This window comes from Protopterus annectens, chromosome 13.part0 (genome assembly GCF_019279795.1).
Source record: "Protopterus annectens isolate FY-2018-M chromosome 13.part0, PAN1.0, whole genome shotgun sequence".
Classification (NCBI taxonomy): domain Eukaryota; kingdom Metazoa; phylum Chordata; order Ceratodontiformes; family Protopteridae; genus Protopterus; species Protopterus annectens.
In genome coordinates this window covers 1,324,091,042-1,324,163,130 of record NC_056747.1, presented here as the reverse complement: position 1 = coordinate 1,324,163,130, position 72,089 = coordinate 1,324,091,042, and positions in this window count along the sequence as shown.

Sequence of the window (72,089 nt, the reverse complement as noted above, 5' to 3'; positions counted from 1 at the left end):
CCCCGGTTCACAGCCGCTCCTGTAGTGGCAGTACCAGCCCCAGCAATGCTGGGGCTGGCCTGTCCATTGAACGTCCCAGTAGATCACGTGCACATGGCTCTGGCCATTCCCAGCAGGGACATGGGTTCAGTCGTCCCACTTCTGCCTCTGAGGACAGTACCCAGTCAGGTTTGGTACCCGATACTGTCCGTAGCACCCCTGCCAGGCACAGGTACTGTGTCTGTGGCCGGAGACAGTGATCTGTACAGCCTAGCAGGTACAGTCTGTGGCTGTCCCACAAACTACTGTATATGGCAGCCACATGTTGGAGCTGTATGCATGCAGACACACACACATTAACCAAACAACTAGGGCTCACACATACACACACATTACATCAACATTGGCCCATGCTGTACTGTTGTCCCTCACACACACACACACACACACACACACACACACACACACACACACACACAGACATGTTGATTGGATGGGTCAATGTCAGGCTCTGACAAACAACAAAATACACTGTGCATATGATGATACCTGTGTCGCCTCCTGTCATCTGTAACATTGATGGAGGAACAGGCTAACATAGTGCTGATGCACAGGGTGACACTATAGCAGTGTAGCAATATTAGCAAGTTGTCAACAGGAAAGTGTAATGACATCCTTGTAGGTATATCTCAGCAGACATTATTCATCAAAGCTCTGATTGTCAATGTAGCATTGTTTACACCACTGTTAGGTCTGACTATGTATTGTCCACCCATGTGCCACTTGGCTGACGTGTAATGTGTTGCCAGCATGCGTTAGTGAGTGGACAGTATGTGTGTGATGTGTGCAGTACAGATTAGCAAGTGTACATCTGTGAACATGGTGGGTGCGCACTGTCTGTATGTACGTGCATAGTGGACACATGGGACATGTGGCATACCCTGTTGTACACATTGTTAACATGTCATAGTATCTTTCAATGGCCAGTATGCATTCTACTACAGTTATGTACTAACATGGGTAGACGTGTGTATGACATGGGTAGACACCATGCTGTGGGTGATACTGTTAGTATCTGTCAATGATTTGCGGTCTGGTAGTATACATAACCTCAACAGCATGACTATAAGCAATCATTGGATGATGTCCTGACAAATGACACACAGTCATAGGGAACCCAGTAACAGTTGTATCCTTCTGGTGCTACACTATAACACTAACCAGTGGTAATTACTGCCACCCATTCCTGTGCCCACACCTGTTTGGCATATAGCCCCCTTAGGTACATGCAAACACACTAGGGATGTGTCCATCCACATCTGGTAATGCATGCAGTGGCCTACAATCCATTTCCTGGATGGGACACATATCCTACACAAGGGTATCATACAGACAGATGCCTGTCATGTGATACATGCTGTATAGCAGTAAGCTGAATATGGCATAGTCATCCACATGTACTATACTTACTATCCCGTCAGTACCACATAGGTGGTAGCCCTCAACATGTATGTTGGGTACCAATGTGTACATACAGCCTCATGTTATGTCATGTGTCCTTTGGTATCCACATATCCATAGGTATTGTGGAGTCCCAAGGTGTGTTACATGAGACATTGGAGGCCTGGATGCATATCCACAAGGCGGTCGTACACCTATAAAGACTGTCCATTATTGGCAGTCGTTGTTGTGTATGAACATGCCTGACATATACCCCAGGCATATACCCTCACTCACACTACTGTAAAGTAACTGTCATGGGTGTGTGTGGCACAGATGACCTTGGCCACGGATCACGACAGTGGATGGGCCTGTCACATACATACATATGTGACCTATGATCTGAGAAGCTGCGGCACAACCTGTCAATGGCAACAAATGTATTTATGTAGTATGCAGGCATCACACCTATGTACTAATTAAGGGAACATGTACACATATATATTTGCAACGCATGTACCTGATGTGTGCAATGCACTTACTGTTGTAATCATAATATGCCATAACATAGTAAAAGCAAGACCCACACCACATTGACCAAGAGTGAGACACACACAGTCAGCACTTGTAGGATTCAAACCCTTACCTAACTAGGTTATGATACTAGCGAGAGACGCATTAGCACAGTGCACTATTTGCTTTACTGGGTGGCTCCCCTTCTCTGTCTGTATTTCTAGGGTGGTGACATCATCAGTCTTTCCAAAGAGGAATGTACATCTTTAGTGTGTTTTCCCAGTCTTCAAAAATGCCACTCCTTTCAAGGAGAATTGCACACACATACACACCCCCCACACACACAGACACAGTCAGCGTTTGCAGGATTCAAACCCCTACCTAACTAGGTTGTGTTACTAGAGAGAGACACATTAGCGCAGCACGCTATTTGCTTTAGTGGGTGGTTTCCCCTTCTCTGTCTGTATTTCTAGGGTGGTGACATCATCAGTCTTTCCAAAGAGGAATGTACATCTTTAGTGTGTTTTCCCAGTCTTCAAAAAGGCCACTCCTTTCAAGGAGAATTGCACACACATACACACAAACCCCACACACAGACACAGTCAGCATTTTCAGGATTCAAACCCCTACCTAACTATGTTATGATACTAGAGAGAGACACGCATTAGCGCAGCATGCTATTTGCTTTACTAGGTGGTTTCTCTTCTCTGTCTGTATTTTTAGGGTGGTGACATCATCAGTCTTTCCAAAGAGGAATGTACATCTTTAGTGTGTTTTCACAGTCTTCAAAAAGGCCACTCCTTTCAAGGAGAATTGTACACACATACACACACCCCCCCACACATAGACACAGTCAGTGTTTGCAGGATTCAAACCCCTACCTAACTAGGTTATGATACTAGAGAGAGACGCATTAGCGCAGCATGCTATTTGCTTTAGTGGGTGGTTTCCCTTCTCTGTATTTCTAGGGTGGCGACATCATCAGTCTTTCCAAAGAGGAATGTACATCTTTAGTGTGTTTTCCCAGTCTTCAAAAAGGCCACTCCTTTCAAGGAGAATTGCACACACATACACACAAACCCCACACACAGACACAGTCAGCATTTGCAGGATTCAAACCCCTACCTAACTAGGTTATGATACTAGAGAGAGACACGCATTAGCACAGCATGCTCTTTGCTTTATTGGGTGGTTTCCCTTCTCTATCTGTATTTCTAGGGTGGTGACATCATCAAACTGGACATGGTAATGTGTGTACACTTTGTTTTATTCCATTCCAGGAATGGTCCATGTTGGTCATCAGGTGTCAACAGCTGGAACAGGAACTCATAATCCTTACCTTGTGTGATTTATCTGTGGACACATCGACATTCCTTCCTATGTCAACACATATTTATGCACAGCTTGTTGGTTTTGTGGGTACTACATGTGTTTGGGATGTTGATAAAGGGCTATTCAAAGTGTATGTGAGACATGTGTAGCTGTGTTCAGTGATGTATGTCCTGTGTGGCTGCCTTGCAAACAGTCTAGCATGTTTGGGAACCATGATCCACACATCAACATACCACGGTTAGTAGGGTCGTGTGTATGTCAGCTTCCAATAGCTCGGTTTATGACTTCAACCATGATGGACTCCTTGGATTGCAGATCATACTTCACAGGCATACTGGACTGTACTTCCCATGGTGTGTTGTGCACCAACACTTGTGTGGAGTGCCATATGTTGCTGTAACACATTCAACGGTTCCACATCCTGTGTAGGGGGGGAGGTTCAGCTGACTGTTCAGGTGCAGGATCTGTTTGTTCTGTAGTTTATGCATGACACATATTGGGAATCAATGTTGTCCACTTGATGCCATGCTTTTAGCATTGGGGGTAGCTGTTCATCCATTCTACATGAGATATCTCCTGGTATGATGATATAGACTATTGTCGGTGGGAGGTGGGTATGTATATATGGGCCTGTCTGTCAGGATGTCGGCATTGTCAGTCAGGTACAGTTGGCCCTGACTCATGACATATATGTGTGTACATTGCTATATATGACATAGCTGTCGGAGGTGTCATGATTCAGTCTGGACTCCTTCTCAGCTACTCTTTACAGAACACCAACAAACCTGAGCACTAATCACTGTTATACTCCTTTACACACTTAACACCCTACTGATCCTTTGTCATCTGGCTACAGAGTATGTCATGATGATATCCCGGCATGTCCAGGGGTCGGCTTTGTGTGCACTCTCCAGTCCAGCTGGTGAATATTGTGATGTAGACACAATGTCACTTCTGCCTCGTACACAGACAACACTCTCCTCCTCACAACAAACCCAGGTATATGTGTGAGATGCACCTATAGAGACATACAGGGTGCTGAACTCTCTCGACCCATGACTGGCATAGTCTGTCAGGTGGTGAAGATAACCACACACACCACATATTAGTCTCACATATCCTCTGGCAACAGCACTCAAACCACATTATCACACATACACATACTCAGATGCTGTAAATGAACTCTGCCTAAGCAGCAGAGACCTCCACAGCAGGCACACACACAACTGCTACCCCACTACAATACCCACATCTCACATAGTTCACAATGTCAGTGTGTCACACAGTCACTTGCCTTCGGGCTATACAACACACATACTACACTTGTGATAGGCAACACATTGTCAGACACACCGACGTACCACTCACCAGCCCATACAAGGGAATAGTCCCTTTGTGCTATCTGTCGTGTGCCCGGATCTGCCACATAACACATGCAGTCACGTCACTACAAAGCAAGCACAGGACTGGCACCATCATTGTCCATGCTGGTGCGTAAAACCTCAGACGTTACTCCCTGGACTACATGACATGGTACATGGAGGAACAGTGTCATCATGTAGCCCAGGCCAGTATGACCCTGACCTTGCCTAGCATCTTACACCCACCAAGTATGATGTCACAGTATACAGACAAATATATCACGTTTAACACTTGGTTAACAGATTGGTGTCATTCATAGGGGATACAGTGTCTGTCAGCCTGTGGTGACATGCTCAACATGCCACGTAGCTTCACTATGAACAGCTTGCACCTGTCACCCTTGGACCTTTGAATGCTGGCTAAGGCTCTTGCTACTACCATAGTGCATTTGTTGAGCAGGGCTCAAAAGACAAACCCACCTACATAGACATTACAGGTTAAATAACACAAAGGGTAATGCTGCTCAACACCAGATGTGTTACCCTCATATTGCGGTCACTCAGGACTCCCCTCAGTATGGGGGATAGCAATATATGTGCACTAACAGATGCCTAGTTCAGGTTCACATATGCACACCAGCACTACCAGGTTATGTTTCATACCATGCTTTCTGACCACAGGACTTGGAACGGACAACACAACTAGGGGGTGTATCCATATACATCACAGATACACACACCTCCGGGTTAGTGGCACTGCACTAAGCATCACAGACCATACATATACAACTACCATTGTGCGAAACTGCCTTTCAGTTTGTTGCCTACTACAGACCACCCTCCCATACTCAGGAACCACACTCAGCTTTCCTGGGAACAGTGGAGGATATGATGGTCTCCACAAACACCATTATATTGGGTGACATCAGATACATGAATATTGACTGGGGATACTACTCAAGCCACAATAACCTCGCCCTACAGTTGCTACAATTTGTAAATTCATATGCTATGGCACAACCAGTCACCACAGCCACAAGAGGGAATACATATTGGACCTGATCATCACCAACATGGGGAGTCTATGTTCCACACCAGCAATATACCCCTCATTGGTAAGGTCGGAACATACATCTATCTCACTGCACATACATATACACTCCACACACCCATCCTGGGTAATCTTGGTGAACTTCTGATGAGCCAACGTCTCACTTCACCAAAGCAAGGTGGTATCCTTCAGAGACCCTGAGACAGTGTCAAATACAGCTCCGACTGCTGAATCCTTTATATACACATTCTATGGACTCCTAGTGGACTGCATGGATTGTGCTACCCCAAATAACAATAAGACTCACTCCTACAATGGCAGGGGACCTGTCTAGTAAACACCAGCCATTAATAAGCTGTACAATGTCAGGAGGAAGCTACTACATGATAGAGCACAATCCCAGATGGGGAAAGCATCTGTGATCTGTACTAGCAGACAGCTATGATCCCTCATGTACTTATCTAAGGTCTTCTTCTCACGGACAATTGCACCAGACACGTAGGACTATCACAAGGCCTTCTTCAGTTATGTCCGGAACCTGGGTGGACACTCACTGATATGCTGTGAGTTACTGCATACTGACTACACTTACCCTGAACCCACTGGCATAGCCAACATCCTGGCAAACAGGTTCAGTGCAGCTGTCTCCCCCCATCCCCCCTAGGGAGCAACTATCCATCCCAACAGATTGTAACCTCCCTGATACAATACAGCAACAGGTGAGTGCTGCCCTCCCCAAAGCATACATTACAGCATCAATGGGACCAGTTGGTGTCCTGGCCTGCATCTTACACGAGCTTCATGACAGACGTAAACCTCACATTACATCACTGTGCAATATCGGAGTTAATACAGGATATGTACCCACGGAATGGCGTACAGCGACAGTGATCCCACTCCACATAGCTGGTGCCAGAACGGACCACAGACAATATTGCCCTATAAGCCTGACTATCCTGTTATGCAAAGCTATGGAGCGTATTGTCATGGGACTCTTAAACATAGACATCAGGAACCTACAGACACTGTGTCCTACACATTTCAGCATTGTTGTGGGCAGATCTTGCCTCTTGAACATGTTTGTATTCTTTAGACGGTTAACAGGTCCATCGACATAGGGACAGTTGTACACACAGCGTACCTGAAGCTTGCTAAACCCTTCCACACAATAACCCACTGGGCCATTATGCATAGGCTAACCAGCATCGATATGGACACATATCTCACATGATGGATTGCTACCTGGATCGGGGATAGCACCCACATGGTCAGAATTGCAGGTGCCATGTCTGACTATACACCAGTTATATGTGGCATCCCACACGGCTCGGTCCTGGGACCTCTCTTGTTCAGTATATATTTGTCTGACGTACAGGTTACCACAGGGGGAATATGAACTCAAACCAAGTAAAACCAAAAGTCCACGTGAGGCTAATGACACACCAGCAAAGACCGCAAAGAACAGCAATAGCGTATACAGATTTATTATCCGCTTTCGTACCAAAATTACATCACACCTTAAAAGTGTTTGAGGAAATGTGTATTCAGGATGTAGATAGGTTGTTGAATGACTACCCCAGTACCCTGGGCAATATTTCAGATGTTGAAAGGCAAGCATTAAGTAATTTAACATCTATGACAAGGGAATTTCGCTTTATGAAAAGCGACAAGGGGAATAATATTGTCATCATGAAGAGGGAGTCTTATGTCAAGGGTATGTTAGACCTTTTGGCAAACAAAGATGAATATGAAATTGTCCCACTTTTCGAAATTAAGCGTTGTTTTCGTATGGTTCAAGCATATTTATATGACGCCCTTATGAATGGGGAAATGAGCTTTGAATTATACGAATTTTGTAGTACTGAACATCCTAGGATAGGGGTACTTTTTGGGATCCCTAAGACCCATAAGTCAACCGTAGACCCGCCATTTCGACCGATTGTTTCGGCTTCCCATTCAGTTACGGAAGGGGTTTCTTTGTTTTTAGATGCAATTTTAGGGCCCATTGTTTCCACACAACCTTCTTTTATTTGGGATTCCTGGCATTTTCTCAAAAAAATAAATAAGTTTGTCAATACTTGTGGTTTCAATTCTAGTACACAGATAATGTTTACTTTTGATGTTGTCTCCCTTTTTACTTGTATTCCCCACCAAGAGGGTGTTGAAGCCATCCGACAATTTTTAACCTTTAACTGTCTCAATTTTACTAATGACAAGGTGTCCTTTTTATGTAGATTATTAGAGGTGACTTTGGAAAATAATTTTTTTCTTTTTGAGAAAACTTACTATAGGCAAAAGAGGGGGGTTGCTATGGGTTCCTCAGCAGCCCCAGCATTTGCAAATTTGGTCATGGCCTGGTGGGAGAAACAATTTCTCCCCACCCTGGCCGATAAATACAAAATTCAGTTTTTTTGTCGATTTATGGATGATTTATTTTTTATAATTGATGGTGATATCAGTACTGTTAACGAGTTTTATACTGATATTAATTTACTTTCGGATTATTTAAAATTTACTAAGGGCACAATGGGGTTGAATGTTAATTTTTTGGACATCACACTTAAATGGGACTTTGAAGAAAGCAGACTTCATAGTTGCATTTATCGCAAAAGGACATTTAATAACGGTTATTTACATTACAAGAGCGGGCATCCTAAGTATATAACCAACAATATCCCCAGGGGGCAATTTATTCGGGCAAGCCGCATGACCTCTAAGGATGCGGACCTGCACCAGGAATTTTCCTTTATTTCCTCCTTGTTTATTAAGAGGGGATATGATCCATCTATTCTTGATGGTGCCAAGGCTGACATTTGGTCCAAAAGGGAGTCTAAATACTTTCCATTGTTAAATTTTCAAAATGATGAAGTGGAGCCCCCTTGCGGAAATGGTGTTGATAACAAAATGAATGTTAATTTAATTTGTTCACTTGAGATGAGCTCTGATTGTCAGGGCATTCAAAATATTATTAGGAAGAACTGGGGCATCATTAAGGGTAATAAGGATATTTTTCATGCTGTAGGAGAAAGGCCCATTTTTGTTCAAAAGAACGGTCTTAATATAAAACGGATTTTGGAAATTCACCAGAATAAAGCTTCTAGATTGGGGTTCAACAAAAGGGGCATGTACATTTGCAATCAATGCAATATTTGTCGTTTTATTTCTGTGGGTCCCTATATTTCAGTTAGTACATGTAGCAGGACTCTGGAGGTACCAGGTTACGTAAATTGTAACACTGGTGGAGTCATTTATATTGCTTTATGTTCAACTTGCACTGCATTTTATATAGGGATGACCACCAGGGAGCTTAAAATAAGAATTAGGGAACATTTATATGCCATCAAATCTAAAGATGAAAAGAATGCTTTATTTAAGCATTCATTAAATTGTTTATCCTTTAGCAAATTCCTTTTTTCTATACTTGAGGTAGGTCAGAAGGATATGAGAGATGGCGATTTTAAAAATTATCTTTTGCAAAGAGAAGCATATTGGCAAATAAAATTAAAATCTGATATAGCCCCCAGGTCTCAATGAGACCATTAATATCAAGTGTTTTTTAAAACAACGTAAATTAAATATTAATAAAGAAGGAAATTTAGTTTATTCTCATTTTTAGGTATCAACTGTAAAAGTTTTAGTTTAAATATGTTTTTTAAAAAAAATGTTATATATATTTGTGTGTGTATATATATATTTTTTATTAGGTCTTGACAGTTTGAATATTTAATTGATTATTTAATTGATTGATTAATCACATGGTTTCATTGTAGTATTTAAGTGTAAATTTTTAATATGTGTACTTATTCTGATGAAGTTTGAATGCAGCGGATAATAAATCTGTATACGCTATTGCTGTTCTTTGCGGTCTTTGCTGGTGTGTCATTAGCCTCACGTGGACTTTTGGTTTTACAGGGGGAATATGGCTGACCTTGTTCGCACTTGACTGCAAACTGGGTTCCATAATCACCTCTCCAGCTGCCACATGCATACTCCAACAGGGTCTCACAGAGATGGATGACTGGTGCCTGAGCCATGGCCTACAGCTAAATGCCATTAGTTGCATAGTCATCCCGTTTGGGAATAACAACATGCCCACACATTAACACATAGGTAGTACTCCATTACATACGGTAGGTGTTGTTAGGTGATTGGGGACATGACTTGTTTGTACTGTCACCTTTGACATTCTCGTTGCCACAGTGGTTGGACAGACCTTCTATATAAGCAACCTTATCCCATATGGTTTCACACCTAGATCGAGTGATGTCATTGTGCCCCTATACTAATAACAACCATGCTTGGTTACAATGCCACCTTTGGGGTGTACCTTACCCAACACCTGCAGAAACTGTACTGGCCACAGATACCCAAGCAACAGCCACCCCTCAACAATACCCATGAATCACATAACTCACAAAATCAGTGTGCCTCACAGTCACAGCCCTTAAGGCCAAACAACACACCAAATACACTTGTTATAGGGGACTCTATTGTCCAGCACACTGACGTCCCGCTCAGCTGACTGAAAAGGGGGAAGATCACTGTAAGCTGCCTGTCAGGTGCCAGGATCCACCACATAATGCAAGCACTCAGGTCACTCCAAAGCAAGTACAAGTAGGACTCCATCATTGTCCATGCAGGTGTGAATGACATGAGATGTACCTCCCTGGACTACAAGAAAAGGGACATAGAGGAGCTCTCTGATCATGTAGCCCAGGCTGGTATGACCCTGACCTTGAGTAGCATCTTGCCCTCACCAAGAATGATGCCAGAGTATAAAGACAAAATGATCAGTTTCAACAATTGTCTAAAGTATTGGTGTCATTCAATGGGGATCCAGTGTCTGTCAGCCTGGGATGACATGCCCGACAAGCCACGTTGCTTCGCTAGGGATGGCTTGCACCTGTCACCCTTAGGCTTTCGTATACTGGCCATGCCTCTTGCCACCCCCATAGTGCATTTTTTAGGCGAGGCTCAAAGGACAAACCCACCTCCATAGACAACCCATGGATATGAAATCTAAAGGTAATGCTACTCAATGCCAGAAGTCTAAACCTCAAGATGCAATTACTCGAGGCTCTCCTCAGTGTGGAGAATATCGATGTCTGTGCAGTAACAGAAACCTGGTTCAAGGCTCCTGAGAGCACCCCAGCACTACCAGGTTATAACTCATACCATGTGTTTCAGACACAAAACTCGGACCGAAGCACAAAAGGAGGGGTAGTATCTATATTCATCAATGATGCCTACACCTCCAGGTTAGTGGCACTGCACGAAGCATCAGAAACCATCCATGTGCAACTAACAGCAGGCCAAACTGCCTTTCAGTTTGTAGCCTGCTACAGAACACCCTCCCTATTACAGGAACCCCACTTGGCATTCCTGAGAACACTGGAGAATATCAAGGTCTCTCCTAAAACTATGTTACTGGGTGACTTCAACTACCCAAATATTGATTGCGACAATTACTCATGCCCAAACACACTCGCCCAACGGTTCCTTGATGTTATAAACTGTAATGCGATGGAACAACTGATCACCACTCCCACAAGAGGGAACAGCATATTGGACCTGGTCATCACCAACATGGGGACTCTATGTTCCACACCAGAAGTAAACCCCTCATTGGTAAGATCAGACCATTAACAAATTTCCATGGACATCCATATCCCGTCCCCACCCCCAGCCAAGGAAATCACTGTAAAGAATTTCTCAAAAGCCAACTTTGCACTTCTCAAGACTGAGGTGGAATCCTTCAAAGCCCACGGGCCAAAGGATAATACAGGCCAATCTGCAGAATCCTTTACAAATGCATTCTATGAGCACCTGAAAGGAATGCATGGATCGTGCTATCCCAAATAAAACGAAGACTCACTCCTCCAAAAACAGGGGACCTGTTTGGTGGACCCCGGCCATAAATAAGCTATACAACAGAAGGAGGAAGCTACTACATGACAGAGCAGAATCCCAAAAATGGAAGGCATCTCTGATCAGTATTAGCAAGAGACTTCGATACCTCATAAAATCATCAAAGGCCAGTTTCAAAAGGGAAATTGCCCTAGACACTAAAGATAATCACAAGCCCATCTTTAGTTATGTCCATAATATGGGTGGTAACTCCCAGATATGCTCTGAATTGTTGCATAATGGTACAAAATATACCAAACCTACAGACAAAGCCAACATCCTGGCAGACAGATTCAGCACAAACCTCTCCCCCCTTCACCCCCAAAGGAACAAAGGCATTCCCGACTGACTGTAACCTCCCTGACATTACAGATGCACAGGTGAAAGCTGCCCTCTCCAAAGCAAAAAACACAGCAGCTATGGGACCGGACGGTGTCCCAGGCTGTTTCTTACACAAGCTCCAAGAATAACTGAACCCTCAGATTAAGTCACTGTTCAAACTTAGCCTTACTACAGGATATGTACCCAAATAATGGCGTACAGCTACAGTGGTTCCACTCCACAAAGGTGGTGCCACAACGGACCCTGGGAACTATCACCCCATAAGCCTGACTAGTGTGGTCTGTACAGCTATGGAGCGTATTATCATGGAACTCATAAACAAAGACAGTGGGAGCCTCCAGACACTGGACCCTACCCAATTCGGCTTTGTTAAGGGCAGATCTTGCCTCTTAAACCTAGTTGATTTCTTTGAAACAGTTACCAAAGCTATAGATGAGAGCAAGGTAGTCCAAACAGCCTACCTGGACCTCGTAAAAGCCTTTGACACAATACCCCACTCGGGCATCATAAATAAGCTTACCAGCTTAAATATCAACCCCTATATCACATGATGGGTTGCAAACTGGCTCAGGGATAGAACCCAAATGGTCAGAATCGCAGGTGCAATGTCCAAATCCAAACCAGTTACAAGTGGCATCCCACAGGGCTCAGTTCTGGGACCTCTCTTGTTCGGTATATACTTCTCTGAGGTTCAGGCTAACGCAGGGGGATTATGGCTGACAAAGTTCACAGATGACTGCAAACTGGGGGCCATAATCAACTCTCCAGCTGACACAAGCATCCTCCAGAAGGGTCTCACAGAGATGGATGTTTGGTGCCAGAGCCACGGGCTCAAGCTATATGCTAAAGAGTGCATAGTCATCCCCTTTGGGAAAAACAAAGTACACACATATTACCACATAGGTGGTAATCCATTAAGTACAGAAGTAGTAATTTGAGATTTGGGGACCAATGTAGATAGTAATCTCTCCTTTGATAATCACATTGCCAAAGTGGTTACAAAGACCTTCTATATATGCCACCTTATCATGAAAGGGTTCGCATCTAGATCAAGTGAGGTCATTGTGCCCCTCTACTCATCACTCATCAGCCCCATACTTGAATACAATGGCCCTTTTGGGATGTACCTTACCCGACACCTGCAGCAACTGGAGAGACCCCAAAAGTACCTCACAAAGAGGATCATGGGCTACAAAAAGATGTCCTATGCAGCTCGACTAAAGAAACTCCAGCTCTACTCAGTTGCTTACCGCCTACTCAGAGGCGATCTATGCCTGACATACAAAGCCATGTCAAACCCAGAATTAATGGACATGCTCCACCTCAAAAATCCAAGTCCCTTACAGATACATGCTCCAGGGACTTAAACCTCAGCACAAGAATAGAAAGGACATGCTGGAGGGACAGATTAATTTCCCAGAGGCTCCCCTCACTCTGGAATGGAATCCCAATTCATATTAGACATAGCCCCTCGCTGACCCTCTTCAAGCCAAATCTGGACACGTGGATGGGGAATCGCAAATTCACCCCTGGGATCTCTTCTGTTTCCCTGCTAGACAGAGGCACAGCAAACTAATCTTAAAGGGTACCTTCTGTGACCTAATTTACAGAGGCACAGTAGACAAATCTAATAGGGAGACGTAAGCCAAATACACTCTGGATAGGCTTATAAATGCCCTAGGGCAGATAGCCTAGTACCTACCTATGGACCTATAAGTTCCGCACCAAGCAGATGTATGGACTCACACGGATGACCTTCACAGTTCAGATGCAGTAACTCCAGCTCTACTTGGTCGCTTACCACATACTCGGATATGATGTGTGCCTGTTGTTTGCAGTAATACCCAACCCAGAATTAATGGACCTGCTCCACCTCAGGATATCCAACTCCCTTGTAGCTACACACTCCAGGGACATATACCACAGCACAGATGTTAATAGGACATGCTGGAGGGACAGATTCTTATCCCAGGGCCTCCACTCACTCCAGATTGTGATCACAGTTTCACATAGGCAGAGCCACCCACTAACCACCTACAGGGGACATCTTGATGGCTGTATGGGTGATCGTATGTTTACCCATGGGATATCTTCTGTATCCCTGCTAGACAGAGGCACACTAGCCTAAACGTACATGGGCTATCTTGTGTGACCTACTATTCACTGGCACAGTGTAGTAATCTGACAGGGCTGCAAAAGCCAAACACACTCTGGCTAGGCTTGTACATACCCTAGGGCAGATAGCCTAGCATTGACCTCTGAACCTATGCTTCTGCTCGGGATGCACAATATTTATTGCTGATACTGTTTGCAGGTCTTTATCATCTTTGCTTTCCCAGTTTCTATGAACAACTTAGGTATCTGTGGAACATGTTTGATCATGACAGGGTTCCACTATATTATATAAGTGTCTGTTGTCTTGTAACTGTGTGCACAGGGCAGATTGCTGGATAGTGAGAGGTTCCTGGGTTAACACATGCAACTGCCAGATATGTGTGGCCCACTGCTGTAGTCAGACATGGCCTAAGTGTGTGAGCATGCCCAGTTCAGGCTTTCCATGTTTTGTTGCCTGACATATGTCTCATTTATTCAAGTGTGTGAGCATGCCCAGTGTGACCTTTCAGTATGTTGCGATCTGAAGTCCACTACATTTGTGGATGTGTGTGAACATGACCAATATTAACATTTACTGTGTGTGTTGGAAGTCAAGTTCTGTTCTTACTGAAGGACTCACCTTTGTGTCATAACTCAACCGGGATTATGCTGTGCCTGCAGGGTTTCCATGAGATAGTTTGCATAGACTTATCAACATTCCTTCATACTGGCTGAACAGTGCAATGCTGTCATGGTTTAGTGGTTCAGTACTTTAACTACAGTGCACAGTATCCTGGGTTCGAGGCCCATCACTGCTTTATATTTCCATACTGAGCAGACCAGACTGCTTAAGGGACAGTTAAGCAAATATAAGCATGTTGGCTTTTGTTCTGCTATGCCCTACTTAGACCAGGCTTGTCTGACATTGCTGTATATTCACCAACTTTGCTGGACATTGCCCAATATTACTAGACATTGACCACAGTTGTACTAGTTGGTGTGTGCGATTCTGTTTGCATATACTACATGGTGGTAAATGCTGTTTAGCACTACCTTAAATTGCTTGACACATGGCAATCATGCCTCAGGTGGTGCTGCAGGGCTGCCTATGTCGGATGCACATACTACACTCCCTGTACATGTTTGAAGCAGGTAGTGTCAACTTAGGCATCCCTTTTACTATATGTGCGAGTCAGAGAGAGGTATCATTTCCACGGTTCCTACTGAGCCAGTGTATGTGCTATGCTTTGCCTCTTTGCCAAGGCCAAAGCACACTGGGCATGCCTCCTTCTGCCTATTGGGGCAGGCTTAGGTTGTTCCTCCTCCGAGTCACGCTCTGCCTGTGATGACCTTGGCAATGGTGGGGGGCTGTTTGGGCCAGACCTATGCTGGTCCTGCTGCAGCTGTTTTCACAGGATCATATTATGTAGCATAGCACATACCATGACAATTTGGGTACATGTAGTTGTTGAGTACTGCAAGGCTCCACCAGATGTGTCCAGACACTGGAACCGTGACTTGAGCAGCCCAAACACATGCTCTATTACATTTTGTGTTTGTGCATGTGCCTCATTATGGCGTTCCTGTTCAGGTGTGTGTGCGTTTTTGATGGGTGTCATCAGCCACGGCTCCAGTGCATAGCCAGCATCCCCCACTAGGTGACCATGTGGGATGTCCCCATTGGCAAATGTCTGGTACAACTGCGTCAGATGCTAGATATGGGAATCATGGTAGCTTCCAGGGCAGCCAGCACACACATTCAGTATTATGCCCTGGGCATCACACACGACCTGGCAGTTGATGGAGGGAAAGCCCTTGCGGTTGTAGTAGACCCTACCTCGCTCACCAGCTGGTGCTTTGATGCGTATGTGCGTGCAGTCTATTGCACCCACTACCTCAGGGTATTCCGCTATTTGCTGGAAGAGACACATATTCCTGGCCAATACCTCACGGGAATTGGGGAAATATACATGATCACCGACATCTGCTGACATGGCATCCAGGAACTGGTGCAGTACCCTGGATGCTGATGCCTGTGATATCCCCATCATATCACCAGTTGGTCTCTGGAAGGTACCTATTGCTAGTATTCGTAGGCCAACACATACCTTGGTTTCCACTGGAATGGGTTCCCCTCTGTTGGTTCTGTGTGTGAGGCGTGGCCTGCACAGCTCAACAATTTGCTGCATGAGATCTCTGTCCACTCTATAGCACTCCACTATCTCCAGCTCATGTAGCCCCTGGTAGGTTACCCTGGGCCTGTACACTCTTCTCCGTCTCCTCACTGGGGGTTGGTTGGCAGCATTCCCATTGTCACCACCCTCAGCATGTTGCATATGTCGGTTTATGACAGCAATGGCAGCCCCTAACATTTCTTTGTCTAAGTTAAGCCTTTTCAGTATTCACTTCACTTAGCTTACTGCAGTGCTGCAGTGTCTCTGAGGAATACATGGTGAAAAGTTGTTTGCAAAGTTTTAAGTGCTGGGCTGGGCTGGTGTACTACCTGTGTAATTGCCTGATTCTGATTCTTTCCACCTGCTAGCTCTGCTGACTCTCCCTGGTTAACTTCCTACTGTTTGTTGTGCTTCCTTTTCCCTTTCCATTTCCTCAGGGGGGCAGCACCGACCAGACGCATGCACACTCGCTAACATGTGTGCACACAGGCTTAGATGGAATTACACTAGCTAATTCCTGCCTAAACATACTCACATGAGTGCAAAGGCACTTACAAGACTTTAAACTGCCCTACACATGCTTAAATGCGCGCACACAAGCACAAATTTGCTAACACAGATTTAGACAACATTACACATGCTAACTTCTGCTTACACACGCACACTGTCTTACTCGGGTTTATAGGCATGCACACTCACGCATACACGTTGCAAGCATTTTTACAAGAAACCTTGGTGATACCCACAGTGTGCACCTTCTATTTCTTGACTTTAGCTAGGATATCTACTGACACACCTCTTCCAGTGATGAGCAACTGACAGCTAACACATGCCACTCTGCTCCAATGAGATTAGCTACTGTCATACATACCCCCTCATGATGTCACCTATATCCTACTCTGTTACTCCCCTTATCCTAGTCTTGCACTCCACTGACTGTGCTCATTTGCTATGTAGACTTGGGATTCACCATCCTTACCCTCATTTGCATAGGATTGCCTACTAATGCTTGGTTACATCTCTTAGACTGGGTTCCCCCCTTAGCAACCCCTACTTGGTAGCCATGTTGTCTTCAGCATGCCATTGCCTTGCATTGTACATTACAAATACCCATAAAATCCACATTTGTGGGTTTTAATTTTTATTTTTCTGGTTTTTAGAGCGCAGCCCATTTGGGCAGTGCTGCACTACGCTTAAACATGGAAAATCAGACAAAAAAAATTAATTTTTTTTCATTTTGCATCAGGAAACATTGCCAATGGCTGTATATTTGGCCATTGGCATGCTTCCTCTACTGGGTGCAATCTTTATTTGGAGCTGTCACGGCTCTGTTTTGCTATTTGCAGAACGGTACTCAGTAGTCAACTGAGTACATTTCTGCAGATAACACTAGTCTTACTCGGACAGGTTCGGGTTTCCTGAATCGCAAATCTACCTCATTTGCATGCCTTTCGGCTGCAATTGAGGTAATTTGCATGTCCCGGCCCTGTCCATGTAAGAGCCGTTTTAGGAGCTCTCTTGCACGCCCCTACAGGCTGTTCCTGGATCACTCGTCGCACATGATGGCTGCATGGAGTCTTACTCTACTCTTAGACTCCGTGCAAGCCATCGTGAATCTGGCCCTAAGTCATAATGTTCATGCTTACATTTTGTTTTTAGTTACTTTAATTACTGAATATTAAAAACTCAGTGTTTTGAGATTCAATGTTATGAGAATTAGATGTTTTGAAGTAGAACCCTGTAATGCATCCCTAGTTTTTGATAAGTTTTTCTTATGCAATTTTGTATATGCAGGTCAAATTTAAGATTATCATTCACTATCATCCTTAATAATTTGACATGAAGAGTTGTTGTATTATCAAACAGAGGACTTAATTTTGTTTTTTCATGAGAGAGAGGGGTTTGGGGAAAAAAAAAGTAGAAGTTTACTTTTTAGGGTTGAGTATGAGTTGTGAGTTACAAAGCCATATTTCATCGGCTGTTAAAGCTTTCTGAGTAACCTTTTGAAGTGTGCTATGTTGTCAGATGTGCAAATATGTGTGGAGTCATCTGTGTACTGTATTAGGAAGGTCTGTTGTGTGGATATGTGGAGGGTTTTGGTAAGAATGTTAAAGAAGAGGGGACCAAGAACAGAGCCTTGTGATACACTCATGGTGACTAGGAGGTATGGAGAGAGGGTGGAGTGTCATTTTACTGACTGATACCTATTGGAAAAGTAGTTTTTGAACCATAGAAGGGTGAGCTGAGACAGAGTGAATGAGAGCATTTGAAGCAAATGTTTGCTGTGACAAACTGTGTCGAAGGCTTTAGACAAGTCTAGAAATAAGATAGTATCTATATAGGTTAGAAGTAGTTAGTACTATGGGAAGGATGGAAACCATGCTGTGTGGGGAATAGGAATTTTTCCATCAGAAAATAGTTCAGCAATAGTTTTTGAATACATTTCCAAGTATTTTGGACAGGGGGCTAAGACTGCTACTGGTCTAAAGTTAGTAATGCCTGCTGAATTCATTCTTTGTGCAGAGGAATACCATGTGACTTTTTCCAGAGATAAGGAAGGCGGGATTCCTGGACTGACCTATTTATAAGGATTGAGGCAGGACTGGCAATACTATAGGTTGCTATTTTAAGGTACTTGTTTGGACGGTCATTAGTTTGCTTAAGAGTACGTTTTTATAGGATGTGGGCAAGGGTTTGAAGGAAAAAGTTGATGTGATGATACATGGCTGTCAGACAGGATTAGATGTTAGGGAATTCTTGGTTAGAGATGCTATACTATCTATGAAATAAGAGCTGAACTGTATTGTGGTTTCAAATGGTGAGTGATTTGGAGAGAATTTAGGGTTGAATTTTTGTTTAGGATGTACAATTTCTTTCATAGCTGTCCAGAATTTTTACGGTTGTATTTATTACTATTCTGAAAGTTATCAGAGTATAGCTTATGTCTTCATTTATTTGCTTTTTAATATGATTGCAAAGCATTCTGAAGTTTTCAAGATAGTGCGGTGTTTCATATTTCTACCATTCTTTCCATGATTTCTCTCTATCTTCCATTAGCATTCTACTCTTTTTGAATAGCCAGATTGCATTGTTTTTAGCCTCTTTCATCCAAATGGAGCAAGGTTATTCAATATTCAGGAAAGTTGTATTGAATTCATTTACATCATCATCTAAAGGGAGGATTTTAACAACGTTCCAGTTAATAGATGATAGGGTAGTAATGAACATTTCTGGGTTAAACTTGGAAAGGTTGCATGTTGTTTTATAAACATGCTGCTTAAGTGGATATGTGAGATGTATAGTTGTATAGACTGGGAGATGATCACTGAGGGAGTTAAAAACCACTTTCTTGCACAGGCCAGGCATGTAATTGCCTAGATGAAGTTAATACACAGCAAGGTTCTTAATGTTAAATTTGCTTCCATTGTACAATGACAAAATTCTCAGTGAAAACTTTTGGAAGTTGGGCCCTGTGTCAGAGCTCCTGCAGTATCAGAGTCAGATGTAATGACCACAGGCTATTGTACAATGACAAAATTCACAGTCAAAATGCTTTGAGTTGGGCCTTGTAGCAGAGCTGCTGCAGTACCGGGGTTGGATGTAGTGACCACAGACTCTACAATGTGAAGGAAGATGGTGACTGAGTGGAAGAGGAGACAATAGTCAATAACAAAGTACTTACTTTGCTCATTCATCCTCACAAGCTGGTTTTATAAAAGGTAGGTCTAGTGTTTATCCTATTCACACCTTGCTGCTAGATTTTCAAGCTGTTAGGAGACATGCCCACCTAGCAGTCAACAGGTTGGTGGACTATGGTAAAGCTTTTATTTCCATCAAATGGGACTATCTACAAATGGCTCTGGAGCAATTTGGTCTCCTTAGGAGTTTTTGTCAGGCAAAATTTACTTATTAATTGTATTTACTTATGTATATTGGGAAAGTCCTTCTGGGAACTAAAATGCCCATTTTCAGTGGTGGCCCAGAAAAAAAAGCTCCAAAACAATAGAAATACATTTGGCAATTCAAAAGAAAAACAGTCAACAAACATTATTTACAAAGTATTTCAAAGTAAACAGTCAACATACATTACTTACAAAGCTTACCATATTAAGGAAATACATGTTTTCAAGAAATTGTGAGTAGAACCAAAAATACTATATTAATACATTTGTATAGTATCCATAGTGGACAGAGATAGGAGTGCATACTTCAGACTGTAGGTGTAGTACAGTTGCATAGTTTATTTGCCAGGTGATATTTTAGGGCAAATTTGAATTGTTGCAGATTATTTAAAAACTTATGTGGTTTGGAAGTTTGTTTCATACCTTGGAGATGGACACAGAGAATAGTGAGTCACCATAATAATTATGAGATTTATTAGCAAAGGTTAAAGTTCTGAGGATCTTAGGTTTCTATTAAGTACATGTCATTGGATGAGATTTGACAGTGAGCATGTTTTAAGTGGATGGCAAAATATTTTGTGTACTGCAAGTAGCTGGGAGATGTTAACATTTTGAAGAAATTCAAACCATTTGAGGATATTGTGCACCATGCATTGGTGGGAGTGGTTTGGGGGCAATTTATCATTAAGGTATATTGTTTAACTCTGGAGTGGTTTCTTTGGCTATCTTTGTATTTTGCTGAATCTGAGGAAATACAAAGCTAACTGATCAGAGGCCATGCATACCTTGTCAATAACCACCTTTACATTCTACTGCCCCTTTCAAGAAGGGCAAGGTCCACAAGTCTCAGAGTGAATTTTAGGGTACCCATCCAATTGTCTAAGTTAAGTTTGAAGATCAACAGGGAATCACACTACTTGCCATGCAAGGGGAACCTATACCAGAGCAAGGAGAGTCACTGGGTTATGAACTTATCCCTCCATTTAGAGTTATTCCCTGTTATAGATTGACAGCTCTTGCTCTAGTATTGGCTTCACTATTAGATCTTTTGAGAAAAGGTAGTTCACTGATAGTAGGATTCCCTGAGGGCATGGTAACCACAGCACAAGTCCCCCCTCATAACCCTATATAGCACATAATATAGTGATAGGGATTTCAGCATCTCCATCTCATGATCTCTAAGATTTCTGTGGTACTATACCCCCATGAGGGTGTTAACAGACTCCTCCATATTCTCTTCTTTCACACCAGGCAAAGGAACTAGACAGGGATCTCCATTCTCTCTGGCTATATTTTTACTAGCGGTAGAACCTCCTGGCTAGGGAGATCACAACCAATAAGAAATCGTAAAGCTGTGATCTCATGGTGGTGGAAATAGAACACTTATGCTTGTGGACAATAATATTTTCCTTAAAGAGCATCCTACAGTGGACATTCCATGATTTGTAGATATCATGAGGTTTTTTTTCATCCCATGTTATGCCTAAAAGTAAATATGTAAAAAAAACAGGGCTTTTTTTTTTTTTTTTTTTTGCAAAATCCAGCAGTTGAATATCTTAAAAAAGCAAATGATCCTCCCTCTAAAATGGTGTGGCACTCCCCATATTATCTGGGTCTAAGGTTAAGCACTGACTATTGGGAATTAATTGCTTCAAATCTATGACATCAGTGTGTGGGACTATGCTTGAAAACCCATACAAGGAGGTGTGGGAAAATATAATCAATAGAAATGTTATTTGGCCACAAATTTCTTTATTCCCTTTAATGTGCCCCAGTGCCCTGGAGTTCCCATTGGCTCGGGAAGATCAGTGCGTTGATATAACAACGTATTTGGTTGGAAAGCACAGAATGGTACTATTCTTTCTTTTATTTTACTGGTAAGGCAGGGGAGTGCAGACTTAACAAATGTGAAAATTATTGCAGGGGAGTACCTTCTGTGTGGAGTTCTGCATGTCCTCCCCGCGGTTGGGTGGGTGTTCGAAAGACATGCGTAAATGGGCGTGCCTTTGTTGAAGGTTGAACGTCGAGCTGGCACCTCGGCATTCATCAAAATCTACTGCCAATCATTAGCGGACCGGAGTTCCACTGTGGCGACCCCTAATTGGGAAAAAACGAAAGACAACAACATTGCAGATGGCATGTTCATAGTATAATATCCAAATGCTGTAGAAACATTGCCATCACTATGGTTGGCTTTAGAGGTGAAAATACTGCATAGCATCTCACATGTATAGCTTTAGGTTGGTATGATGCTACTCTCCAAAAATATTTCCAAAGTTGGCACACAGTTCATGTGGCCTTTGAAGCTTTTAGGTACCTGGGCATGATGAATTTCTTATCAGACTAGGGGGCAAGATATCCATGTGGGGAAACCAAGAACTAAAAGTGAGTGAACCTGTTTATGGTGAAATGATTGGATAGATAATGACGTGGCATGGCTATAGCAAGTGCTACAAAAAGTACAGGCTAATGTAATATTTGAATCTTTTTAAAATATTTCCAAAAGGAGTTTAGCATCCATGGGAAGGATAGATTAAAGTATTTTTAGCTGAGGCATGCCTTTTTTCCATTTAGGTCTCAAGGAGCAATCTGCAAGGGAAGACCTATGTATCCTGGTGGCATTTCAGCAACTACCAAGCTGCCCAGTGTCTAGTAAGAAAGCAACACATGTCTAGGTGTACCTGTTCCTTGAGCGCAGGCCTGTATTAGCATTTCAGGTTCTTCTTAGGAATCCTATTCAGCAGGTTGAGCTCAGACAACACAGAATATGTAGATATGGTTACATTTCAATGAGGCCTTCTCTAAAACTATTTGTTGACTTAAGTTTTTTGACACACCAGTTTTATCTCATGTACAAAGGCTACTGGACTCCATAAGTCCTGAAGGAAAAGGGCTACACAACAGAGGGCACTGCATAGCTTGTCATTCCCCCCTACAGATATTTACCACAAATTCTGGACATGCAGCAAGGTATATCTAATACAGTAGACAGCCAAGCACTGGCTGCTCAAGTGATTAGTGCTATAGTCCCATTAGACTCAGGGCTGTGAATTATTAGTAGTGATTATAAGTGAGTCCTGACCTGGTGCAATACTATAAATTTTGGCTTACCTAGCTGACAATAATAATGAACATGTACATAGCCTCAGAATGGAACTCCTTAACAGAGCTAGTCAAAACTAAATGGGTAGGTTTTCTTAAGAAATTATCTGCCAACGTTTGAAACCTGGAGAGAGGGGGGGGGGGTGATGTTGACATTAGCATAAGTAATAGAGCCACCCAAATCAACAGCCAGCTATGGGACAAGATACTGTGGTTGCTTCATAGCTTCCCATTTAGGAACATCATCTGCAAGTAACAGCTTGAACCATTAAATAGCTTCCCATTTAGGAACATCATCTGCAAGTAACAGCTGGAACCATTAAATAGCTTCCCATTTAGGAACATCATCTGCAAGTAACAGCTGGAACCATTAAATAGCTTCCCATTTAGGAACATCATCTGCAAGTAACAGCTGGAACCATTAAATAGCTTCCCATTTAGGAACATCATCTGCAAGTAACAGCTGGAACATTTTCTAGCTCTTTTTGATAATCAATCACTTTTAGACATGGTACTACAGTAGGCAATGTTACAAAGTGATAACTTTTTATAGTAACATAGTTTTATAGATTGTTCAATTTCTGAACATATGCTGTTATATCATTGTTTCTAACATTCTGTTCCATATGTTCCAGCGAGCACTCAGGTCACCCATTATCAGGACCAACTCATTTTGTTTCATTTTGTCAAGGAGGTCCTGCAACGGCCACCTGAATGGCATATTTTCTTGCCGTCACAGTCCTGCTGTGGGCCATAGGCTGAGATTATGAATACTGCTGTAGCTTTACACTTGAGTCTGATTGACACGAGGCTGTTACTTATTCTGATGGCATCCTCACTGTCTTTAGAGACTCCCTCTCACCATGATTCCCACACCATTTCTAGTCTGTTCTCCCGTCAGTAGCAGCTTCTGGATCCAAGGCCTAGAGGCTTTGCTTCACTCTCCTTCCACCTTTTTTCAAGGATACATGGAATTTTTAATTACCTCTACACCATCATGTTGTCCACTTCCAAGCTGCATCCTGCCAGTGAACCTATATGCAATGTAGTGATCCTTATATCATTTTGGCTGGTTGACTGGTTTTATGTCAGCTTTCACTCGACAAATATAACCCAACAAGACACCAACTGGCTAGAAGTGTATTGACCCAAGGCTGTTGGACTTTATAGCAAGCACATACCAAGAGTGGTGTGCAGACCCATCCTATCATTGGGATTGGTCCCTGATGTAGGCAGAATAGGCCAGGTCTTCAACCCACCTATTAGCAGCAAACATACCCCTTTTTGGTAACATTAGTAGTCATAACCAGTTCACCTAGACTCATTATTTTTACCACAGAGTAGCTAACCCTGAAATAACCCACAGGCTGCTTTCCACGTTCTCATATATAACGTATACTGTGCATCACAGTTGATGGCTACTGCAGCTGGTCCACATGATTCTGCACTGATAGGTACCACCTGAAGTCTGTCCGGGGGGCACTCTACTGACACCTCTCAAATTCTACAGTGGTTATGGGCAGCACTAGAATCCCTCTGTATTACATGGTTATGCCATGTCAAACGTTCAAGCTCCTATCAGATGTACACAGCAACTATTGTTCAAAACTAATACCTTAAGAGCCAAATGTTTCTAACAAAATGTAAATACAGGCAACATTACAAGTAGCAAAAAAGATATTTATACATGAGGGTACACACTCCTGCTTTCTTATGTTATTATTCTAACTCTAAGGTTGCTATACCTAACGGAAAGAGGGGTCACTGACTGGCAATGCAAAACCTATCTTGCTTAATCTCAAGAAGGCTGTGAGACTGCAACATGGAAAATTTACACTGCACATCAAGCAATAAATCATTACTCTTATGTAAAGCAAGACACAGCACATGGGCAACCCCACCCTGATTTATCGTGGCTGAGTAACTGTGAATCATGAAAATGTGATATGAGCAACTGACGTAAGCTGCACTAGCAGCATCATCCTCAGTATGGTCATTAATCATGTAGCATGCCACTTCATTCTCATGGAATCTTGCAAATTTATGACACTGCATGGCCATAGAGTATGATGGGCTGATATGGATAGCTGACATCCTCTCTACTTCCTTTGTGAAAAGACAAGCATTTCTGTGCATAACTATTCACAACTAGCACTAAAACTATTCATATGAGTTCATAAATGCTTAACTGAACTATTTAGGATTACCACACACTACTGATTATTCATTTTTTTTAGAATAAGAATTTTTGGTTGGCTATTTTTTTTTTTTTGTTTAATTCTGTCATTTTAGGAATTCAAAATGCATGCTATCCCTAAGTATGCACTCCCTGAAGTTTGACAGAGTTCTATTTGGAAGTCCTACATTCTGGAAAGTGGGCAGTTGCAAACTTCTGGCCAATACTCCTGCTTCTCAGTATAGCACTCATTATCTGCATTTAGTTTCTGTTTATTAATATATTTAACAATGTAGACATCCACAGCTTTGACAAGCTGTCTTAAAAGAAGGACAAGCAATACTAACCATTTGCACATACTTTAGTGAAGAACAACATATGAACATGCTTTGCTCATGTCTTTGAATATTACAGAAAACCACATCTAAAACATTTATACGATTCCAGAGCTTTGGTTTGAACCCACTGTAGGAAAAACAACAGAAACAGGCATTTAAACCTTCTCAAAATGAATATAAAAGTAATAACATGATTTAGCTCATATGTCTTGACAGTGAAACCTATCACCCATCTTATAATGTTAAACATTTCTTATTAGTATAAAATACTCTTTTGTAATACATGAAGCATGGAGGTTACACCCCAATATCAGGGAAAAGACAAACATCTCAACAACTTCCGTAGTATGAATTAAGCACCCCCAAGTGCCAATATGTTCAGGTCTCACTCTACTAACTAGTAGTGGGCAGTGCTGGTTGGCAAAGAACAGTGGCAGAAACTAAAGCAACTTTGTTTCTGCCTGCTGACTATGTGTCTTAACTGTCAAGGAGTTTGTCTCATGTTTTTGCTTTATTCCTTGTAAATTTGTAAATGTTTAGATTTTCTTATCAATCAAAAATGATTACAGTCAGTCAGTAATTTCAGATGTTAGAGTTACATAGTTCTTATTGTACAGGAATGTTATATTAATGCAAAACCTATTGCTCTATTAACTTTTTAAATAAATATGAGTTTTATTTAAAAAACTCTCCCTAATTTTGATCCTATGTCCCTCTATCATTTTTTGATTTTACAAGAATTCTTATGCAAAGAAGCTAAGAGGTATATGCTGCTGTCCGACAGCACTAAGCGCTTTACTGACTTTCAAAACCAGTAAAATATTTTGTGCTCCTATACTTTCTGTAACTCATAGTACATGGAGTAGATAAAGCTTCGTGCACTACAAAGAATTGTGATTTGATCACTGATCGTAACATTTATTACGTGTTCTCAGTGTGGATACCCAGCTTCACCTCTCCTGCTTTGCCCCAAGGGTGAATTTCTTGTTAGTCATGTCTCAAACATATAATACACTGGTTATAATCAAACCCTAATCATAATCCTCCATATTAAACCTGTTATGTGTTTATTTGTTCAGCACTTCCATTCCTTCGCTAGAGCAGACTTAGTTATGTAAGCCAACACACAAGTTTTACTAGACTCCAGTTATTCCATGCGTCATCACGACTATTATTTCCTAACTCACATGCTTCATAAATATTCGACTTCCTTCTCAAATATTAAAGTTAAACATGAGGCATAAAAGAATGTAGGACAGTATGGGAAAATGTCTTGTTTTATAAAAAAAAAAGATGAGCATTTATTTGTGATCAGAAGATGTGAGTTCTACACTTCTGGTATTCAATGCCAGATAGTTTGTTTAAAGAAGGGAAAATGAATAGCAATAAATCCTGAAGATGTGAGGAAGAAGGACCTACTCTAATTCATCTCCTCCTCACCTGTACCCCGATTGCTTCCCCTCCCCCTTGATGTAAGTCCTATAGTAAACTTTCTCTACTTTTCTTATAAATGATAAGAGACTAGATAACCCAGTGTCTGCACATTTTTCTTACACCACTCAGTTAGCTACTTGGATTTAAAAGCATGTATTTTAAAGAAAATCACAAATTACAATAGTGGTAGTAGGAGTTTAAAAGATTTATTGTTGTATAGTGGATCGGTTTGCATTTTAAAATATAATATACTGAGACCTTAAGGTCTAAACACATAGTGTAACTGCAGATGCTGTTTTGTGTGTTGTGATTGGTGTTTAACAACTGAGTGCCTTTATTTACATTGGACTTGACTGGTGTTGCAGTTTTCTACTCCTTCGAAAGCATTCCGAGGCACCAGAGTTTCTAATAAATGTTATTTGCTTTTATCCATAAGCAGTTTCTCATCATTTTTTATATTTATTTTTAACTGTCTTGTAATACACTAATCTGACACTTCACATCTTGTTAGTGATACAAGTGCAGACAGGTTATCAGGTTACATGATGGGTTCATTACCATAAATTGAATGAGGAGAACTATTGTGCCAATGAGACTAAATATTAAGGATTAATCCTCTGGCAAAAAGTCGAGCACGTGATGCATTTGCTACAATGAGATTTGAGCGTTTCTGCTCATAATAAACATATCTTGTCACTTACTTGCCACTATCACTCTGGAAACTTTTAATGTGTTAACTATATTAATTACAGTGCACTGCTGATATTTTTAAGAGGAAGCCCATAAAGCAGAGCTAAGGAGCTTATACTGCGCAGATACATCAAGACAAGACTCAATTAACAGTAAGAGAAACATGACACTTACCTGTAAACACAGTACCCAACATATTAACCATTTCACTGCCCCTTTAATGTAAAAGGTTTAAAGATAAAATTGCTTGTTTTCATAAAATTAGAAACCTCATAATACAGAAAGAACTTTAAACTAACATTAATTAGAGTTTTCTTACTGGAGTAACAATATTTAGATGGTTTAAAAGTAAGCAGATCATAATCACTATAACTAAAACTTGTGTTGTAATAAACAAAAATGTAAAATGCTGCTGATGGTTACAGTTTAAGGCCATCTGAGCAGTATATTTTCCCTTCTTATGACTTTTGGTTGACACCTGCTTCATTTCATATCGGAAAACTTTCTTTCCAAACGTTTTATTGCTTTCATGTACATTCCTTGTGGTTTCTGGCCTCTAGGACCTTTTTTTTTTCTAGGTCACCACATTCTAATCATTATTCTTAAACTAATAAAATGCTTCCTAACATTCTCTCTTAAAGAAAACCTTCAGAATTTTGCATGACACACATTCACCTCTGACCTGTATTAGCACCTGAACAGATGCATAGGAAAGTCTGAACCCATCTGCCCTAAATATAATGTTTTTTTTGTTTGTCTTTTCGGCTTTTCCCGGTTAGGGTCGCCACAGCTGAACAAGAGACCGTTAATGATTGGCAGTCGATTTTTATGGTGCCGAGTTGCCAGCCCGATGCCCAACCTTCAGCGAAGGCACGCCCATTCATGCATGTCTTTCGTAGGCCACTCGACCGCGGGGAGGACATGCAGACTCCACACAGAAGGCACTCCAGCCGAGAATCGAACAGGAGAACCTCTTGCTGTGAGGTAACAATGCTACTGCTGTACCACCGTGGATCCACCCTAAATATAATGGTAAATTTAGGAATAAGCTACTCTGGTAGAACTGTATTAATAAACTGTACAACAAAAGAAGGAAAGTAATGGAATGTGGGGAGAAACCCCCATCTGTCTACCTCAAGACTATACTGAAGCATGCCAAACACTATAAAATATGTAAAGCAAAGCATGAACTTAAGGTTGTTAGAGATTCCAAAGGAAACTATAAATCTTTATCAGTTATGTCAGAAAATTAAGGAATAACATCCAGCAATGCAATGAGTTCATCCATAATAATATTGCCAATTCTGACCCCAAGGATATAGTTACTATATAAGCAAACAGATTTACCCTACTACCCATATTATTGCCCCCACTGTTCCTGAAAATTTAGCTTCCCCTGAAATCAGTTTGGAATAACTCTTACAAATGCCATTCAAAGGTTAAAAATAATATTTCCATGTGATCTGACAATATGCCAGGCTGCATCCTCATCAGCGTCAAGTATGCAGTGTCTGAGCCTCTTCTGAAACTGTTCGACCTCAGACTACCTATATAGTTTGTCCCTGATGCCTGGTGAACAGCCATTGTGACTACCCTACACAAGGGCGGTCCTTGTACAGACCAGTGTAATTATAAACCCATTAGCCTCACTTACCTTATATGCAAAGCCTTGGAATATATTTATTTATTTTGTTTGTTAATCAGGATAGTCTGACTGGGCCATGTAAAACCCTTTTTTTGAGGCCCAAAGAGAAAAACTCCAAACATAATAGACAAATATTATAAATATATAATTATAGTAACAATAAGAATAACAAAACAGTATATATAAAAGAAGAATTGATAAAGGTATATCATAGCCAAACCCATTTCTAAGCTTCTTTGAAAAGGTTACAGTGGCTGTGGACAGTGGTCTTTCTGTGCACACTGCTTATCTTGACTTGCCCAAGGCTTTTGATACTATCCCCCACAGCACTGGTATTATTGAAAAAATAGACAAGCGTAATGTAAATCCCTATATTGTCTGCTGGATAACAAATTGGCTATCCAATACATCCCAAGTTGTGTAAGTTGCTGGCTCCCTTTCTGAATGCAATGGGGTGCCACAGAGATCAGTTTTAGGGCCCCTTCTGTTTTGCATTTATTTTGCAGATATACAAACCAATATCCCCAGAAGTGTGGTTGACCAAGTTTGCTGATGACTGCAAACTGACAGTTGTTATCCATACCCCCTGATACAAAGCAGCTCCAGCAAGGGCTGAAATATGCACGTACATGATGTATGATAAAGGGAGTCAAACGAACAAAAAAGTACAGTATAGCAGCATTTGGCAGAAAAGTTGCTCCCATTTCATACATTATAAATGGCACTCCTCTTCAGACAGATACTGTCATAAGAGAACTGGGTATTTATGTGGACAACTCTCACATTTGATCATGTTTCTACTGTAGTCAGGAAATCCTTCTGTCTGGCCTAGTTGATTTCCAAGGGAATATCTTCAAAATCCAAAGAAGTTTTCCTACTACTGTACTCATCCCTTATCAGACTCCTCACTGAATACATTGCCATCTTTGGTATGTATAAATCCAGCCAAATTACTAAACTGGAAAGGCCCCAAAGATTTCTAACCAAGAAAATTAAAGGTCTTAAATCCTTCAACTACCCCAACAGATTAGTATGACTCTCATTGTATTCACTAGCCTACAGGCTGCGACGAGGTGACCTGTGCCTTGCTTTTCGAGCCATGAAATATCCAGTCCTATTTCACCTATTTCCTTACAAAATTACTGTGGGTTTGGTGTATTTTTTGTCATTTTGGACTAATTCTGAGCATATCTGGGAATTCCCACCCAGGTTCCTAACATAACTAAAGAAAGCCTTGTGATTATCCTTAGTGTCCTGTGCAATTTTTCTCTCGAAGCTGGCCTTATACGATTTTATGAGTGCCTGTAGTTTTTTGCTAATACTGATCAGAGATGCCTTCCCTTTTTGGGATTTTGCTCTATCATGTAGTAGCTTCCTCCTTCTATTGTATAGTTTGTTTATGGCTGGGGTCCACCAGACAGGACGTCTGCCTTTGGAGGATTGGGTCTTGGTTTTATTTGGGATTGCATGATCCATGCATTCCTGAAGGTGTTCATAGAATGCGTTATAAAGGATTCTGTGGTCTGGGCCGTATTTTCCACAGGCCCGGGGGCTTTGAAGGATTCCACCTTGGTTTTGAGGAGTGTGAAATTTGCTTTAGAGAAGTTTTTCACTGTGGTTTTCTGGGCAGGAGGTGGGGATGTGAATATCCAGTGAGATTAGTTTATGGTCTGATCTTACCAGTGAGGGATACACTTCTGGTCTGGAGCACAGAGTCCCCATGTTGGTGATGATCAGGTCCAGTATGTTTTCCCCTCTTGTGGGAGTGGTAACAAGTTGTTCCATAGCATTTGAGTTTATAAATTATAGGAACCTTTGGGCTAGGGTGTTGGAGCTAGAGTAATGCTCCCAGTCTATGTTTGGGTAGTTGAAGTCGCCCAATATAATGGTGTTTGGGGAGACCTTCATATTTTCCAGTGTTCTCAGGAAGGCCGAGTGGGGTTCCTGGGTTTGGGAGGGTGGTCTGTAGCAGGCTATAAACTGGAAGGCAGTTTTACCCACTGTTAGTTGCACATGGATAGTCGCTGATGCTTTGTGCTGTGCCACCAACCTGGAGGTGTGGGTATCTTTGACGAATATTGATACTCCCCCTCCTTTTGTGGTTCGGTCCAAGTTTTGGGGCCGAAAAGCATGGTATGAGGTATAACCTGGTAGCGCTGGGGTGCTCTCAAGGAGCCTTCAACCAGGTTTCTGTTACTGCACAAATATCGATGTTCTCCATGCTAAGGAGAGTTTCAAGTGTGTGCATCTTGAGGTTTAGACTTCTGGCGTTGAGTAGCATTACTCTTAGTTTCTTATCCCTTGTGATACCTATGGAGGTGGGTTTGTCTTTTGAGCCTTGCCTAAAAAAGGCACTATGGGGGTAGCAAGAGCCTTTGCCAATATCCAAAAGCCCAGGGGTGACAGGTGCAAGCCGTCCCTAGTGAAGCATCGTGGCTTGTCGAGCATGTCATCCCAGGCTGACAGGCATTGGATCCCCTTTGAATGACACCAATACTTAAGCCAATTGTTGAAATTGATCATCTTGTCTTCATATTGTGGCATAATTCTTGGTGAGGATAAGATGCTACTCAAGGTCAGGGTCATACCGGCCTGGGCTACATGCTCAGGGAGCTCCTCTATGTCTCTTTTCATGTAGTCCAGGGAGGTACGTCTCAGGTCATTCACACCAGCATGGACAATGACTGAGTCATATTTGTACTTGCCTTGGAGTGACCTGAGTGCTTGTGTTATGTGGCGGATCCTAGCGGTCGACAGGCAGCTCATTGTGACCTTCTCCTTGTTCAGCCTGGTAAGCGGGATGTCAGTGTGCCTGACGATAGAGTCACCTATTACAAGTGTATCAGGTCTGTTGTTTAGCCTTAAGGCTGTGACTGTTCGGCACACTGGCTTTGTGAGCTATGTGTTGCACGTGTTTTGTTTTGGGGTAGCGGTTGCTTGGGTGTCTGCTTTGGAGGTCTCTGCTGCTTAGGCAGATTTTTATTTAGAGCCTCCGAGTATGTTTTTGTGTGTGTATGTGTTTGGTTTGCTGTCGTGGTAGGTCTATGTGAGACTGGAATTGTAGTGAGTGTGGTTTCCTTCTCCTCCTGACTGGTTACGCCAGTACTGAGTTGAGAGAACTTGGCCTCCAGTTTGGCTATATGGTTGCATCTCTCACATGTGTTGGAATTTGTTGGGAGGAGGAGAGGGTTGTCTGTGTACATGAGGCAGTTGTAACATTGCCTCAAGATTCCCAGATTCACCAGCTGGACCGGAGAGGAGATTGACAACTGACCTTTGGACATGCTAGAATAGTATTGGGAATTCCTTTATAATTGAAAAAAAGGGCCAGTGGGGAACAAGGTACTCAAGGGGAGTTTGTGAGGGTGTAGTGCTTTTAATTTTTTAGTGCTGACTTAGTGAGCAAGTGCCAGGTAACTTAAATGGGTAACTTAAATGAAAAAATGACAAACAGTAAAGTAGTATGTAGTATGCTTTATGTCAGAAACACATATAGCATCATAATTCCCTGGATGTTCTCAATCTATAACATCTGACAAATACTTGATTGCTTTAACTACAGTGAAAACTCTGCTCTGTTTTTGTGAACTTCCTCCTTTCTCCAGTGCTGTGCAACTGTGGTGATAGATAGATAGATAGATAGATAGATAGATAGATAGATAGATAGATAGATAGATAGATAGATAGATAGATAGACAGACAGACAAACAGATAGATAGAGCTAGAGATATAAGTTCAGAAGAAAGCACCAAGTAGTGGTCTGCAAGGAAGATCTAATAAATAGCTTTCAAGTTTGCTGGAGTGAGGATGTGTGCTGTGACTGTGAGTGATCAGTACTTGAAATTTTATAACAGAAGCAGCTGAATGTGTTCTATTACCTTTACCATGCAAATTGCCACAACTGCAGTATCACTTACTCGGCTTCTACAGTCAAATTATTCTTACCCAGGTGACCAATGCCAGTCACTGAACTAAATAATAAACCAGTATATATATATTTTTTATTTATATTATTTTACATTTGTTTACTGGGAAAGTCCAATTGGGCAGGCTGCCCATTTTCAGAGGAGGCCAGAGGAGAAAAGCTCCAATATGATCAATCTAGTGTATAAAAATAGCAAGAATACATTACAGTAAATGTAAATAAGAAAAGCTCCACTTAATATAATATAAAATCATTGTCATTCACAAATAACAGGTGTTATGTTTAGAGGTAGTAAGGCAGTACACTTAATACAGTAACACATTATTGCACACAAGTGACAGTGATTGCATTTTGAGGTGCTAAAACCTGAGTAAGATCTATACACGTTAAACTTGAATAGCAGAATTTCGGTTTATGGTTGTTGAAACAGGGTTTAGGTACCAAGGTTGAGAAGAAATATGTATATACAGATACAGAAAACTATGTGGGCAACAGCAGGCAACAGAAACAGTAAAAATCACCCTGTGTATGCCTTTATATTTAGGAATCCTGTGTTGACAATGCTCACTATAAATTGTGTTAGCAATTTAACCTGAGTCAGAACAGGTGCATATCCATGAGCTAGTAAATTGGATTTGGGAAGGTTTTTGAAGTTAACCTTACTGGCTGTGGATCTTATGTTTAGAGGCATGGCATTCCAGGTTTTTGCAATGTAGCTAGAGTACAGGGAGTCACCTAAACTATTCTTACTTCTGGTTATGTTAGTTAATGATTTGTTACTGGATCCTAGAAAGTATTTGTTTGAACAGTGATTTAATAGGCCTTGTAGAGCTGTTTTTTTAGGTTGGTAAAATATTTGTTGGACCATTGTAAGTTGGTTAAGGGTGAGCAGGTTGGGTAATTCTAGTCGAGATAGTTGTTTAAAGGGCCTGGCAGTGATGAGATCTATAAGCTGAATCAGGTGCAAACTTTGCTATTCTGTTGCAACAGTTGTTTAGTTTGGTTAATAATGATTTGTTAAGGTTAATGAATATGGGGGGGGGGGTGCATAGAGAAGTGTGGAGACTAGGTGAGTTCTTGCAATAATGGTATTATTATTATTTGAAAGATATTTTTTGCACATGTATAGGGTTCCAAGATTTTGTGAACTTTCTTAATTGTTTGGGCAATGTGTAAGTCGAACTTCATGTTGTTGTTTATTATAAATAATAAACATAAACGGGTTGGGAGGGTGGCCTAATGGTTAAGGTGTTTGTCTTATAAACACAAGGTGCAGGGTTTGAGTCTCACAAGGGATAATTGGCTAGGCTTAAAATGGCTCACAAGGCAGTTAGCTTAGTACTAACCTATGAAACTATAACTCCTAGAAGTTTGGTTTGAGGGACTGGTGTAATGGGGGTATTGTTCCTTAAACTTATTTTGAATGGCGGGATGGGATCTGTGGCTTTTGTGGGATGAAATAGCATCGGTTTAGTTTTATTCCGGTTGAGTATGAGCTACGTATTGGATAGCCAAGCTTTGACTGCAGTAAATGATTCCTGTGTTATTTTTTGTGGTTGTTGGAGTGAGGGGGCAGAACAGATTAGTGTTGAATTGTCTACATATTGAAGTAAGGTGGCAGTGTAAAGGTTGTTGCTAAATATGATAAAAAGAAGAGGACCAAGGATAAACCCTGTGGAACACCTAAAGTAAAAGGCAGAAGAGGAGATAGGTTATTTTGCCATTTTACAGACTGTTTGCGACCAGATAAATAGTCAATTAAGTTCAGAAAGTACAGGTAAGAGTTTATTATGTGAGACGGTATCAAAAGCCTTAGAGACGTCCAGAAAGATAGAAGAAACAAGGTTGCCGTCATTCCAGGGTTGATTAACGGTGTTAGTAAAGCTAATAAGGGTTGTGGTAGTGCTGTGATCAGGACAGAATTCATGCTGAGCATTAGCCAGACGCTTGTTAGCTAAGAGATAGTGTAGAATTTATGAATATATGCATTTTCAAGAATTCTTGATAAAGGTGATAGAATAGCAATAGGTCAGTAATTTGATAGTTCAGTTGAGTTTCCATTTTTGTTTAATGGTATTATATGCAATATTTTCCAAAGAGCAGGGATATTTGGCTGCAATTTGGAGGTATTCGGCAGGTAATCTGTCTGCTGCAAGGGTTCTGGGTTTAAGTTTATTAAGGTATTTATATATAGTACTACTTGGAACTGGCTGTAAGGAAAAGTAATTGTTATTTTGAGCTGAGAAAGAGATTTGGAAGAGGTGATGAGCAGTTGTTAGTGAGGGCTAGTATGGATTTGATGAAATATTTGTTAAACTGAGTGGCAATATTTTCAGTAGAGTTACTGGTGGATAGGGAGGGTGTGCTAATTTGACCTGGTTGCAAAATTTTTTTTATTAGCATGCCAAGTTGTCACGAAGACATGTGCGAAATGGAGAGCTATGAATTAGACATTTTTTTTGGGACAGGTGCCCTTTTTCTGCTTTTTGCAGAGAGAGAGAGAAGAATGTTGGGGAAGGTACATAGGTATATCTGGGTCAGGTAGATTGGGTAGGTGAGGAAGCAATGCCAGACAGACAGGACATACAAGACAAGACACAGGGATGGTGAAGGACACAAGAGGTGGGTGAACACCATGGTTGGGAAGAGGGTGGGGGACATCGAGATCCCATGCATGTCAAGTTGGGTGACAGTGCGAATCAAGTCCTCACCCACTGGACTGTCAGCATTGTCACCTCATTGCACTGCTGGCTGCAGTGTCCTACATCTGCATCTCCTTCAGGTATTTTAAACCAGGATGGAGAGGAGGTGCTCCATCCAGTGTAGGCATGCACCCACAGTGCGGCACACAATCCTAAGTACCATCCCTGGCAGTTCTTCTCAGGTGATAAAGTCACCACCTCTGCCACTGCTCCCAGAGGGAGCCACATGCCTATCCTCCAGGGCAGAGCTACCTCAGGGGCTAGGTAGTACAGGGGCAGCACAAGGGGGTGCTGGGCAGCAGTGCTGTAACCAGTGGAGTGGGGACAGGAGGATCCTATGGGACAGGCCTACCCTGCTGTGCTGTAGGAAAAAAACAACAAATTAAAACAAATAAATAAATAAAAGAGAAGGGTTGGGGGTGAGAAAAAAAGGGGGTACATTAGTAACTTCATATGTGACATGCAAAGCATTGATACAATTATTTGACTCTATTCTGTTGCCTTTACTTTTAACACTGAAAACTCTTAACAAATTTTGTATTAATTTTAAGACTACCCAGTTAATAACAGATGCATAGTATAGTACAGATTTCAACCAGCAGTCCTTGATGTGTGCATATATTGCACATATGCATGTTCCAGTTAGGGTCTATATTATAAGATCGAAACTTGTAGTCAAATACCTAAAGCTCGATCTGTAAATATCGAAGCTAAAAAACGCAAATGGCCACTTCCACACAAAGAAAGAATTCGATTGGCCATATAAAACAAAACAAACTTTTAAACCCAAATGAAGTAGAGGCTGTGCCCCCCACACACCCCCTAACTAAATATCAACTTCAAGATTGCTCTACATTGGAGAAAAGGGCAAACTCTGCATAACGGCCAGGCAATTTTTTTCCCTGATGAAAACTTCGCAGAAATGGCCGTTCATGGTTTTCAGCTTTTGACATTTACAGATAGAGCTTTAGGTATTCAACTACCTGAAGTTTTGATCTTGTAATATAGTCCCTTCCAATTATACTGATTACAGTTTACAGAAGGCAGTTTTTGCCACTTGTATAGAGGTCTGAATATACATTGCAATAATGATGAAAACCTAACAGTATTGTATATTTGGGAAGTGTTATTTTTGAACCCACAACTGCTGGCTACTCTCTAATATTGTACTGTTATTTGTCCTACAGACTACTGCATGCATACTTTCCTTTTACAGTTTAGAGATGCCCACTCTCTGTTATTTGATAATATGAAAACTGTTGCTTTGTGCTACAAACTAAGGCATACATGTTTTCTTTTACAGTTGAGATATGCATGCTTTTTGATACAACTGTATTAAATACCAACTAAGCCGAACTTTCAGAAGTACAATAACAGTACTGTTTTGATGCACACATACCACATGCTTCTCACATCCTTGACAATTGAGCGGCATGGGATCTCACATTCGATGCTCACTCCGTGGCAGTTGTGGAAAAAACAGAGAAGACCAGAATACCATTATGAATACAAGTCTTGACTATATTCAGCTTTTAGCTCTTACAATTAGCTATTGTAATTGATATTTACACATCTGTGGGGTGTCCAGTGTGCAAAATTCCCCAATGCAAAGGTGGAAGGTATCCAGCTTCCTCCTCCAGAGGTCATCAAAATGATGTTGGCATTGTTCACCAGTGTGGGGGACACCTGTAGCATTGGTCAAAGTCTTGGCAATACTATTCCAGGCTTCAGACTTGCATTCTGAGTCTGAATAGTCCTGCTGCAGCAAATGGGGCCCATATCCCTTAACTGGGAGTATAATAAAGACATCAGACTCCTGAATATCCCACATTTGTGCTCGGAAGTGCACCACCTCACCAGAAACACCAGACATGACTACTATAGATCAAGCCCAATGTAGAATGAGCATTTCCCACCAATTGCATTTTGTATCCTGATGTTTTCCCACCAATTGCACATATCACGCTTACTGAGGAATGCACACTTTTTGGTTTCATAGGTTCATAGATTAGTACTAGGCTAACTGCCCTTTTTGGGCCATTTGACGACTAGCCAGTTACTCCATGTGAGAATCAAACCCTGCACCTTGTGTCTTTAAGGTAAGTACCTTAACCATTATGTCATCCTCCCACCCTACAACATTTGAAAAAGTTGTGCATTGCTTACCATCATGCAAGCATGGTAGTCAAGGGTGCACACTGCGTGACAACATATTTGTGCAATAGTGGCAAGCAATGTAATTTCAAGGTTATTTGATATACAGACACCTGTGTAATTGTGTTAGTCAAATGGGGAGTTCATGGCAGTCCAGATTGCAGAAACATACTTCCATGAACATAGTATGGTATTCATATACCCACAGCCATAATTTTGATAATAAATGGACAATACGTAGATGAATAAATAACTGACACAATATTAGTGTCTCAGCACTCACACATATAATTATTAATATCACCTACACAATGTCAAGTGTTATATGTCAGAGTAACTATAATGTGAAGTGGAACAACATTAAAAGTGTATGAAATATTCTATATTTGAACCCTGGAACATGTGTACTGTAGTCCTACACTTACAGCTGTTGCCACAAGAAGGTTGAAAAAACAGTTGTGTATGTTGCACTTCACTGATATAATCTGCAGTGTCACAACAGGAAAATGAAGTTTGTATACCCTGTACTAGAACCCAGGACCATCTGCACTCCAGAGCTACATTTAACACCTGCTGCCACAGGATTACTTATATGACATCCCCTAGCTAAGTATTTATTGTAAAGTTATTGCTGTTAATCACAGTGCAACACCACTTACTGTGTTTGTGTGATGGACAATACTATTAATAGAATGCATCTGTTTTATGTTTGTGGCCGTCTAAGTCCTGTCTGCAACCTGAGTGGTCCATTCATCCAGTTTGTGCACTGCTGCACTTCACGCAAACCAGTTGAGCATGGCCAAACACATTTGTGCTAAGTGGCACATCGCAAACACTGGCCCCTCAAAAAAATGAAAACATAGTTAAAATGAGGACAAACAGTATATGGACGTGCCCCAAAGAAACTTAATGAAAAAAACTCAAGAAAGGGAAAGCAATTGCTGTACTGTCATACAATCCGCTTTTGTGACCAGCACCTTTACGTGGAAATGCTATCCGCAATTCCGCATTCATATTAGAGGTTTCTCAGCCAGCAACACTGGTGCGAGTCACAAAACCTTGCTTACTCATGCCATGCCTCATTAATATGCACAGTGTGATGAGATTCAGAGACACGGTGTACACTGAGTAGGGCTAGTGTGTGAAGATAAGCTTTGGAAAAGGCTTTGAGCAATTCACAGACATTGTTCAAATACCATGCACCAGCCATCATCTCATTGTACAAAAAATACAACTTTGGTGCATGGAAGAAATGCCAATGAGCTTGCAATATGAATATTTGATGCAAGGCTCAAAAATCTCTGCATAACATACTGCACTACTATAAGGTAATAGCACTGGGATTAGTGGTAGCACTGTGAGTACTATCATACCTATTTCACTGATCTAAATATTTCCAAGCTGTTTCATAATCACCTGCACTGCAAATGTGCCCCAAGAATTAAATGCAAACAAGCATAAGCACATAAATGCTCCCAAAAAAGAAGCAAACTAGGAATAACACAAAATTGTTGCTGGCCCATGGGGGCGTAAATGCCCTTAGCTGCTCTACCATAAGGGACACTCAGCGAGACATGACAGAACTTCCTCTGCATGCATTAGAGGCAAGAAGGATACTGGTCTTGAGTAGCACCTTGTTTTCATCAAGAATGATGCTGGAATATCAGGACAAAATAATTGGCTTCAACAACTGACTAAGTAACTGGTGTCATTCAAATGGGGATCTAGTATGTGTCAGCCTGTGATGAATGTTAGACAAGATATTGTGCTTTGGAAAAGACAGCTTACACCAAGGTTATTATATACTGGTGAAAATATATGTTGCCTGCACAATGCCTTTTTAGGCTGAGCCCACCTCCTGGGTTTACCTAGGCAGTAAAATTAGATCTATTCAACTCTGTGGGGGTGCTATTGAGTGTTAAGAATCTCTAACAGAAATATACCAGGACTTGGGGCATTTCTGTAGCTTGACAACATGCATATTTTTGTAATGATTGAAACTTTGTTCTAAAGCTGAAAGAGCACCTTCTCTACTAGGGTTCAGCTTTCAGACCTAGGGGTAACTGCAGGAGTGTACCTGTTTATATCAGAAACTTTGCCATCTCAGGTCATATTATCCATGATCCTAACTTAAAACTCCTAGAGATCTAAATCTCAGTTAGCGAAATCAACTATTAAATCATTTTGTTATACAGATCCCCCCCCCCCAATGCCCACAGAGAACTACGATCTCTATTGCAATGCACTTGACGGGATCGCTATCAGACTTAATACTATCATGCTAGACAGAGTGAAGTCAGTCAGATACCGCCCCAGACGAAGCCTACGATGAAAGAGGAGGAGGTGCTCACCCAAGAAAAAGTAAGAACAGCACTAAGAAAAATTAAGTGAGGGGAAAGCGACAGGCTCATATGAGGTCACAGCAGATATGATAAAGATGATGCATGAATTAGGAGAGAAATGGGGTACTCATATCAGTATGGAGAGAAAGGCATATTTCAGATGACTGGAAAATAGACATCCTAGTACCAGTAAGAACAAAAGGGACATTCACAACTGTGGGCAGTATAGAGGTATCAAACTCATGCCACACTGCGTGAAGTGCTGAAGAGGCTGACTGATAAATGAATAAGCAGTGTAGCAGAAAGTAAGATGGGAGATGAGCAGTTCATATTTTGATCAGAATGCTGCACAACCATCTGCGTTTGCAGTGAGACAAATACTGGAGAAGAAGCTTCAGATGAGGAAAAATATCAAACTGGGTATTGCTAAACTTGGAGAAAGAATATTCCAAGGTCATAAGAAAGCTGATTTGGACTGTGATGGTTTGAAGTCCTAGAAAAAACTGGTCGAATTACTAAAGGCTATGTACAAGAACCCAATTACACAAGTACAAGTTTGGACTCAAAGAGAGGACCCCAGTGTGACTGGGTGTGCACCAGGGACAGAACAAAAACGTTGCTGCATGCAGCCACTGTGGCACTACAGGCAGACTTTAAATAGGAACTTTAGCAAATGATAGGAGAACGGAATACAAAATGGAAGGGACATGGGATGAAAATGAGTACAGACAAAAACCTGTCAAGGCAACCAATGGGAGAATCAAAAGAAGCCGAAAACTGAGACAGAAGGGAAAATGGTGGAATTGGGTTGACAGCTTCATGTATCTGGGAGGGATGCTTGAGGAGAAGGGAAGTTTGAATGGGGAAGTCAAAGCTATAATCAGAGGAGCTGCAGCCAACTGACACAGAGTCTTAGGTGTAGTATATGACAGAAAAATGCCAAAGAAGTGAAAAGTAAGGTGTAAAACACAGTGGTGCAACCAGTACTTCTATATGACATGATATGAACTGCTTCTCAATGTTTTTCAACTGTAGGTTGGCTGCCGTGTTTGTTCCAGGAGCCTGGATAGTTGCTATAGGTCTGCCTTTACATAAAAGTAGTTTCCTTCTGACCCTGGTAGCTACAGACCCATTACTCTCACCATTTGTATTAGTAAGATCAGAGAACAAATCATATCTGAGCTCAAAACTGTAGACCCAAGGCAACATTACTAAACAATATCCATACCAGTGGGATTACTGAACAGCTCCTTCCTTCTACCTGCTAAATTTCTTAGAAAATGTCAAAGATACACTGGAGAATGAGATCTCTGTGCACACTGCCCACCTCAAATAGGCTAAGGCTTTTGATACCATCCCTCCACAATGATATACTGAATAAATTATTAAAGCTTTGTATAAACCCTCCTACATTGTCTGAGGGATTGTAAATTGGCTATGTGATAGAATGCACATTGTTAACGTTGCAGGTACCCTCTCAGAATGCACATTGTTAACGTTGCAGGTATCCTCTCAGAACGCACGTTGTTAACATTGCAGGAACCCTCTCAGAACGCATGTTGTTAATGTTGCAGGTACCCTCTCAGAACGCATGTTGTTAACGTTACAGGTACCCTCTCAGAACGCACATTGTTAACGTTGCAGGTACCCTCTCAGAACGCACGTTGTTAACGTTGCAGGTACCCTCTCAGAAAGCACGTTGTTAACATTGCAGGTACCCTCTCAGAAGGTAAAGCTGTGACTAGAACATTATCCTGCAGGATTCTGTGCTGAGACCTTTCCTCTTTGGCACCCCATTTTGTTGGTGTCTAGGCCAATACTCCAGGAGGAATGGATGGGCAACAGTAAATGCACCCCTCATCTGGGTCCTCAAGTCCTCATTTAAATGGGTCAAAGTTAGTTTTAAATGCATCCTAAGTCTCTAAATTTCAGCCATAGCAATACTACTATTACCATCTTCAAAGCCAATGTAGATGACTTCACCCTATGAATTACCTGTGTGCTGTTCTTGATGGAGTCAAACATTATTGTGTTTTAGTTATAGGTGTTTAAGGGCTAGACATATTATGGTCCTTGTGACTACTTGTTAAGTAGCTTCATACGTTCCCATGTAAACGTGACTTGTACACAGGAATACTGAATGGGGTATGTAAATGAGATGTAAATGTGACCTGTACACAGGAATACTGAATAAGGTATGCAAATGAGATGTAAATGTGAACAAGACATAGAGCACTGAATAAAGCATGTAAATGAGAAGTGAATGTGAATTGGACATAGAACATTGAACGAGGCATGTAAATGAGTGCTATATGGATGAACAGTGAATAAGGTATATAAATGAAATGTAAATGGGAGTGGTACATAGGAACACTGAATAAGATATGCAAATGAGCCTCTGAATTGTGTCCGGCACTACACGTAGGAGTGGAATACAGTGTAGTGTAACATCCATAGTGACTTACATACGTCTCAGCAGCCAAACATGATTAGTTACATCAGTCATGAATTCATTCTCAGAAACTCAACTTTCCATAAAGCCAAGTTGCCTCCACATCATGCCTTGCAATGTTTCTTGCACAGCTACAGAATGATTTATGATCTGCATTCATTATAAATTATAGGTTATTGTAAATTTTGCTGATATGTACTTCACAAAAACGTGTCTATATCAGATGAACGAAAAATCCGTTCATCGAATACATAATGATCAAAACGTCATGGAAATCGAAAACGGCCCACATCCCCTGCTAAATATATATTCTAACTCCGAGATCACACTACAGTGAGAAAAGGGCAAATACCCTAATCCTCACTGTACTGAGACCCCACAATACCGTTTTTGATTTCCATGAAGCTTCGATCTTTACGTATTCAATGAACGGATTTTACGTTCATCTGATATAGACCCCACAAAAACATATCACATCTCTCAGTTTTTTTCAGAGATTCACTCTGTGACACACAGTGTCACACATATGCAGACAGTGTGAAACAGGGTAAAATATGGTTAACAACCCTGTGAAATACTGCCACTGCAACCACAAGGACCAAGGTGCTCAGTGTCCCAGTGCACAGCACCATGGAAAACTGCATTTCTCTTGGTAAATCTTGCCAGACATTCTGCAGATCATCTAGCTCCTGCAGAGCTCATCCTCTCCTATATGGAGGATATTTCTGAATCTCTCAAAGATTGTTTCAGTGCATGAGTTGTTTTTCATTAAAGCAGTCACTCTTGCAATATTTTTTCTTTTACATATTCTTGCTCCTTCTATAGCATTGTACTTATGTATTTAACAAAATGAATCCACTTAGCCTTGCCAAAGTCCTGCGAATCCAAAATAGGCAAAACAGAAGAAAATATGGCAGGACACTGCTGCTGCTCAATAAAACTTTTAATAAAAACTTTAAAACAAGTAAACGAAGTAATCCAAATGCAGACAAAATGAAAAAAGGTTAGCGCTTTCGGGTTACACCCTTCATCAGACAACAAACACTGCATGCACATTCTTTTTAAAAAGAGTCACAACCAGTGAAAACCTTATAGGTCAATGAAACACACGCCTCTTCAGGAGTGTGGGTTTTAAAGGAATAACATCATTTAAACCTGGGGGTAGGTGTGCCATTAAGTCTATAATCCATTTAGTTTCATCCAAGGCAGTCTGCAGCCTGACATCCCCGATTATTCATTCTAATGTTAACTATCACTCTAAATGAAAAGCTATGTGTTGGATGTATGCATATATGCCTATACAAGGCGTTGCTATCATCCCTATTCCTTATACTTCCTAAATGTTGTAGGACTCTCACCTTAAACATATTTGTGGTCATGCCCACATAGAAACTGGGGCATTTTGTGCATTCAGCCAAATAGACCACATTTGAGGTCCTGCAAGTGGCTCTACCCTTAAAAACAACATTCTTCCCGGTGGTTCTATGTATGAAGTTAACCTCTTTATTGATAAAGCTGCAAGCTTTACACGTACCACATGGAAGTGTACCTGCCCTGCTCTTAAATGGCCTGCTCTCAGAGAGACTATTCTCCTTACATAAAATGTCACTCAAGTTCTTATTCCTTCTATATTGAAAATAAGGTCTGTTATCGATTAGCCCCTTTAAACTGGTATCACTGGTGAGGATGTTCCAGTTGTTGTTAACAATTCTACAGATGTCACTGATGTTGCTCCCATAGGTGAACAACAACTTGGTGCCTCTCTGTATGGTGGTATCCTGTACGGTCACTACGGGAGCCTGGGGCTGATTCCTATTGAGCCAAGGTCTAGATTTAGTCTGTCTATGGATCTTACCATTATCTATAACGTTCCTTACCATATTCTTCCCATAGCCTCTCTGCTCAAAGTGCCCGTTAGATTCACTAACTCTTGTTCAAATTGCTTGTCATCTGTGCTAATCCGGGAGACACGACTCACTTGCCCTCTAACAATGTTTGGGAAAATGTGGCGAGGATGCATGCTGTCGTAGGACAGCAGGGTGTTTTTCCAACAGTCTTTCTTGTGTAGGCTAGATGAAAAGCCTACTTGTTGTTGTGTGACCCTCACATCTAAAAAATCTATAGAGTGGTAAGATGTGTTCGCACTAAACTTAAGGAAGGTGGTGGTAGTATGTAGGTATGACAAAAAACTGTTAAACTTGTCATATTCTCCATTCCAAAGAATAAAAATATCATCTACAAATCTAACATACATCAAGATGTAATCCTTCCAAGTAGCATTTCCCAAAATATTCATCATTTCCCATTTTGAGAGGACAAGGTTCGCATAGGTATTGGCACAGGGTGTGCCCATGGCTACACCCTGTGCTTGCCTATCGTGGAGCCAGCTCCCAGAAAAACATTATTGTCCAGCACTAATGTTAACAGATCCCTAATGAGTTCTATTTTGTTCTCAGTGACACCTAAACCTGTCAAAAGTTCAATTATGGAGGTAATACCATAATCATTGTTGATCACTGTAAAAAGACTGTTAATGTCTAGTGTCACCATAAGAACATTATCTACACTGGCAGGTTTGATAACATTCCCCAAAATCTGTAAAAAATGCCCTGTGTCTATCTGGATATTATCCATTTGTTGGATATAAGGTTTTAATAAAAAATCTATCCATATGGAGTCATTTTCGGTTACCCATCCCCTGCCCGAAACAATCGGCCTAAGGGGTGGGTCATTCAAACATTTGTGCAGTTTGGGTAGTGCCTTAAATATTGGGATTACTGGTTTCTCTATCAGTAAAAACTGATAAGTCTCTTCAGTGATACTAAAGTTGTTCTTCAAGGTATTTAACTTCTTATGTACTTTATCAACTATATGTTTTACAGATACAGGATTAATCTCTATATAAGCCATATCATCTTGTAGCAAATGTTTTATTTTGTCATTGTACCATGTAGTGTCCATTAAAACAATAGCTCCCCCTTATCCGCCTTTTTTATTGTTATGGAAGCGTTATTAGCTAATCCCTTCAAAGCTGTGGTCTGCTCTGTAGTTAAATTATAATATTTGGAAAAGAGACCTTCGGTATAATACTTGGCCATATCTTTCTCACAAGCACTCAAAAAAAGGTGTAAGGTGGGTGAAAGCTGTGGTATAAATCCACTTGCTTTTTTAGGTACATTACAGTTAGATATATCATTACCAAACATGCTCTTCAGCATCAAGTTTCTACAGAATAACATGATGTCAGTAATTACCTCATTATGCATACAAGGATTGCTAGGCACAAAAGTTAGTCCCTTGTTCAAAACGAACAACTCGCCCGTGGTTAGACAGTGTGATGATAAATTATAAACAATGTTATTACAGAAGCCAGGAGTCATTGGAGAATCCTTCTCCTCTTCCCAGCCTCCCTGTCGTCGCTCTGTGATCTTCTCCCGGCCCCTCTCTTCTTGACGGGCGTCGGTAAAAGTTCCAAAAAACGCTTACGTCCCTGCGATGCCTTGGGCCGTGCTCCAGTCCCTGCTGTAACCTCTTCCATATCTTGTGCAACAATCGACAGGACATCGTTCTCAGCCGTTGCAGAAGATGTTCCGGCTTCGGTCATGCACTGCTGCCCAGTGCTACGCGAGCCGGCACTGTTGGTATCGATGTCCGGGATCAAGTGAGTGGAAAAAGTCCCGTTGTCAATGTCACCTCCCTGTGTGTGGTAAACGGGGGGTGAAAGTGGATCAACTGTGTCAGCAATGGTGTTACATCGTCCGTTGATGATGTGAGCAGGCTCTGTACGTCCTGCTGTGACGCCTGCTGCCTCTGGCAACCCTGCTCGTTCTCTGGAGTCCCTGGAGTGCCCAGTACGTTCTGTAAAGGTGTGTGTCTCTCTCAACCGTTCATCTTGTGCTCTGGAATCCCTCTGATACCGTGGATTTCTGGGCCAAACAAAGATATTTCCTTTAGAGAAATCCTCATGATCCCTCTTGATTTTATTTAACTTATCAAGACGTAATTTCTCGGCATTGTCATGAAGTGCTCCGCATATCTGTTGTAAGCGTTGCTTACTTCTAGAGTCAGTAAAGTCACCCTCTAATTTGCACAGGAGGAGCTTCACCTCCTCATTTAACTTTTCCATTTCAGGTGCAAAGAAGCTGATAAGCAGTTCCATATACTTAAAACTAGTGTCTATGTTTAGTGCCTGCCATTTAGCCAGCAATTCAGGGAAACGATCTCCTTGTGCCGGCATACACATGACTCTCATGCCTCTAGGTACAATGCCATATTCAAGGCAAGCTTCAAAATGAAATTTTTGCGACTGCAAACATTGTAATTTATTCATTTTAAAGTTCAAATCTTTCAACAAGTCCTCAAATGTTTTATCAACAGGTGCAGGCATATCATTACTTCCTTTTCTATTTTTAGCTGTATCAAAACCCAAGTTAAGAAGCGGATTTAAAAAAGGTGTAACAAGCTTCTTGGACCAACAACCATTTATCGGTCCAGATTCAGAAGCTCCAACAAGGGGGTTATTCAACTCACCCATAGTATCAGCAGCATGCATGGCTTGTAGGAAAAGGACAGCACCAAACAAAATGAATCCACTTAACCTTGCCAAAGTCCTGCGAATCCAAAATAGGCAAAACAGAAGAAAAGATGGCAGGACACTGCTGCTGCTCAATAAAACTTTTAATAAAAACTTTAAAACAAGTAAACGAAGTAATCCAAATGCAGACAAAATGAAAAAAGGTTAGCGCTTTCGGGTTACACCCTTCATCAGACAACAAACACTGCATGCACATTCTTTTTAAAAAGAGTCACAACCAGTGAAAACCTTATAGGTCAATGAAACACACGCCTCTTCAGGAGTGTGGGTTTTAAAGGAATAACATCATTTAAACCTGGGGGTAGGTGTGCCATTAAGTCTATAATCCATTTAGTTTCATCCAAGGCAGACTGCAGCCTGACATCCCCCCCCCCGATTATTCATTCTAATGTTAACTATCACTCTAAATGAAAAGCTATGTGTTGGATGTATGCATATGTGCCTATGCAAGGCGTTGCTATCATCCCTATTCCTTATACTTCCTAAATGTTGTAGGATTCTCGCCTTAAACATATTTGTGGTCATGCCCACGTTTACAATGAATAAATTACAATGTTTGCAGTGGCAAAAATTTCATTTTGAAGCTTGCCTTGAATATGGCATTGTACCTAGAGGCATGAGAGTCATGTGTATGCCGGCACAAGGAGATCGTTTCCCTGAATTGCTGGCTAAATGGCAGGCACTAAACATAGACACTAGTTTTAAGTATATGGAACTGCTTATCAGCTTCTTTGCACCTGAAATGGAAAAGTTAAATGAGGAGGTGAAGCTCCTCCTGTGCAAATTAGAGAGTGACTTTACTGACTCTAGAAGTAAGCAACGCTTACAACAGATATGCGGAGCACTTCATGACAATGCCGAGAAATTACGTCTTGATAAGTTAAATAAAATCAAGAGGGATCATGAGGATTTCTCTAAAGGAAATATCTTTGTTTGGCCCAGAAATCCACGGTATCAGAGGGATTCCAGAGCACAAGATAAACGGTTGAGAGAGACACACACCTTTACAGAACGTACTGGGCACTCCAGGGACTCCAGAGAACGAGCAGGGTTGCCAATGGCAGCAGGCGTCACAGCAGGACGTACAGAGCCTGCTCACATCATCAACGGACGACGTAACACCATTGCTGACACAGTTGATCCACTTTCACCCCCCCACCGTTTACCATACACAGGGAGGTGACATTGACAACGGGACTTTTTCCACTCACTTGATCCCGGACATCGATACCAACAGTGCCGGCACGCGTAGCACTGGGCAGCAGTGCATGACCGAAGCCGGAACATCTTCTGCAATGGCTGAGAACGATGTCCTGTCGATTGTTGCACAAGATATGGAAGAGGTTACAGCAGGGACTAGAGCATGGCCCAAGGCATCACAGGGACGTAAGCGTTTTTTGGAACTTTTACCGGCGCCCGTCAAGAAGAGAGGGGCCGGGAGAAGATCACAGAGCGACGACAGGGAGGCTGGGAAGAGGAGAAGGATTCTCCAATGACTCCTGGCTTCTGTAATAACATTGTTTATAATTTATCATCACACTGTCTAACCACGGACGAGTTGTTCGTTTTGAACAAGGGACTAACTTTTGTGCCTAGCAATCCTTGTATGCATAATGAGGTAATTACTGACATCATGTTATTCTGTAGAAACTTGATGCTGAAGAGCATGTTTGGTAATGATATATCTAACTGTAATGTACCTAAAAAAGCAAGTGGATTTATACCACAGCTTTCACCCACCTTACACCTTTTTTTGAGTGCTTGTGAGAAAGATATGGCCAAGTATTATACCGAAGGTCTCTTTTCCAAATATTATAATTTAACTACAGAGCAGACCACAGCTTTGAAGGGATTAGCTAATAACGCTTCCATAACAATAAAAAGGCGGATAAGGGGAGCTATTGTTTTAATGGACACTACATGGTACAATGACAAAATAAAACATTTGCTACAAGATGATATGGCTTATATAGAGATTAATCCTGTATCTGTAAAACATATAGTTGATAAAGTACATAAGAAGTTAAATACCCTGAAGAACAACTTTAGTATCACTGAAGAGACTTATCAGTTTTACTGATAGAGAAACCAGTAATCCCAATATTTAAGGCACTACCCAAACTGCACAAATGTTTGAATGACCCACCCTTAGGCCGATTGTTTCGGCAGGGATGGGTAACCTAAAATGTCTCCATATGGATAGATTTTTTATTAAAACCTTATATCCAACAAATGGATAATATCCTGATAGACACAGGGCATTTTTTACAGATTTTGGGGAATGTTATCAAACCTGCCAGTGTAGATAATGTTCTTATGGTGACACTAGACATTAACAGTCTTTTTACAGTGATCAACAATGATTATGGTATTACCTCCATAATTGAACTTTTGACAGGTTTGGGTGTCACTGAGAACAAAATATAACTCATTAGGGATCTGTTAACATTAGTGCTGGACAATAATGTTTTTCTGGGAGCTGGCTCCACGTATAGGCAAGCACAGGGTGTAGCCATGGGCACACCCTGTGCCAATACCTATGCGAACCTTGTCCTCTCAAAATGGGAAATGATGAATATTTTGGGAAATGCTACTTGGAAGGATTACATCTTGATGTATGTTAGATTTGTAGATGATATTTTTATTCTTTGGAATGGAGAATAGGACAAGTTTAACAGTTTTTTGTCATACCTACATACTACCACCACCTTCCTTAAGTTTAGTGCGAACACATCTTACCACTCTATAGATTTTTTAGATGTGAGGGTCACACAACAACAAGTAGGCTTTTCATCTAGCCTACACAAGAAAGACTGTTGGAAAAACACCCTGCTGTCCTATGACAGCATGCATCCTCGCCACATTTTCCCAAACATTGTTAGAGGGCAAGTGAGTCGTGTCTCCCGGATTAGCACAGATGACAAGCAATTTGAACAAGAGTTAGTGAATCTAACGGGGCACTTTGAGCAGAGAGGCTATGGGAAGAATATGGTAAGGAACGTTATAGATAATGGTAAGATCCATAGACAGACTAAATCTAGACCTTGGCTCAATAGGAATCAGCCCCAGGCTCCCGTAGTGACCGTGCAGGATACCACCATACAGAGAGGCACCAAGTTGTTGTTCACCTATGGGAGCAACATCAGTGACATCTGTAGAATTGTTAACAACAACTGGAACATCCTCACCAGTGATACCAGTTTAAAGGGGCTAATCGATAACAGACCTTATTTTCAATATAGAAGGAATAAGAACTTGAGTGACATTTTATGTAAGGAGAATAGTCTCTGAGAGCAGGCCATTTAAGAGCAGGGCAGGTACACTTCCATGTGGTACGTAAAGCTTGCAGCTTTATCAATAAAGAGGTTAACTTCATACATAGAACCACCGGAAGAATGTTGTTTTAAGGGTAGAGCCACTTGCAGGACCTCAAATGTGGTCTATTTGGCTGAATGCACAAAATGCCCCAGTTTCTATGTGGGCATGACCACAAATATGTTTAAGGTGAGAATCCTACAACATTTAGGAAGTATAAGGAATAGGGATGATAGCAACGCCTTGTATAGGCATATATGCATACATCCAACACATAGCTTTTCATTTAGAGTGATAGTTAACATTAGAATGAATAATCGGGGGGGGGGGATGTCAGGCTGCAGACTGCCTTGGATGAAACTAAATGGATTATAGACTTAATGGCACACCTACCCCCAGGTTTAAATGATGTTATTCCTTTAAAACCCACATTCCTGAAGAGGCGTGTGTTTCATTGACCTATAAGGTTTTCATTGGTTGTGACTCTTTTTAAAAAGAATGCGCATGCAGTGTTTGTTGTCTGATGAAGGGTGTAACCCGAAAGCGCTAACCTTTTTTCATTTTGTCTGCATTTGGATTACTTCGTTTACTTGTTTTAAAGTTTTATTAAAAGTTTTATTGAGCAGCAGCAGTGTCCTGCCATCTTTTCTTCTGTTTTGCCTATTTTGGATTCGCAGGACTTTGGCAAGGCTAAGTGGATTCATTTTGTTTGGTGCTGTCCTTTTCCTACAAGCCATGCATGCTGCTGATACTATGGGTGAGTTGAATAACCCCCTTGTTGGAGCTTCTGAATCTGGACCGATAAATGGTTGTTGGTCCAAGAAGCTTCTTACACCTTTTTTAAATCCGCTTCTTAACTTGGGTTTTGATACAGCTAAAAATAGAAAAAGAAGTAATGATATGCCTGCACCTGTTGATAAAACATTTGAGGACTTGTTGAAAGATTTGAACTTTAAAATGAATAAATTACAACGTTTGCAGTGGCAAAAATTTCATTTTGAAGCTTGCCTTGAATATGGCATTGTACCTAGAGGCATGAGAGTCATGTGTATGCCGGCACAAGGAGATCGTTTCCCTGAATTGCTGGCTAAATGGCAGGCACTAAACATAGACACTAGTTTTAAGTATATGGAACTGCTTATCAGCTTCTTTGCACCTGAAATGGAAAAGTTAAATGAGGAGGTGAAGCTCCTCCTGTGCAAATTAGAGGGTGACTTTACTGACTCTAGAAGTAAGCAACGCTTACAACAGATATGCGGAGCACTTCATGACAATGCCGAGAAATTACGTCTTGATAAGTTAAATAAAATCAAGAGGGATCATGAGGATTTCTCTAAAGGAAATATCTTTGTTTGGCCCAGAAATCCACGGTATCAGAGGGATTCCAGAGCACAAGATGAACGGTTGAGAGAGACACACACCTTTACAGAACGTACTGGGCACTCCAGGGACTCCAGAGAACGAGCAGGGTTGCCAATGGCAGCAGGCGTCACAGCAGGACGTACAGAGCCTGCTCACGTCATTAACGGATGACGTAACACCATTGCTGACACAGTTGATCCACTTTCACCCCCCGTTTACCATACACAGGGAGGTGACATTGACAACGGGACTTTTTCCACTCACTTGATCCCGGACATCGATACCAACAGTGCCGGCTCGCGTAGCACTGGGCAGCAGTGCATGACCGAAGCCGGAACATCTTCTGCAACGGCTGAGAACGATGTCCTGTCAATTGTTGCACAAGATATGGAAGAGGTTACAGCAGGGACTGGAGCACGGCCCAAGGCATCGCAGGGACGTAAGCGTTTTTTGGAACTTTTACCGACGCCCGTCAAGAAGAGAGGGGCCGGGAGAAGATCACAGAGCGACGACAGGGAGGCTGGGAAGAGGAGAAGGATTCTCCAATGACTCCTGGCTTCTGTAATAACATTGTTTATAATTTATCATCACACTGTCTAACCACGGACGAGTTGTTCGTTTTGAACAAGGGACTAACTTTTGTGCCTAGCAATCCTTGTATGCATAATGAGGTAATTACTGACATCATGTTATTCTGTAGAAACTTGATGCTGAAGAGCATGTTTGGTAATGATATATCTAACTGTAATGTACCTAAAAAAGCAAGTGGATTTATACCACAGCTTTCACCCACCTTACACCTTTTTTTGAGTGCTTGTGAGAAAGATATGGCCAAGTATTATACCGAAGGTCTCTTTTCCAAATATTATAATTTAACTACAGAGCAGACCACAGCTTTGAAGGGATTAGCTAATAACGCTTCCATAACAATAAAAAAGGCGGATAAGGGGGAGCTATTGTTTTAATGGACACTACATGGTACAATGACAAAATAAAACATTTGCTACAAGATGATATGGCTTATATAGAGATTAATCCTGTATCTGTAAAACATATAGTTGATAAAGTACATAAGAAGTTAAATACCCTGAAGAACAACTTTAGTATCACTGAAGAGACTTATCAGTTTTTACTGATAGAGAAACCAGTAATCCCAATATTTAAGGCACTACCCAAACTGCACAAATGTTTGAATGACCCACCCCTTAGGCCGATTGTTTCGGGCAGGGGATGGGTAACAAAATGTCTCCATATGGATAGATTTTTTATTAAAACCTTATATCCAACAAATGGATAATATCCTGATAGACACAGGGCATTTTTTACAGATTTTGGGGAATGTTATCAAACCTGCCAGTGTAGATAATGTTCTTATGGTGACACTAGACATTAACAGTCTTTTTACAGTGATCAACAATGATTATGGTATTACCTCCATAATTGAACTTTTGACAGGTTTGGGTGTCACTGAGAACAAAATAGAACTCATTAGGGATCTGTTAACATTAGTGCTGGACAATAATGTTTTTCTGGGAGCTGGCTCCACGTATAGGCAAGCACAGGGTGTAGCCATGGGCACACCCTGTGCCAATACCTATGCGAACCTTGTCCTCTCAAAATGGGAAATGATGAATATTTTGGGAAATGCTACTTGGAAGGATGTATGTTAGATTTGTAGATGTTATTTTTATTCTTTGGAATGGAGAATATGACAAGTTTAACAGTTTTTTGTCATACCTACATACTACCACCACCTTCCTTAAGTTTAGTGCGAACACATCTTACCACTCTATAGATTTTTTAGATGTGAGGGTCACACAACAACAAGTAGGCTTTTCATCTAGCCTACACAAGAAAGACTGTTGGAAAAACACCCTGCTGTCCTACGACAGCATGCATCCTCGCCACATTTTCCCAAACATTGTTAGAGGGCAAGTGAGTCGTGTCTCCCGGATTAGCACAGATGACAAGCAATTTGAACAAGAGTTAGTGAATCTAACGGGGCACTTTGAGCAGAGAGGCTATGGGAAGAATATGGTAAGGAACGTTATAGATAATGGTAAGATCCATAGACAGACTAAATCTAGACCTTGGCTCAATAGGAATCAGCCCCAGGCTCCCGTAGTGACCGTACAGGATACCACCATACAGAGAGGCACCAAGTTGTTGTTCACCTATGGGAGCAACATCAGTGACATCTGTAGAATTGTTAACAACAACTGGAACATCCTCACCAGTGATACCAGTTTAAAGGGGCTAATCGATAACAGACCTTATTTTCAATATAGAAGGAATAAGAACTTGAGTGACATTTTATGTAAGGAGAATAGTCTCTCTGAGAGCAGGCCATTTAAGAGCAGGGCAGGTACACTTCCATGTGGTACGTGTAAAGCTTGCAGCTTTATCAATAAAGAGGTTAACTTCATACATAGAACCACCGGGAAGAATGTTGTTTTTAAGGGTAGAGCCACTTGCAGGACCTCAAATGTGGTCTATTTGGCTGAATGCACAAAATGCCCCAGTTTCTATGTGGGCATGATCACAAATATGTTTAAGGTGAGAATCCTACAACATTTAGGAAGTATAAGGAATAGGGATGATAGCAACGCCTTGTATAGGCATATATGCATACATCCAACACATAGCTTTTCATTTAGAGTGATAGTTAACATTAGAATGAATAATCGGGGGGGGGGATGTCAGGCTGCAGACTGCCTTGGATGAAACTAAATGGATTATAGACTTAATGGCACACCTACCCCCAGGTTTAAATGATGTTATTCCTTTAAAACCCACACTCCTGAAGAGGCGTGTGTTTCCATTGACCTATAAGGTTTTCACTGGTTGTGACTCTTTTTAAAAATAATGTGCATGCAGTGTTTGTTGTCTGATGAAGGGTGTAACCCGAAAGCGCTAACCTTTTTTCATTTTGTCTGCATTTGGATTACTTCGTTTACTTGTTTTAAAGTTTTTATTAAAAGTTTTATTGAGCAGCAGCAGTGTCCTGCCATCTTTTCTTCTGTTTTACTTATGTATTTAGTAAGGTTGCTGCATCCAAACCTTATTTATGCTAAATATAAACACACATGTTGCTCCTTCACTTTTTTCTTTTCACAAACATATAAACATTTACTTATCTTTTCTCCCTTTTTTTTGCATCTTTACTTATTTTCCCTTTCTTCTTCCAATAGCAGCAGACTATTCTAAATAAATGTCCCTCTCCATAACCTTGTACATTTTTCAGACCTTGTGTATTCTTCTAAATACTTCAGTATCGTGTCATTTCTTAATTCAAACATAAGTGCATAGGTAAGCTAGATCTGTCATTACTATGACTTTGATTTTCTTCTTCTATCATTAAAGCATTCATTGTTTTTGAATTAATTTGTTCCAAATGACTACATGAAGAAGCCTGGGAAATAAGGAAACATGACCCTACTGCCAACAACCTTCACCATTACAAAATTCTGGGGAATGTAACCAAATATGCTGTGATGCCCCTGCACTGGCTCAGTAATCAAGGAGCCTCAATCCTCACCACTAACACCAGTGAGGGACATGCACATTGGGAGGATAAGTGCACACACAGTAAAGTACAATTTCGCTTAAGAGCACACAGAGACCACAGTCAGTCTGGGGCTGATTTCTCCCTCTTTCTCCAGATGACCAGTAAGACACCCCACTGGCATAGCTATAGGGTTAAGATCTCAGCCAAGTGGTCAAACCAAAACCTCCAGCAGCCCCTCTGTCCAACCAGTGTTTCGTGTCTCTGCCCAAATAGCTGACATACACACACTTTAAGATTTACTTTATATACAAAACACACAAACACTCCTGGGGAAGGCTGACACAGATTCACTAGCTATGCCCCCTTCTGCCAAAACTATAAGGTAGAAATCACTGCCACCAACTACTACTTACTTATCAGCTACCAAATGCCCTTCCCAAAGGGTGATCAATTCTACTGTGCAATGCTACTGTTATCCAAATAAGTGTGACCAGAACTGTTAAGGCTATTTAGGAGTGGCCTGTACAGTATCACCTAATACATATGCAATCATTCTAAGAGCTTAAATATCTCTACATGAACCAGCCACAATTAAAATGTTTACATATATTTAATAATATTTTTTATTTATTTATTTTTATTTATCATTTGTTGACCGGGAAAGTCCGACTAGGTTCCACAGAGCCTGTTTTCAGCGGAGGCCCGGGGAGAAATGCTCCAGATGCATGTCTTTGGAATGTGGGAGGAAACCGGAGTACCCGGAGGAAACCCACGCGAACACAGGGAGAACATGCAAACTCCACACAGAAGGCACCCCAGCCGAGAATCGAACCGGAGAACCTCTTGCTGTGAGGTGACAGTGTTAACCACTGCACCACTGTGCAGTATAATAAAAGCACACAACAATACTCAATAACTCAACACAGTGACAATAGAGTTCAGAATCACAGGAAATATTTTAAAACAACATTGCAGGACAGTCTGACAAATACAGAAAACATCTAGACTAATCTTACTGTATTTGTATCTATCTCTAAGAGAAATCACTGTACCTAAATAACTTACTTACAGAGCAAGACAACTACAGATGAGTGGATGTTCTTACTAGGTCAAAGTCAAGATACAAAATGCACTGACCCTCTCACTGAGATAGTTCTTAAATTAATAATACACATTACTGCTAGGTCATTACAGATTACATCATTCTTGTGACATCTGCCTTAGTTCCCAGGCTAACAGGAACCAACAGAATTCAACAGTTCTCTGTCAAAAATACTTATCTTTCAGAAGTGTAGCTGCTAGGGAGTCACAGAACAATAAAAAACATTTTACATTTGAAACCTAGTAATTATCTTTGGCTCAAGACAATAGAAAAATCTCCTAGCTGCAGACATTCCATCTTCTAGCTGTGGTAAACACCATTGTAAAACTTTTTACTCATTTTCTCAGAGTTTGCAAGTTAACTCTATATGTCCCAACTTCTACTATGAAAACATACATTTACATAGGCATATAGTTAATACACATTTCTGCTCTTTTCCAGCAGGGTGCATTGTGGTTACAATCTTGAAGCTCAGTACAGAACATATAGTTTTCTTACATTTCTAAGGCAAGCCTCTGGATCGTATTAATATTTACAAATGACAGAATTATTTACAAAATTCTAGCTAGCTGGGCTGGCAACCTTCACAATCCCCCCCCTCCCCCGAGTGACCCTTGAGAAATGTGGCTTGAGAGGGTTGAGCCTATTTGGAATACCTTACCCCATTCCCTGTCTTGAGAGCCCATCTGCATTGGCATTGCTAACCCCACTGTGGTGCTGCACTGTCATATCATATGTTTGCAACCCTAGGCTCCACCTTAGCAACTTGGCATTTTGCAGACTGGCTTGATGTAACCATATTAGGGGATTGTGATCTGTAACTACTGTGAATTTTCTTCCATACAAATAAGACTGAAGTTTCTGCAGTGCCCACACTATGGATAGACATTCCTTTTCTACAACTGCACAGCATTCCTCCTTGGGTTAGAGCCTGTGACTGAGATAAACCACCAGGTGCTCTTCTCCCTCTGAAGAAATCTGGTGAAGTACAGCCCCCACCCCATGGTCCGAAGCATCTACCTGCACAACAATTTATTTGCTGTAATCTGGGCTGGCTAACAAAGGGGGTCCTCCCAAAGCTTCTTTAAGCTTCAGGAATGCCTGCTTACATGCCAGGGTCCACACTACCTTATCTGGCCTGTTTTCCCTTATCAGGTCTGTGAGGGGAGCAGCTGTGGTGCTATAATTGGGGACAAACTTTCTGTAGTACCCTGCTGTCCCTAAAAATGCCCTCACCAGCTTTTTGATAACAAGTGCAGGCAATGCCTGAATAGCTTCCACTTTGGCCAGTTCTGGCCTGGTCTTACCACTCCCCACTCTATGTCCGGGTAGGAGACCTCTGCCATACCCACCTGATATTTGCTGGGCTTAATGGTCAACCCTGCCCTCTGTAGTCTACCCAGCACCTCTCTGACATGCTGATGGTGCTCTTGCTAGCAATGGCTGTAGATGGCAATATCATCTAGATAAGCCAGGGCAAAATCTTCTGATCCTGCTAGAATATGATCTATCAACCTCTAGAAAGTCACTGGGACATTTTTCATCCCAAAGGGCATTTTTGTGAACTGATACAAGCCAAAAGGAGTCACAAAGGATGACCTCTCTCTACCACTGGGTGTCAATGGCACCTTCCAGTAACCCTTGGTAAGATTAATTGTGGTAAATTACTTAACCCCACCCAGCTGCGCTAGGGTTTCATCTGTCCTAGGCACTGGGAAATCATCTGACTCTGCGTGACTATTTAGTTTCCTGTATTCCACTCAGAACCTGATGCTGCTATCCTTCTTTGGTACCAGCACCAATGGAGAGGCCAAAGGACTGCTAGACTCTTAAATTACCTCTAGTTCCAACATTTCCTGTATCTCCTCCAGAGTCTGTTTGACTCTCTCTCAGGCACCCTATATGGGGCCTGCCTAATAGGCCTTTGGGGTCCTGTAACCACTTGGTGCTGCTCCAGGTGGGTACACCCTGGTTTCCCAGTGAGCATGTCCCCAAACTGCTGTAACACTGCTCAGATTTCTCGTACCTGGGTAGGAGATAGCTGCTTGGACATTACTACCCCTTCCACTGAGGTGTCAGTCCGAGCCTCACTGAGAAGATCAGTCAACAGATCCCCCTCAGACTCTTCCTGCAATACACTGCAAATACTCAGCACAATGGCCTCCCCTATCATGGTAAGGTTTCATCCTGTTAACATGGTACAGTTTGTTCCCCTGCCTTTTGCCTATCAGTTCCATCATGTAGTTAACATCACCGACCTTCCTTACCTCCTTGTAGGGTCCCGCCCAAGCTGCCTGCAGCTTGTTGTGTCTGACAGGAATGAGAACCATTACCTGCTGCCCCACAGCATACTCTCTAGCTCAAACATTCTTGTCATACCATACCTTTTTCTGTTGTTGGGCTTCTGCCAGGTTCCCCTGGGCCAAGCCCATGAGTTCCATGAGCCTTGTCCTGAGGTTTAGGACATATGGCACAACAGACTCCTTGAGGGATTCACACTCACCCTGCCACTCATCCTGAATTAAATCTAGAGGTCCCCTCACCCTGTGCACATACAACTCAAAGGGTGAAAAACCTGTGGATTCCTGGGGCACCTCTCTGTAAGCAAACAACAGATGAGGCAAATATTTGTCCCAATCCCTGTTAAACTGGTCTTCAGATGCCCATAGCATCATCTTGAATGTAGAGTTTAACCTCTCAACAAGACCATTAGTCTGGGAATGGTAGGGGGTTGTCTTTAGGTGCTTCACCCCACAGGACTTCTACAGACAAGTCAGCAGGTCTGACATGAAATTGGCACCTTTGTCAGTCAGTATTTCTTTTGGGAAACCTACCCTGCTGAAAATCTCTAACAAAGCATTTGCCATTTTTTCTGCCTCAATGGAGGACAGAGCCACTGTGTCAGGGTGTCTCACAGCATACTCTGCTACCACTAGAATATAATTTTTCCCTGTGAAATTTGCAGTACTCAGAGGCCCCACAATATCCATAGCTACCCTCTGAAATGACTCTTCAATCACAAGCAAAGGCATCTGAGGTGCTTTAACCTTGTCTCCTGCCTTCCCTACCTTTTGGCACAGCTCATAGGTCCTGCAGTACCCAGTTACATCTCTGGAAATCCCAGGCCAACAGAAGTGTTGCATAATATGACTCTTTGTATATTTTATGTACATATGACCTTTAAAGGGAATATCATGGGCTATGGCTAGAAGTGCCAGATGGTAGGCTCTGGGCACTACCAACTGCTGTACTCTCTCACCCTCTAGCCCTCCCTCAGGGATCCACTCTCTATACAGTAAACCTTTGTCCCAGTATACAGATTCCCCTTTCCCTTGGAAATCAGGTGCCTCACTAGTTACCTCTCTCAGGCTTTGTGATGTAGGGTCTGAGAGCTGACCCTGTCTCAACTCTCTCTTTGTAACCATTTACAACTCTCCTTCCACATGAAGTCTGGCATCCTCTGACAGCAGTGCCTCACTGTCAGCCTGGGTACTACTACTCATTTATGCCCTTGCAATCACTCTGCCCAAGGGAACACCAGCACCAACAAACAGCTGTGGCTCACCTTCAGTCTCACTGCTATAGGGTAGCTCCCTCCCTGAAGTAACCACCTCACCAGTCCTGGCTGCAAGTGTGCAGTCTACTTGGGTCTCCCCAGGCTACCAGACTCACATGCTTGTCTCCATGTCTAACTGCGTGTAACTGCATGAACACATGGTACTGCATTATCAAAATCATTCCCTATCAGGAAATCTGCAGGGATATCATCAAACACACCTACTTGCTGGCTTCCTTTCCACCCTGCCAGTCAAGGTGAACCCTATCCAAAAGTATTTGGAATGGGGTCCCTCCTAAAGCTCTGACTGGAGTAGACTGCCCAAGCAAGTAGTGCTCCTGTGTAACCATTGCAGGCTTCACAATGGTTAGGTCAGAGGCTGTGTCTCTCTTAGCAGTAGCCTCTTTGCCATTCACTAAGATAGGTTAACCTCTTGTGGTAGTTTGGTATCCTTGTTGTCTTAAGACAACCTACTGTTGGCATTTTGTCATTCCCACTTACTGGCTTTCCCACCTTTTGTTCCCATCCTTGCCTCCATGGACATCTATATGGTCCCACTGGTTGCATTTAAAACATTAAACCCTAGGTCCTGAATGTGTACTTGGACTAGTGGCTTCCCCTGCTACTGGCAGATTCTGTTTTGGCAATCTGGACTGCCCACCATGGGTTCCTTTAGACCCATGAGCAGTACTGGGGGTCCCTTTCCAGTGCAGTGATGCCCTGTTTGCTAGGTATAGTTCTCCCTTCTTCCCCAACTCATCTGACGTAGCACATTGTCTGTCAGCTAACCAGATCCTCATGTCTTCAGACAAAGTGCTAAGGGCTTGTTCCCTCACCAAAAGTCTGCCAGCCCTTCCAAAGTGGTAACCTGACATCCACTCACCCACCTATGAAAATAAGTGCTCAGTTCAGCAACATTTTCGGACACACTTTCATCTGCCATACGTCTATGCTCACAAAACTTTTTCCTATAAGCTTCAGGTGTTAACTTTATTTAGACATTCATTATTAGACAGCTTGGACAGAACAGTTACAGCTAACTGTACCCAGAGCCCTTGGTTAACATTATACTATTTACATGTATTGGATTATGTGAAAGGCAATCACAATCAGGTGAATGAAATGGATTATCGTTGTGAGAAATGTGCATAGCTTGAACCGGCTGGCTGTGAGCGGGAGATGTTAGCTTGATGTATTGGATTATGTGAAGGGCAAGGCAATTGGAATGGATTATCGTTGTGGTGATCACGAAGGCAATCGGGTGAAGTGTGTGTGTTGTGGTGATCATGTTGTGGTGATCGCAAAGGCAATCAGGTGAAGTGTTGTGGTGATCATGAAGGCAATCAGAGGGGGTGTGTGTGTGTGTTGTTAGTTTGATGTATTGGATTATTTGAAGGGCAAGGCAATCGGAATGGATTATCATTGTGGTGACACAAAGGCAATCAGTTGAAGTGTGTGTTTTGTGGTGATCGTGAAGGCAATCAGTTGAAGTGTGTGTTTTGTGGTGATCGTGAAGGCAATCAGTTGAAGTGTGTGTTTTGTGGTGATCGTGAAGGCAATCAGTTGAAGTGTGTGTTTTGTGGTGATCGTGAAGGCAATCAGTTGAAGTGTGTGTTTTGTGGTGATCGTGAAGGCAATCAGTTGAAGTGTGTGTTTTGTGGTGATCGTGAAGGCAATCATTTGAAGTGTGTGTTTTGTGGTGATCGTGAAGGCAATCAGTTGAAGTGTGTGTTTTGTGGTGATCGTGAAGGCAATCAGTTGAAGTGTGTGTTTTGTGGTAATCGTGAAGGCAATCAGTTGAAGTGTGTGTTTTGTGGTGATCGTGAAGGCAATCAGGTGAAGTGTTGTGGTGACCGTGAAGGCGCTCAGAGGTGTGTGTGTGTGTGTCTGTGTGTGTCTGTGTGTCTGTGTGTCTGTGTGCCCCCACATCATACACATGCTGGCTATAGGTGTTCAGGCTCAAACCCTGTACCTTTGCTTCAGGGTAAGAAGAGCCTAAAGTCCCTAACCACCACCATTTCTGAACTTTGTTCAGATTTGTTTTTCTAATGGTTGTAAGCTATGGTGAGAAGTGAGAGGTGAAGTTGTATTTCCCCCATTATTGTTTTTGTTGTTTGTCCAGGTTTTTTGTGCTAAGGTGTGAAGTGAGAACTGAATTTATATTCCCTCATTATTGGCTTTGTTTGTCCAGGTTTTTTGTGCTAAGAGGTTGAGAGCTGTCTAAATGATAGCCATTAAGTTTCAGACTTCCTATGTTTCAAACTGCTGATTTAGCATAGTGGTATGTTGCACTGACTGTAGTGAATATGGTTCTGGTTTCAAGACATGCATGGTGGTAACACAGCATTTTATTCTAGCAACTTTCCAAAATTATACAAGCAATATTTAAAATATGTCCCTGGTTTTTGGGCTTTTGCCCCCCCCCCCCACCAATAAATGTTGGCTTTTTCCAGACTTCTTGTGCTGCAAAGTTTAGAGATACAACTGAGTGCCAAGTACATTTTACAAGGAGCTGAGAGCTGCAGGGGAACTAAAGTTTGTGTTTCTTATGCTGAGTCTGCTTGTACTGTTAATAGCACAACAGGTAGTGTACTTGTTTTGATGCAGAAGGTTGTGGGTTCTTCTCCCACAGTAGGTAAATGCATTGCTGATACTGTACTGTGTTGTAAAGGGGGGCGGATGCTGTAGTCCTTTTTGGTGAAGATATCTAGTATGCTTTCTCATAAATGTAATTATTTGTATAGTATACATTGTTTTCCCACATTATAATGTAACCCAGACTGGGCCTATATTGGTTATCATTTGATCAATGTTCTACCCTAGAAAATAAATTTAAATGAATAAATAAGGGAGATTTTTAGGCTGATACATTTATTTCTTTGGTATAGTGTTCTCTACCATCATCTACAAACACTAAGCATTTAGCTACAGATATTATGTTTTCTTATATGCTAGTTATATGAAGGAAAATAAGCTGTATGTTATTTTTTAGATAGAGATGGTGGATGCATGATCTTAATTTGTTGTTTCCTCTTAGTGAAGATAAATTAATGATATCAGAGTATTTAATGTGTAAAAAAGTACTATTCTGTGTCTGTTAGAAAAAGACACAATAATGGTTTTGGGTTCACTGTATGCCTATTAAAGTTCTACTGCTGGTCAGAAACTGAGTTTTTCCTTAATCATACTTTGATAAAGTAGTAATACTCTGAGTAATTATATGTAGTGTGTATTACTTAATGATTTGCTCTAGCCAAAAATGATCTAGTAGGGACTGTTATACTGACATAAATATTTTTTTAACAAATCCTTTTTTTCTTGATGTTCCCTAAATCCCGACAATTTAACTCTGCATTGTATTTGTTATGCATGCTCTTTGTTTCTATGTATTTAAAGTATAAGTACTCCGAATTACTGCTTTCTCTGAGGAAACCATGGGAAGAGAGGTAGTACATTTTTACTGACTTCTGTTAATCTGTGATTTTTTATGTTTATTTAAGAGCAGATATGTCATCTTGGCTACCATATAATTACTGACTGTGCAGTGGGTAAGACCAGTCTCTAAATGGGAGAGGTTAATTTGAGCACAAAAAGGGCCATTTTCTAGGCTTATTATGACCCTCAAAGGCAGCTAGGCTAGTACTTATCTATGAGTAAGTGCTACAGTGATCAAATTAATCATAACATTTATATCTTTGTTTTTTAATTTATTATAACATTTATATCTTTATAGAGGAAAGGTAGACTATATTGTACTATAATGTGTGGTACATAGAGAAAACTAAAGTGAAGGAGAGAAAGAGTTGCAGTGCATAGCATGAGGCAGGAGAAACGCCTCACAGCAAGAGGTTCTCTGGTTCGATTCCCGGCTGGGGTGCCTTCTGTGCGGAGTCTGCATGTCCTCCCTGTGGTCGTGTGGGTTTCCTCCGGGTGCTCCGGTTTCCTCCCACATCCCAAAGACATGCAGTAGGTGGATTGGACACTCTAAATTGGCCCTAGGTGTGAGTGCGTGCGTGTGTGTGCCTTCTATGGAAGGTTGGGCACCGGGCTGGAAACTCGACACTGTAAAACTCCACTGCCAATTATGAGTGGACAGATGATCTGCTGGGGCGACCCCTAACCAGGAAAAAGCCAAAAGAAGAAGAAGCATGAGGCAGGAGAAAGGTGAAAATAAAAGTCTGACAGGAAGAAAGTAAATGAATAAAAACAGAAAACAATGAGATGAGAGATTCCAAGATGGCCACCAGGCTGTGAACACTCACTCCCTAGAGCTCCTCAAATATCAGTTTAAATCTTTGCAATCAAACCCTGTTAATTTCCATTTCCCTCCCAGAGCAGACAGCAATATACTCTACTAATCATCAGGGCTAAACAGCTGGGATTATTTCTTCGTTCAGCATGGTGCAAACTTTATATTTTAAATCTGAACTTTGTCACTGCAAACCTCATGGCAGCCTGAGACCTGTACTGAACTCAGCAATCAAGAACTAAATAATCAAATAAACTACCTGAAGATACCTAACGAACAAGACCAAATGGACTTTCAAACAACCAAAACCAAATTATCACAGCTTTTTTCTCCTGAAAAGGAAACTTTAACTAAATAGACAGTGAAGTCAAAAACAAGAAGAAGCAACAACAAAATCCACTGCCAAAAATAAGCCTGAAGGGGTCGACTCCATGGATGAACTAAAGTCTGCCTTAATGCCTATAAAATCTGCTATCCAAAACTTTTCTGAACAAATGAGTAAGTTTGGATCTACTTTGGAACAAATTGTAACTCGCCTTGACAGTGTTGAAGCCAAGTCCACAGAAAACAAAATGAAAATAGAAGTACTCCAAAAACAGTTAAAAAATAATGAATCTACACTAGAGAAATTGCAACAAAAAAAACACAGACCTTGACGCTCAAAGCAGGAGGAATAATATTTTTATACGTGAGATTCCAGAATCTGTTGATCAATCACAGCTCCAGGATATCGTTAAAATATATTTAATACACTGTTGGAAAAAAAATCTAACCACCAATGACATTGTTATAGAAAGAGCCCACAGAGCCCTCTGAAGGTCTCAGGATTCTAAGTCTCCACATCAGATATATTCAAAAATCTTAAACTACCAACATGTACATGAAATCCTCCAGGCAGCAAAACAAAAGGGTACTTTATTGTGGCAGGGGAACAAAATAACTTTTTCACAGGACTTACCAATGTCTATCAAGCAGGCAAGACAACAAATGGCTCCCTACTGTGCTTTTCTCATCAACAAAAAGATAACATTTCAAATGAAATACCTTGGTACCTTTCAAATAATGAACAGAAATAGACAAAAATAACTCTGAAGCCAAAACTGCCTTTATTAAGGCATTCGGAGAACTTCCAAAGCTTTAAATAATCCTTAAAAAAGCTTTAAACTATATTCCTCTTCTTATAACCTGAGAAATATAAGTAAAAGTGTTAACCTAAAAGCTGCATTAGATGGACTGTCTTGTAAAATGTGGTCTGGAACATTCTAGATATCTCGTCGTGTCCCTTGCGGCCTTCTTTACAGTTTTAAACCCCATTTGCAGTTAAAAGTTGCCAGTGCAAGCTCCATTTAGCAGGCCAAGGCTCCCATTGCAAAGTCCCACACTAAGAAAGGTAACAATTATCTCTGTCATGCCGGGAAACACATCTGCATCTTTTCTGGTCAATTTTCAACTTCCTGTGTACAGAGGGGCACATTAGGATGTGACACAGCGCTGTTTCCTTCCTTCCTGTAAGGATTCTCTAGGTAATGGAGTCCCAGATCGGCAATCATCATTGCAGCTCATTTCACAAGGATTCAAAAGGAGAAGGGAAAAGAAAAAAAGGGGAAAAAGGGAGAAAAATAAAGGAAATAAAGCAAATCTGTGATGAAATCAGGGCAGCACATTCCCTGGCAATATGAGAGATGTCTATCTTCTACAGGCAGCCTGCAACTGCTCATCAAGACAGGGTAAATGCAGTAACTTTAAGTTAGTGACCTAAAGCTAACTGACAACAAAAACGTATGGCAATCAGCTCAATAATATGCTATCCAATCAAAAAGCTAATATGGTTTGAAGCACACTTTAATGCATATTTCCTAGCTATAACCTGAGTTTTTTTTTCCTCCATTGAATTCAAGAAAATGGTCTTCAATGTTGTATTTACTAGGGCTTTAATGTGTTGTCCTGTTCTGTAACATGGTGTCTTGTAAAAAGTCTTTTGATAGGAGAGTATATCTGACTGAAGTTAACTGTTTATAAGCCAGTGTATGTTCTTTCCAGTAGTATGGTCTGAGCATGGTAAACTATAATGTAATGTAAAGTTGTAAATACATAGACTATGAGATTAATACCAAATGCCAACTACTTTGCAATATGTAACTATAGTAATTACACTTTACATCTGTTGTGTGTATTTATGCTGTGGGAAGTAGACTCATGGAATGTGAAGAGTTTGCAAGATGTTAAAAAAAAGAAACTACTTAATTTAGTGTACCAATCCCAGGCAAACATTATACTTCTTCAAGAGACACACCTGCTAAATGATAATTGGAACAAAGACAGTGCGAGATCCTGGTTAACCTAAGTTATTGCCTCAGGTAGTAAAACAAACTCAAATGAAGTAGCTATTTTGATAAAAAAATCATTTAAAGAGGGGGTTGTAACTATGGTGTGGATACTATTGGTAGATGGTGTTATTTTAGCTGCATTAATCCTGTAACCTATAAACCCACACTTTTTCTAAAATATATATGCCCACTGTGTAAACCAACAAGACTTTATTGTTTAGATCTACAAGTTACTGTAATAATTCCCAGACCATGATTATACAGTAGGGAGTGACTGGAACATGGTTAGTGACCCCCTAAATGATAGATCCAATAAAAATAACAAACAAAATAAGCAAGCTTTAATCACCTTAGATGAACTAACACTAGAATTCACCTTAGTTGTCCCTGCTCTCTCAAACAAGCAATTCAGCAATGCTGACAGATTTGCATTTTACTCACCATGCTATAAGTCATGGTTAAGGATCGACTTCTTTCTGATCTCAGAATCCCTCTTAAATGGAAAAACTATTTATACAAACAGTCAGAGATTTCTATCAGATCATTCCAAAATAACTCTGAAGCTTTTCCTCTAAAACAATACTCCCAAACAAAACACCTACTACTCCTGGTCCCTAAACCCAAATCTTCTTGAAAAGGAAGAATTAGTTAATGAAATCAACACTATACTAAATCTTAATACAGACTTATTAAACTCAGACATTGTTCTGGACATTCTGTGGGCAGCCACAAAAGTTAAAATTCGGGGGCTGATGATCCAAAAGGCCTCACATTTCAAAAAACGTGTTAGAGAGAAAGAGACCAAAATTAAACAGAAAATCCAAGAAACTGAAAAATCGCTCCAAGAAAATTTCCTTCCTGAACTTGAAGCCCAACTCATCAACCAACAAAAAGACTTATATTATTTGCATGCTCAAAACCTCTCATTCCAGAGAAATGAAACTCCTAGCCAACTACTCCGAAGAGACTCAACAGCCCTCTAGGTTATTAGCTAGACTCACAAAAGCTCAACAAGACCCACCTATGATTTCACAAATTAAGCATAATAATGAAATAACCACAAATAATCAAGATATAGTACGTATCTTTGAAAATATATATGATAAACTATATGGACCACAGAAGAAAATAGATCCACAGTCACATAACTCCTTCTTTAATGTTATTACATTCCCAAAAATTGGAAACCAACAGTTTGAAAATCTTGAATCCTCTCTAAAAACTGAAGAAATTATGGAAGTAATAAAGAGTCTCAAAAGTAAAAAAGCACCAAGTCCTGACGCTTTTATTTCAAATGTTTATAAAAAGTTCGCCTTGAAACTTGTTCCTTCCCTTCTTAAAGTCTTTGATCATATTTGTAAGCATGGCTTTGCTGACTTATATCTTAGCAACTCCAAAACCATCTTTATTCATAAACACAATACTGACAAATCTAATCCATCAAATTATAGACATATTTCACTTATTAATGTAGATGTCAAAATTCTGGCTATGACTCTAGCCAATAGAATTAAACAAGTCATCTGTTCAATTATATCCCCACAGCAATCAGGATTCATGAAGAGAAGACAAACTTGGGACAATACACATACCCTAGAAGCAGCTATGCAATTTACTGCAAAATACAAACTTCCCGTAACCCTTATGGCATTAGACGCCACAAAGGCTTTTGACAGAGTAAACCATGAATTTTTATTCTTAACTCTACATCAATTCAGCTTTCCAGACAGTTTCATAAATATAATTAAAATCTTTTATAACTCTTCATATGCTACGCTAGTAATCAATAAGTTACACTCATCAAAAATAAAACTAAATAATGGCACTAGGCAGGGCTGTCCCCTCTCACCATACCTCTTTAACATATACATTGAACCCCTATTCTTATACTTAATGCAAAAAAACTTTCATGGTATACCCACAACATTCTGGGGAATAGTCTTGCCTTTTCAGCATTTGCAGACAACCTCATTAAATATTTCCAGCTTCCCAACACTGATCTTACTAAAGTACAAAATACAATTGGAATCTTCTCAATAAATTCCAACTAAAAAATTAATCCCTCAAAATCTCTTATTTTTCCAATTAACCCGAACAGTCATAAAGAAGCTCTGTTTCCTATATCCCAAATAAAGCTGAACTATACTCCTAAATATCTAGGGATAGTATTTGACCATAATCATAAAAACTCCCTAGAAAATAACCTCCTTAAAATATGGTTGTCCATAGAAAATGATTTACCAGATGGAAATACTTGACTATCCCCTTCTTGTCTAAAATAGCAATACTAAAAATGAATGTTCTACCCAGAATACTGTTCCAGTTTAATTCAACAGACAATATCATCCCACTAAACTTTTTAAAAAAAAATGAACAGAACTTTAACTAAATTTATATGGTTCCCTAAAAATCCTAGAATCTCCTTATCAAGATTAACGCTGCCAAAAAACAAGGGAGGACTGGGGATACCCGATTTCAGAGATTGTACTATGACAATAATCTGTGCCAGTAGAATAATACTAATTGCAGACCATAACTGAAATGAAATAACTTGCTTTCCTCAATGGATTGGTCTGTAGCAGACTCATGTGAAAAATTGTAAAATAAACCCCAAAATGGTACCCTTCATAAATAAATCTTAATAAAATACATTACATTACACAATCTAATTAAGCATAAGATTAATATATTTCAAAAACTCTTCACCTCATTAGGTCTATCAAACATGCTCATTCTCTTGCAGCCCATTCACCTGAACCCAAATCTAAAATTGGGTAACAAAATGCTAAACTTAGATCAAGTCCCTCAAATTAAAACCTTAACTGTATGGGATTTCTTTCAACTTAAGGACAACTCCCTTAATGATATCAGAATAAAACTTAACTTAAATAGCAAATACACAATCTTGAGACAAATCAAAGAATTAATTTCTACCTTAGGACGCTTTCCAAATAAGTTACAAGAAGAAATAAACTTGGCCATTTCACTCCTGAGATGTCTAAAAATTAAAAAGAAGATGCTTTCAATCACTTACAAACTCATCTCTACAGCTAGATATCAATCCTCTATTACATTTGCAAAATACTGGAGAGACAAAAACCCTGACCTGACAGATGCTCATGTCTCCCAAGCAATGAATCACCCAAACACTTTTGCCCCTTTTAAGAAACTATTATATACCTAGTTAATGATTAATAATAATGCTTACTATACTCTAGAACATTTATAGGTTCATAGGTTGATACTAAGCTATCTGCCCTAGGGCATTTATAAGCCTAGCCAGAGTGTGTTTGGCTTTCGCCACCCTTTTAGATTAGTTGACTGTGCCTCTGTATAGTAGGTCACAGAAGGTAGCCCTTTTAAGGTTAGCTTACTGTACCTCTGCCAAGCAGGAGACAGAAGAGATCCCAGGGGTAAACTTACGATCTCCCATCCACTCGTCAAGATTTCTCTTGAAGAGGGTCAGTGAGGGGCTCTGCCTAACATGGATTGGGATTTTGTTCCAGAGTGAGGGGAGCCTCTGGGATATGAATCTGTCCCTCCAGCATGTCCTATTTATTTCTGTACTGAGGTTCAAGTCCCTGGAGCGTGTAGTTCTAAGGGATTTGGATTTCCTGAGGTGAAGCATGTCCATTAATTCTGGGTTGGACATGGCTTCATACTTGAGACACAGATGGCCTCTGAATAGGTGGTACACAACTGAGTAGAGCTGGAGTTTCTTTAGCCGAGCTGCATAGGGCATCTGTTTGAGCCCCTTGATCCTCTTGGTGAGATACTTTTGGGGTCTTTCCAGTTGCTGCAGGTGTCAGGTAAGGTACATCCCAAATGGGGCATTGTACTCAATTATGGGCCTGATAAGTGATGAGTAGAGGGGCACAATGACCTCTCTTGATCTAGATGTGAACCCTTTTGTGATAAGGTGGGCTATATAGAAGGTCTTTCTAACCACTTTGGCAACGTGATTGTCAAAGGAGAGATTGCTATCTACTTGGGTCCCCAAGTCCCTAATTACTTCTTCTGTACTTAATGGATTATCACCTATGTGGTAATTTGTGGGCACTTTGTTTTTCCCAAAGGGGATGACTATGCACTTTTTGGCATTTAACTTTAGGCCATGGCTCTGGCACAAGTTATCCATCTCTGTGAGACCCTTTTGGAGGATGCTTGTGTCAGCTGGAGAGTCGATTATGGCACCCAGTTTGCAGTCATCTGCGAACTTGGTCAGCCATAGTCCACCCGTGTTAGCCTGTACCTCGGAGAAATATATACCGAACAAGAGAGGTCCCAGGACTGAGCCTTGTGGGATGCCACTTGTAACTGGTTTAGAGTCTGACATGGCACCTGCTATTCTGACTATGTGGGTTCTATCCCTGAGCCAGTTTGCAACCCATCTTGTGACATAGGGGTTGATATTTAAGCTAGTGAGCTTATTTATGATGCCCGGGTGGGGTATTGTGTCGAAGGCTTTTGCAAGGTCCAAGTAGGCTGTGTGGAGTACTTTTCCTTCATCTATGGCTTTGGTAACTGTTTCAAAGAAGTTGACCAGGTTCAAGAGGCAAGATCTGCCCTTAACAAAGCCGAATTGGGTAGGATCTAGTGTCTGGAGGTTCCCAATGTCTTTGTTTATGATTTCCATGATGATACGCTCCATAGCTTTGCAGACCAGGCTAGTCAGGCTTATAGGGTGATAGTTTCTGGGGTCTGTTGTGGCATCACCTTTGTGGAGTGGGACCACTGTTGCTGTACGCCATTCCTTGGGTACATATCCTGTAGTAAGGCTAAGAGAGAACAGTGACTTTATATTAGGGTTTAGTTCTTCTTGGAGCTCATGTAAGACGCAGCCCGGGACACCGTCTGGTCCCAGTGATGCTGTGTTTTTTTGCTTTGGAGAGGGCAGCTCTCACCTGTGCATTTGTGATCTCAGGAAGGCTACACTCTGTTGGGGGGGAAGTGGGGGAGAAGTTTGCAACACTTCACCCTTCTTCCCTTTTTGCCCCGCAGCCAAAACTGACCTCCTACAC